Source organism: Coffea arabica, chromosome 11e (genome assembly GCF_036785885.1).
Source record: "Coffea arabica cultivar ET-39 chromosome 11e, Coffea Arabica ET-39 HiFi, whole genome shotgun sequence".
Classification (NCBI taxonomy): Eukaryota; Viridiplantae; Streptophyta; class Magnoliopsida; order Gentianales; family Rubiaceae; genus Coffea; species Coffea arabica.
The window spans coordinates 18,877,841-18,949,929 of NC_092331.1; the positions used below are offsets into that span (position 1 = coordinate 18,877,841).

A 72,089-nucleotide genomic window follows, 5' to 3' on the forward strand; every position below is an offset into this window, starting at 1 on the left:
AGCGGACTGCCTGCCCAGCTCTCGCCAGGACTCACGATGCAGACTAGAACTATCTATAGCGATCCGGAACTTACGAACGAGCGTAAACGAGTCAAAATGGTAAAATAACCCAAAATTTTAAAACAATGAAATCCGAAGTCGGCCATGAATAGTGACCGACCCGTCAGAACCCAACCGAAATAGCCAACAAACATTCACATCTGAACTTTAGCGTTTACAAATCAAAATGACATACAAAAGTTTTCAAAAGTTAATATATACACACGGTTTGCCAAATCAAAAGAGAAAACGCCCCAAAAGTACACTTAGGGTTTTAATACATGAGCTATACAAAAGATATGTTCAACTAGCTCAATTTGGCAGCCATTTGTCAAATCCAGACCAAAAGGGTTTATTTTCCTGTAAGGAAAACAAAAGGAACAGAACGGGGTGAGCTTGCGCTCAATGAGGTACCAAACAGATAGCATTAAAATCATGGCATTTCACGTTTAGCAAATCAAATCAAGTACACATGCCAGATGTAAAGCAAAGGAACCAATGATTCAAATCAGAAGGATACGGGTGGCTCTCAGGAGCCAAATTTCCAGCGCAATACTTGATCCAAACCGGTTGACTCTCCGTCAACGTATATAGAACCAATGCGTCCGTAGACCCCTCTTATCACCGAATTCCGTCCACCAAACACCCCTTTACCGGGCCCGCTCACCTCAAACGAACAAAATGGTAATACTCGAGTATACCCGGAATCAAGGGTCTCAATACCCAAAATCCCCGAACAGACTACCGTGGTTCGTTATCTAATCGTCCAGGCCCTTGCCGGCCCGACTCGAATAACTTAGCCACAGGATTGAGCTCATAGGTCATAGAAATCCGAACAGATGCAGACACAGATAACAGATTCAAATTTTGCATAGTAAATTGGCATATGAACAGACTAGAGAACGAGTGTGATAAAGTACACCCTCGTCTCGAACAAATAAACAGATTGCAGAGCAGAAATCAAGTTAAACAGCAATGGAGGGGAGTGGTACACTCACCGGCTCAACTTCAAAAGTTTTCACTTCAGATTGGCCTTAATCGCCAAGAAACCCTAAAATAACCAAAATAAACCAATTGAAGGTTTCATATCCAAAATCGAGTAAACGGAATGCACAAGTGAGGCTCGACTACACGTCGTACGCCTTGCCCAAAAATACTAATGCAAGGGTGCAAAAACATGATTTTCTTGGAAACAAAAGATAACATGAAAACCTAGGGTCAACAACTCAAAAGCCCTTCATTTCCATCAAAAGGCAAATCCAACTTAAAGAACCAAACGGCCTAGAAAATCGGACAGCATTTCCCCTAAATTTCTTACTTTTCCAGCCATTAAGGCTTCATTATTTCCTCAAATCAGCCCCAACATTTCACACCAAAGGTCATCTCATTTCCAAAAAGCCGTACAGGGCTCAAAGTGGTACAAGTACAAAAGTTAGCTAGGAAACAACCAAAATGAAAGCAAGCCCTAAGAGAGACTCGACGACGAGTCATAAAACAATGCTGAACACAACCCCAATAGGGTCTCATATGCATAAATAAGCATGATAGCAAACCAGAAAATCAGAAAATATAACTCATTTGATCAATCAACAAAAACAGGTTTGGCCTCCGTATGCGGTAATGGCACAAAATGCGCTACGCTTATCGGATGAGGGCGTAAGACCCACCATCTCGAAGCTAAAAGACAGGGCTACAACAATGTAGAAGGCCTCTCAGTCCAAATCCTAGCACAACTAGGTCAAATATGCAAAATACTATACCAGAATTCCCAAAACAGGTTTGCAAATCACACAAAACTGTAATTACTATAACTCAGTCTATACAAGTCCAAATGCCGAAATTCCAAAGGCATATGATAGCTAAGACATCCAGTAACATTTCATCAGAAGACACCAACTTCAAAATCCAAACCAAATCCAGTCAAAATAGGCAATTACTATCGCAGTTCCGCACATTCTGTTCACCAAAAACAGCAACAGTAAAAACGGCATAACTCTCTCTATACTACTCCAAATGCCCTGAAATTTTGCAGGCACTTCATAATCACCAATACCTACAACTTTCATGTTTTGAGCAAAGTCCAATTCGGCCTCTATCTATGACCTAAAAATTCGGACAGAATGAAGAACCAAGAACCCTAATTTTTCCAGAATTTCTTCCAAACCCAAAATTGGTTGCAATTATCAATCATTCACACCTCCTAGAGTCATAACCCCTTATTACCAACCATCATAAACAACCACAACATCATGATCATATGAAACCAGAAAATTCCTTAAAAAAATAAAAACTTAACCAAATCACTTCAAACCAAGAAATAAACCACAATTTCTAACACTCAAGCCACTTCTAAGCATAATATAACCATCATTAGGTGTAGTAGGGGGGGTTCAAGCATCACTTACCAAGTAACAAGAGAGAGAGAGATGTTGGCCACCTTAGAGCTTCAAACAAACTTCACTAATACACTTACTATCACTAGAAGATAGGTTTTTATGGAGTAGAATCTAATCTAGGCTTTTGTTTGTAGAAGATTGAAGCATATGGAAGCTTGAAAGTTGGTGGAAATTCCTTTCTTCTTAGCTCAAGGAGAACCGGCCACAAGGAGAGAAAAATGGTGAATTTTGTGCAATTTTTTTGATATTTAATCCTTTGGTCAAAAAAGTCAAGAAAGTGAATAGTGTTTCTTAAAGTCCAACAAATGAGAAGATGACACTTGTCACCTCATTAAAGGCATTCCTATCTTTCTTTTCTCTCTCACATCAATCACTTCACACACACTACTTATCTCTTAACACCCGATAAAATAATTCCAGTATCCAAAACTTAATTCAGTTGGCCGAATTTTCCCGAACTTTCGCACTCGTGGGTCCCACGTCCAATATATATTCTTAATTTTCTAAAAATACTCCAATACTAGAAAAATCATCTTAAAACTATAATTGCTCATAAAATCCACCAAGAAAATAATCCTAGGCCAGAAAATGCAGAAAACATGAAATTTAAGGGGAAAAACCCTAAGAAAATATTAGGGCAAATCTGGGTTCTCACACTCTCTCCCCCTTAAAAGAATTTCGTCCTCGAAATTCCTTATCATATATATAGCCAGTTAAGTCAAGTACAAACATAAACGATCCACCGAGGAATGACCTTTCTAGTTCACCAAATCCTTTCTAACCTAGGCCCTCATATCTTTCGTATCCGGGCGCAAGAATCCCATCTAAGATAATTCACAACTCGAGCCGGCCGGTCCCAAGAGTAAACCATCCTTATTAAAGATTCCTACCCGACATACATACCTAGTTTCCTCAAGTCCCATGATAATGATTCGCACACTTATCACATGCCCGGTTCATAACTTACGCTCAAACGAGCACTTAGACATATTCATGAAATCAGGACCATACACCACTTGGCCCAAGCTCATTCCGCGCAGAGACCACGCGAAGTGGCTCTGATACCACCTGTGACAGCCCCACTTTCCCCTAAGGCGAACCAAAGGGGTGAGCGGACTGCCTGCCCAGCTCTCGCCAGGACTCACGATGCAGACTAGAACTATCTATAGCGATCCGGAACTTACGAACGAGCGTAAACGAGTCAAAATGGTAAAATAACCCAAAATTTTAAAACAATGAAATCCGAAGTCGGCCATGAATAGTGACCGACCCGTCAGAACCCAACCGAAATAGCCAACAAACATTCACATCTGAACTTTAGCGTTTACAAATCAAAATGACATACAAAAGTTTTCAAAAGTTAATATATACACACGGTTTGCCAAATCAAAAGAGAAAACGCCCCAAAAGTACACTTAGGGTTTTAATACATGAGCTATACAAAAGATATGTTCAACTAGCTCAATTTGGCAGCCATTTGTCAAATCCAGACCAAAAGGGTTTATTTTCCTGTAAGGAAAACAAAAGGAACAGAACGGGGTGAGCTTGCGCTCAATGAGGTACCAAACAGATAGCATTAAAATCATGGCATTTCACGTTTAGCAAATCAAATCAAGTACACATGTCAGATGTAAAGCAAAGGAACCAATGATTCAAATCAGAAGGATACGGGTGGCTCTCAGGAGCCAAATTTCCAGCGCAATACTTGATCCAAACCGGTTGACTCTCCGTCAACGTATATAGAACCAATGCGTCCGTAGACCCCTCTTATCACCGAATTCCGTCCACCAAACACCCCTTTACCGGGCCCGCTCACCTCAAACGAACAAAATGGTAATACTCGAGTATACCCGGAATCAAGGGTCTCAATACCCAAAATCCCCGAACAGACTACCGTGGTTCGTTATCTAATCGTCCAGGCCCTTGCCGGCCCGACTCGAATAACTTAGCCACAGGATTGAGCTCATAGGTCATAGAAATCCGAACAGATGCAGACACAGATAACAGATTCAAATTTTGCATAGTAAATTGGCATATGAACAGACTAGAGAACGAGTGTGATAAAGTACACCCTCGTCTCGAACAAATAAACAGATTGCAGAGCAGAAATCAAGTTAAACAGCAATGGAGGGGAGTGGTACACTCACCGGCTCAACTTCAAAAGTTTTCACTTCAGATTGGCCTTAATCGCCAAGAAACCCTAAAATAACCAAAATAAACCAATTGAAGGTTTCATATCCAAAATCGAGTAAACGGAATGCACAAGTGAGGCTCGACTACACGTCGTACGCCTTGCCCAAAAATACTAATGCAAGGGTGCAAAAACATGATTTTCTTGGAAACAAAAGATAACATGAAAACCTAGGGTCAACAACTCAAAAGCCCTTCATTTCCATCAAAAGGCAAATCCAACTTAAAGAACCAAACGGCCTAGAAAATCGGACAGCATTTCCCCTAAATTTCTTACTTTTCCAGCCATTAAGGCTTCATTATTTCCTCAAATCAGCCCCAACATTTCACACCAAAGGTCATCTCATTTCCAAAAAGCCGTACAGGGCTCAAAGTGGTACAAGTACAAAAGTTAGCTAGGAAACAACCAAAATGAAAGCAAGCCCTAAGAGAGACTCGACGACGAGTCATAAAACAATGCTGAACACAACCCCAATAGGGTCTCATATGCATAAATAAGCATGATAGCAAACCAGAAAATCAGAAAATATAACTCATTTGATCAATCAACAAAAACAGGTTTGGCCTCCGTATGCGGTAATGGCACAAAATGCGCTACGCTTATCGGATGAGGGCGTAAGACCCACCATCTCGAAGCTAAAAGACAGGGCTACAACAATGTAGAAGGCCTCTCAGTCCAAATCCTAGCACAACTAGGTCAAATATGCAAAATACTATACCAGAATTCCCAAAACAGGTTTGCAAATCACACAAAACTGTAATTACTATAACTCAGTCTATACAAGTCCAAATGCCGAAATTCCAAAGGCATATGATAGCTAAGACATCCAGTAACATTTCATCAGAAGACACCAACTTCAAAATCCAAACCAAATCCAGTCAAAATAGGCAATTACTATCGCAGTTCCGCACATTCTGTTCACCAAAAACAGCAACAGTAAAAACGGCATAACTCTCTCTATACTACTCCAAATGCCCTGAAATTTTGCAGGCACTTCATAATCACCAATACCTACAACTTTCATGTTTTGAGCAAAGTCCAATTCGGCCTCTATCTATGACCTAAAAATTCGGACAGAATGAAGAACCAAGAACCCTAATTTTTCCAGAATTTCTTCCAAACCCAAAATTGGTTGCAATTATCAATCATTCACACCTCCTAGAGTCATAACCCCTTATTACCAACCATCATAAACAACCACAACATCATGATCATATGAAACCAGAAAATTCCTTAAAAAAATAAAAACTTAACCAAATCACTTCAAACCAAGAAATAAACCACAATTTCTAACACTCAAGCCACTTCTAAGCATAATATAACCATCATTAGGTGTAGTAGGGGGGGTTCAAGCATCACTTACCAAGTAACAAGAGAGAGAGAGATGTTGGCCACCTTAGAGCTTCAAACAAACTTCACTAATACACTTACTATCACTAGAAGATAGGTTTTTATGGAGTAGAATCTAATCTAGGCTTTTGTTTGTAGAAGATTGAAGCATATGGAAGCTTGAAAGTTGGTGGAAATTCCTTTCTTCTTAGCTCAAGGAGAACCGGCCACAAGGAGAGAAAAATGGTGAATTTTGTGCAATTTTTTTGATATTTAATCCTTTGGTCAAAAAAGTCAAGAAAGTGAATAGTGTTTCTTAAAGTCCAACAAATGAGAAGATGACACTTGTCACCTCATTAAAGGCATTCCTATCTTTCTTTTCTCTCTCACATCAATCACTTCACACACACTACTTATCTCTTAACACCCGATAAAATAATTCCAGTATCCAAAACTTAATTCAGTTGGCCGAATTTTCCCGAACTTTCGCACTCGTGGGTCCCACGTCCAATATATATTCTTAATTTTCTAAAAATACTCCAATACTAGAAAAATCATCTTAAAACTATAATTGCTCATAAAATCCACCAAGAAAATAATCCTAGGCCAGAAAATGCAGAAAACATGAAATTTAAGGGGAAAAACCCTAAGAAAATATTAGGGCAAATCTGGGTTCTCACACTCTCTCCCCCTTAAAAGAATTTCGTCCTCGAAATTCCTTATCATATATATAGCCAGTTAAGTCAAGTACAAACATAAACGATCCACCGAGGAATGGCCTTTCTAGTTCACCAAATCCTTTCTAACCTAGGCCCTCATATCTTTCGTATCCGGGCGCAAGAATCCCATCTAAGATAATTCACAACTCGAGCCGGCCGGTCCCAAGAGTAAACCATCCTTATTAAAGATTCCTACCCGACATACATACCTAGTTTCCTCAAGTCCCATGATAATGATTCGCACACTTATCACATGCCCGGTTCATAACTTACGCTCAAACGAGCACTTAGACATATACATGAAATCAGGACCATACACCACTTGGCCCAAGCTCATTCCGCGCAGAGACCACGCGAAGTGGCTCTGATACCACCTGTGACAGCCCCACTTTCCCCTAAGGCGAACCAAAGGGGTGAGCGGACTGCCTGCCCAGCTCTCGCCAGGACTCACGATGCAGACTAGAACTATCTATAGCGATCCGGAACTTACGAACGAGCGTAAACGAGTCAAAATGGTAAAATAACCCAAAATTTTAAAACAATGAAATCCGAAGTCGGCCATGAATAGTGACCGACCCGTCAGAACCCAACCGAAATAGCCAACAAACATTCACATCTGAACTTTAGCGTTTACAAATCAAAATGACATACAAAAGTTTTCAAAAGTTAATATATACACACGGTTTGTCAAATCAAAAGAGAAAACGCCCCAAAAGTACACTTAGGGTTTTAATACATGAGCTATACAAAAGATATGTTCAACTAGCTCAATTTGGCAGCCATTTGTCAAATCCAGACCAAAAGGGTTTATTTTCCTGTAAGGAAAACAAAAGGAACAGAACGGGGTGAGCTTGCGCTCAATGAGGTACCAAACAGATAGCATTAAAATCATGGCATTTCACGTTTAGCAAATCAAATCAAGTACACATGCCAGATGTAAAGCAAAGGAACCAATGATTCAAATCAGAAGGATACGGGTGGCTCTCAGGAGCCAAATTTCCCGCGCAATACTTGATCCAAACCGGTTGACTCTCCGTCAACGTATATAGAACCAATGCGTCCGTAGACCCCTCTTATCACCGAATTCCGTCCACCAAACACCCCTTTACCGGGCCCGCTCACCTCAAACGAACAAAATGGTAATACTCGAGTATACCCGGAATCAAGGGTCTCAATACCCAAAATCCCCGAACAGACTACCGTGGTTCGTTATCTAATCGTCCAGGCCCTTGCCGGCCCGACTCGAATAACTTAGCCACAGGATTGAGCTCATAGGTCATAGAAATCCGAACAGATGCAGACACAGATAACAGATTCAAATTTTGCATAGTAAATTGGCATATGAACAGACTAGAGAACGAGTGTGATAAAGTACACCCTCGTCTCGAACAAATAAACAGATTGCAGAGCAGAAATCAAGTTAAACAGCAATGGAGGGGAGTGGTACACTCACCGGCTCAACTTCAAAAGTTTTCACTTCAGATTGGCCTTAATCGCCAAGAAACCCTAAAATAACCAAAATAAACCAATTGAAGGTTTCATATCCAAAATCGAGTAAACGGAATGCACAAGTGAGGCTCGACTACACGTCGTACGCCTTGCCCAAAAATACTAATGCAAGGGTGCAAAAACATGATTTTCTTGGAAACAAAAGATAACATGAAAACCTAGGGTCAACAACTCAAAAGCCCTTCATTTCCATCAAAAGGCAAATCCAACTTAAAGAACCAAACGGCCTAGAAAATCGGACAGCATTTCCCCTAAATTTCTTACTTTTCCAGCCATTAAGGCTTCATTATTTCCTCAAATCAGCCCCAACATTTCACACCAAAGGTCATCTCATTTCCAAAAAGCCGTACAGGGCTCAAAGTGGTACAAGTACAAAAGTTAGCTAGGAAACAACCAAAATGAAAGCAAGCCCTAAGAGAGACTCGACGACGAGTCATAAAACAATGCTGAACACAACCCCAATAGGGTCTCATATGCATAAATAAGCATGATAGCAAACCAGAAAATCAGAAAATATAACTCATTTGATCAATCAACAAAAACAGGTTTGGCCTCCGTATGCGGTAATGGCACAAAATGCGCTACGCTTATCGGATGAGGGCGTAAGACCCACCATCTCGAAGCTAAAAGACAGGGCTACAACAATGTAGAAGGCCTCTCAGTCCAAATCCTAGCACAACTAGGTCAAATATGCAAAATACTATACCAGAATTCCCAAAACAGGTTTGCAAATCACACAAAACTGTAATTACTATAACTCAGTCTATACAAGTCCAAATGCCGAAATTCCAAAGGCATATGATAGCTAAGACATCCAGTAACATTTCATCAGAAGACACCAACTTCAAAATCCAAACCAAATCCAGTCAAAATAGGCAATTACTATCGCAGTTCCGCACATTCTGTTCACCAAAAACAGCAACAGTAAAAACGGCATAACTCTCTCTATACTACTCCAAATGCCCTGAAATTTTGCAGGCACTTCATAATCACCAATACCTACAACTTTCATGTTTTGAGCAAAGTCCAATTCGGCCTCTATCTATGACCTAAAAATTCGGACAGAATGAAGAACCAAGAACCCTAATTTTTCCAGAATTTCTTCCAAACCCAAAATTGGTTGCAATTATCAATCATTCACACCTCCTAGAGTCATAACCCCTTATTACCAACCATCATAAACAACCACAACATCATGATCATATGAAACCAGAAAATTCCTTAAAAAAATAAAAACTTAACCAAATCACTTCAAACCAAGAAATAAACCACAATTTCTAACACTCAAGCCACTTCTAAGCATAATATAACCATCATTAGGTGTAGTAGGGGGGGTTCAAGCATCACTTACCAAGTAACAAGAGAGAGAGAGATGTTGGCCACCTTAGAGCTTCAAACAAACTTCACTAATACACTTACTATCACTAGAAGATAGGTTTTTATGGAGTAGAATCTAATCTAGGCTTTTGTTTGTAGAAGATTGAAGCATATGGAAGCTTGAAAGTTGGTGGAAATTCCTTTCTTCTTAGCTCAAGGAGAACCGGCCACAAGGAGAGAAAAATGGTGAATTTTGTGCAATTTTTTTGATATTTAATCCTTTGGTCAAAAAAGTCAAGAAAGTGAATAGTGTTTCTTAAAGTCCAACAAATGAGAAGATGACACTTGTCACCTCATTAAAGGCATTCCTATCTTTCTTTTCTCTCTCACATCAATCACTTCACACACACTACTTATCTCTTAACACCCGATAAAATAATTCCAGTATCCAAAACTTAATTCAGTTGGCCGAATTTTCCCGAACTTTCGCACTCGTGGGTCCCACGTCCAATATATATTCTTAATTTTCTAAAAATACTCCAATACTAGAAAAATCATCTTAAAACTATAATTGCTCATAAAATCCACCAAGAAAATAATCCTAGGCCAGAAAATGCAGAAAACATGAAATTTAAGGGGAAAAACCCTAAGAAAATATTAGGGCAAATCTGGGTTCTCACACTCTCTCCCCCTTAAAAGAATTTCGTCCTCGAAATTCCTTATCATATATATAGCCAGTTAAGTCAAGTACAAACATAAACGATCCACCGAGGAATGGCCTTTCTAGTTCACCAAATCCTTTCTAACCTAGGCCCTCATATCTTTCGTATCCGGGCGCAAGAATCCCATCTAAGATAATTCACAACTCGAGCCGGCCGGTCCCAAGAGTAAACCATCCTTATTAAAGATTCCTACCCGACATACATACCTAGTTTCCTCAAGTCCCATGATAATGATTCGCACACTTATCACATGCCCGGTTCATAACTTACGCTCAAACGAGCACTTAGACATATTCATGAAATCAGGACCATACACCACTTGGCCCAAGCTCATTCCGCGCAGAGACCACGCGAAGTGGCTCTGATACCACCTGTGACAGCCCCACTTTCCCCTAAGGCGAACCAAAGGGGTGAGCGGACTGCCTGCCCAGCTCTCGCCAGGACTCACGATGCAGACTAGAACTATCTATAGCGATCCGGAACTTACGAACGAGCGTAAACGAGTCAAAATGGTAAAATAACCCAAAATTTTAAAACAATGAAATCCGAAGTCGGCCATGAATAGTGACCGACCCGTCAGAACCCAACCGAAATAGCCAACAAACATTCACATCTGAACTTTAGCGTTTACAAATCAAAATGACATACAAAAGTTTTCAAAAGTTAATATATACACACGGTTTGTCAAATCAAAAGAGAAAACGCCCCAAAAGTACACTTAGGGTTTTAATACATGAGCTATACAAAAGATATGTTCAACTAGCTCAATTTGGCAGCCATTTGTCAAATCCAGACCAAAAGGGTTTATTTTCCTGTAAGGAAAACAAAAGGAACAGAACGGGGTGAGCTTGCGCTCAATGAGGTACCAAACAGATAGCATTAAAATCATGGCATTTCACGTTTAGCAAATCAAATCAAGTACACATGCCAGATGTAAAGCAAAGGAACCAATGATTCAAATCAGAAGGATACGGGTGGCTCTCAGGAGCCAAATTTCCCGCGCAATACTTGATCCAAACCGGTTGACTCTCCGTCAACGTATATAGAACCAATGCGTCCGTAGACCCCTCTTATCACCGAATTCCGTCCACCAAACACCCCTTTACCGGGCCCGCTCACCTCAAACGAACAAAATGGTAATACTCGAGTATACCCGGAATCAAGGGTCTCAATACCCAAAATCCCCGAACAGACTACCGTGGTTCGTTATCTAATCGTCCAGGCCCTTGCCGGCCCGACTCGAATAACTTAGCCACAGGATTGAGCTCATAGGTCATAGAAATCCGAACAGATGCAGACACAGATAACAGATTCAAATTTTGCATAGTAAATTGGCATATGAACAGACTAGAGAACGAGTGTGATAAAGTACACCCTCGTCTCGAACAAATAAACAGATTGCAGAGCAGAAATCAAGTTAAACAGCAATGGAGGGGAGTGGTACACTCACCGGCTCAACTTCAAAAGTTTTCACTTCAGATTGGCCTTAATCGCCAAGAAACCCTAAAATAACCAAAATAAACCAATTGAAGGTTTCATATCCAAAATCGAGTAAACGGAATGCACAAGTGAGGCTCGACTACACGTCGTACGCCTTGCCCAAAAATACTAATGCAAGGGTGCAAAAACATGATTTTCTTGGAAACAAAAGATAACATGAAAACCTAGGGTCAACAACTCAAAAGCCCTTCATTTCCATCAAAAGGCAAATCCAACTTAAAGAACCAAACGGCCTAGAAAATCGGACAGCATTTCCCCTAAATTTCTTACTTTTCCAGCCATTAAGGCTTCATTATTTCCTCAAATCAGCCCCAACATTTCACACCAAAGGTCATCTCATTTCCAAAAAGCCGTACAGGGCTCAAAGTGGTACAAGTACAAAAGTTAGCTAGGAAACAACCAAAATGAAAGCAAGCCCTAAGAGAGACTCGACGACGAGTCATAAAACAATGCTGAACACAACCCCAATAGGGTCTCATATGCATAAATAAGCATGATAGCAAACCAGAAAATCAGAAAATATAACTCATTTGATCAATCAACAAAAACAGGTTTGGCCTCCGTATGCGGTAATGGCACAAAATGCGCTACGCTTATCGGATGAGGGCGTAAGACCCACCATCTCGAAGCTAAAAGACAGGGCTACAACAATGTAGAAGGCCTCTCAGTCCAAATCCTAGCACAACTAGGTCAAATATGCAAAATACTATACCAGAATTCCCAAAACAGGTTTGCAAATCACACAAAACTGTAATTACTATAACTCAGTCTATACAAGTCCAAATGCCGAAATTCCAAAGGCATATGATAGCTAAGACATCCAGTAACATTTCATCAGAAGACACCAACTTCAAAATCCAAACCAAATCCAGTCAAAATAGGCAATTACTATCGCAGTTCCGCACATTCTGTTCACCAAAAACAGCAACAGTAAAAACGGCATAACTCTCTCTATACTACTCCAAATGCCCTGAAATTTTGCAGGCACTTCATAATCACCAATACCTACAACTTTCATGTTTTGAGCAAAGTCCAATTCGGCCTCTATCTATGACCTAAAAATTCGGACAGAATGAAGAACCAAGAACCCTAATTTTTCCAGAATTTCTTCCAAACCCAAAATTGGTTGCAATTATCAATCATTCACACCTCCTAGAGTCATAACCCCTTATTACCAACCATCATAAACAACCACAACATCATGATCATATGAAACCAGAAAATTCCTTAAAAAAATAAAAACTTAACCAAATCACTTCAAACCAAGAAATAAACCACAATTTCTAACACTCAAGCCACTTCTAAGCATAATATAACCATCATTAGGTGTAGTAGGGGGGGTTCAAGCATCACTTACCAAGTAACAAGAGAGAGAGAGATGTTGGCCACCTTAGAGCTTCAAACAAACTTCACTAATACACTTACTATCACTAGAAGATAGGTTTTTATGGAGTAGAATCTAATCTAGGCTTTTGTTTGTAGAAGATTGAAGCATATGGAAGCTTGAAAGTTGGTGGAAATTCCTTTCTTCTTAGCTCAAGGAGAACCGGCCACAAGGAGAGAAAAATGGTGAATTTTGTGCAATTTTTTTGATATTTAATCCTTTGGTCAAAAAAGTCAAGAAAGTGAATAGTATTTCTTAAAGTCCAACAAATGAGAAGATGACACTTGTCACCTCATTAAAGGCATTCCTATCTTTCTTTTCTCTCTCACATCAATCACTTCACACACACTACTTATCTCTTAACACCCGAAAAATAATTCCAGTATCCAAAACTTAATTCAGTTGGCCGAATTTTCCCGAACTTTCGCACTCGTGGGTCCCACGTCCAATATATATTCTTAATTTTCTAAAAATACTCCAATACTAGAAAAATCATCTTAAAACTATAATTGCTCATAAAATCCACCAAGAAAATAATCCTAGGCCATAAAATGCAGAAAACATGAAATTTAAGGGGAAAAACCCTAAGAAAATATTAGGGCAAATCTGGGTTCTCACATCTAGCCCGTGCCAAGCACTAGGGCGAAAACCATTACAAAACCAAAGAAACTAGTCTAGGCTAGTCTCTACCGAGCTCTCGTCCTTGCTCGCCATCCTCTGTTAAGGAAAACAAAACTAAAGGAATGAGCTAAAAGCTCAGTGAGGCTCTATACATAGAAACAAGCAATTAAACAAGGACATTAATCATGTAATAACAAATAATCAAAAAAACATGTCCAATATAAAGCAATGATAATATATTCAGTAAAAGGATATAGGCTCACAAGGAGCAATTCGTTCGTTCGTTCCCCTTTCATTCCCTTATTCCTCCAATTATTTAAAAAATGCATCTTTGTAAGTAAAACCCCCTCGTTTTTTATGTTCGTTCGTTCATTATCATTCACCTCCTCCCGGACGTTGGCCAGGCTCTTCACCCCCATCCGGACGTTGGCCGGACTCCACTCGACAACAAGGTAATACTCGAGTATACCAAAGGTTCACCAAGGTCATCAAATCGCTCGACCGAATCCGCTTCTGGCCCGAGTCGATCGGTAACAAGGGCAAGGGCCCAGTTCAGCCAAAAGGCTTACATTCATGCGCAACTAGTATTTCAACATTTAATCATCAAAAATTTTATATTTATTTAGGTCGAGTGCGATAAAGTACACACTCACCTAGCCAAAGTTCATTTGAGAAATCATAGAAAACAATTAACATTTAATCAAATATTCACAAATAATCACATAGTCACAACAATCTACATAGTCATAGAAACAAAACGTATATAGAACACTCACCTATTTAAGCAAAATAATGTCCAGAGTATCCTCCCGGATAACACTCTCAATCGCCAAGAAACCCTAATAATAGTCAAGAGAAAATATTATAGTTAAACCCCTCCAAAGTTTAAGTGAACCAAAGAAAATCCGAATGACTACTAGTACAAAGTATAAGTATAGTTTTGGAAGTGAAAAGAGTACATTTAAACCAAAGGCTATGATTAAAATATTTGTAAAACGTATGCTTGCTCGTAAAACTTTGAAATCTCCATTTAAGTCGAAGTGACAAAGAAAACGTACTCCGAGCAGTCATTATTTTATTTCTCAAGGGTATAAGTTCGGCCAAGTCCTTACTTATATACCTCGGTAAACGAAGATGCAAATATCCTAGATGGTTCAAGTGATATTCAATCTTAACCCTTACTCAAGTTGCAAGTATAGTTCTCTAGTTCTCGAGCGTAAATTTAGGCAACACGCCCTTTGTATTTACCTAATTTCCAGCCATTTATGGCTTCATTATTTTCCTCAGCCAATCCCAAAGTTATACACAATATAAATTCATCACAATAGCCATTCAATAGGCTTAAAGTCATATGAGTACAAAATCAAGTTAACAACATGTGCGGAAATGAGATTTAACAAAAGACAGGTTTGACGTGTTTTTGCGTAACGATCACAACCGAAGATACGCTTATCGAATTGGGATGAAACTTATACCGTTTCGAAGCTAACACAAAGGCCTACAATTTTGATAAAAACCCCTTAGTCCAAATTCCAGTGTAACCCAGTCAAATTCCCTAATCACAGAACCAAATTCCAACTAACCGGTCAGTTAACCGTACTACCTTCAAATGGCTATATCTCAAGCTACCAAAGTCCGTTTAGGGCGTTCTTGGAGGTGTTGAAACGCTAAGACAGGGTATTAAAACTTTTATGTTTTGACAAATGACTAAATCAGCATGGATCATAATGAATAGACACGGTCAACTAGATGAACTGTCTAAAACGGATCACTGGATGCATCCTAGGGCAGTGAGGGTATTTTGGTCTTTTCACAGGCTACGTTGCTCCGATTGGGCTGAAATTTGTAGGAAACTATAAAACATCATTCTCTACAACTTTCATGTTTTGTGCCAAGTCTAATTCGGCCTCTAACATAGGGCACTTCGGACAGAACTGAAGCATACAATTCCAGAAATCTGGAATTTTGGGATTTCAAGGGCAATCTCTTCATTTTCTTGATTCAATCACTACCACAACCTCTTATACAAGCCTATATACATCATATACCACTCCTACAACAAGTATAAGAAGGAAACCAGTCAAACCCTAGCTTACATACATCACCCCAAAATTATCACAACAACTTGTATAGCTACTAATCTAACCAAAACATGAGTTATATAACAACTTAAACAAAAATAAAAGAACCAAAGCCATGGGTCAGACCTTATACCTCAACAAAAGGGCTTGCAAGAGTAATACTTCACCTCCTCTTGAAATTTTTGATTCCCTTAGCTTCCCAAGTTCACAACTCACAAGTTAATCGGTTTAGAATTTTGTTTCTTTCACTCAAATGGTTGGATTCAAGATGGATTGAAGATTTTCTCTCTTGCTCTCTCTCTCTCCTTTGCTCGGCCAAAAGACAGAAAGAATGAAGGAAAATAAGCTGAAATGAAGGATAAAAGAACAAGAAAAAAAATTAATCAAAGAGCCATAGGGTGGTGACACTTGTCACCACCAAAGCCATGCAAATCTCTCTTTCTTTTCCTTGCATTTTTGGCCACAAATTTTGGCCATATGGATGAGTATGAGGGGGAGATATTTTGCAAAAATATCAAGGGTATGTGGTGGTAAGAAAGTGGTGGTCAAGTGGTGGGTTCAATCGGTAGTGATCGATACCCGTCGGTTTGACGCGATTTCTCTTAAATCACATATACTAGGGTTTTTAGCTTATAATCACTAACTTATTATTATCACTTCTAGTCATATAGTATTTCTTCATCCAAAAGTCACTTTTACCTATCAAATTTGATCCTCACTCCGTACCGAATAATCATACTACGGGAAAACGTGAAACCCTAATTCGCTCTTAACTTGGAAACGAAAAGTGAAACCCTACTTCCTAGATTCATTTGCACCTATTGAGGAATGATTGGGTAGTAGGGCCATAGTAAAAGAATAATTTCCAAATAAAAGGCATTTTAAGAAAAACGTAAGGAATTTTACAATTCCAGTGATTAAAATTACGGTTTCAATTAAAATATGAGGGATTTAAGAAAATCGGTTGGTCACAAGTAAATTAGGGTTTTTGATTAAAATTTTAGGGTTTCTAGTCTTTAAAACAAAATAGGGTTTTAAATCAAGGGCAAATTATCCAATTGGCCCTTTAACTCTTTGTTTAGGTAAAATTAAGCCCCTCATCTATTTTTTGCTGACTTTAAGCCCTCGAACTTGTAAAATGGGAAATCCGTGGCCCTTTTAGCCAGTTTCTCCGGTTTTGCAACCGGATGACCAATTCACACGAACGCCATGTGCTTCTTTCGAGGGCATTTTTGTCCTCATATTCTAAGCAAAAAGGGCACACATAGTCCACCTTTCTATTTGATTTCCCTCACCTCCCTTACTCTTCCCTGCGCAACCCCCACGCAATCCCATGGCTGTCTCTGTCACATTCTCGGGGATTGCTTCCAAATTCTGCACATCTAACAAAACCTCCCAGTCCAAATTCCTAGATACATCTGCACTCTCCTCCCGGGCCATCACCGGCATGTCATCATCATCCAGAAACATGCTCAGAACCTTTCTCTCATCAACTCCTTCATCCACTTCCTCCCACTCAAAATCCTCATTAACTTCTCTATGATCCTCAATCTGAAAAGAATCCCAACAGAGCCTAAGGCTTGGATCATCATCACCCTCACTTATATCATCATCGTCAGCACTAAAATCAATCTCAACATCATGGTTTATATCAGAATCCGATTTCGACCCGATATCCACGACTCGCAACCCGGTTACAAAATGGTCCCCACCCTCAAAATTTTCAGCTACGAACCCTGAATTTTCCACATTTGCCGAAGTGGGCTCTCCGAGAAACCCTAGATTCAGATCAAGATCCAAATGGGTCGGCTCCATTCCGTCGTTTCCTTCATGAATCCCGAAATTCGGGTCAGCATCGGAAATCTTCGAGTCAATCACCACACAGGTTGTGGAGGACAATTGGGACTGCTCAACTCGTTGGTGTAGGAGGTCCATAACGAAATTCACCTGATTCTCGCGGTCGAAAAGATCAGCTCTGGTGACAACCGATTCGGGCTCCGACACGATGTCGCTGGGGGGATCAACCAATAGCATCGAAATCGGAAGACCAGTAGGGATCGAGATGATGGCGGTGGGGATTGGTTTGATGATGAGAAAAATCTACTTCTTCAATGACGTCGTCTAGGCCGTCATCGTCCTGGTGGAGTCTGAGTAGTTGAAGCAACGTCGTCTCAGCCATTCTGTTTCAGCGGGGTGGGGAGAGTAGGAGGAATAAAAGTGAGAAAGGAAACACCTTTTTTTCGAAAATTATTTTTTATCTAAAAATTCCCATCTTTTTGCGTTTTCTTTTGTTTGATATTCTACGGCATGGGGCAAGGGGGTAGGTGATCAGCAATTTCCCCTTTTATTTTCTCTCTCTTTTTGACTAAAAATGAGCACTTTTCCAGCTTCCTTCGGTGGATTATGTGTGCCATTTTTGCTTAGAATATGAGGACAAAAATGCCCTTGAAAGAAGCACATGGCGTTCGTGTGAATTGGTCATCCGGTTGCAAAACCGGAGAAACTGGCTAAAAGGGCCACGGATTTCCCATTTTACAAGTTCGAGGGCTTAAAGTCAGCAAAAAATAGATGAGGGGCTTAATTTTACCTAGACAAAGAGTTAAAGGGCCAATTGGATAATTTGCCCTTAAATCAAACCCAAAGAAATACACTTTAGTATTTTCTTTACAAACAACCTCCTCATTTTCAGGGTATCACAAAGTTGGGGTTGGTCAGGATTCTCCAAACTTGTTTCCCTAGTAGAGCTTTATTAAAGCTTTGCAGTTCTTTAAAGCCTAGCCCTCCCCACTTTTTACCTTGAGTCATCTTCTCCCATAAGCACCAGTGAATCTTGTCCCTATCATTAGCATCTTCCCACCATAACTTTGGCCTTATAGAGCTTATCTCTTTGCACAGTTTGTTAGAGAGTTTGAAGCATGACATTGTGTAGACTGGAATGGCCATAGATACAGCTTTAATCATCACTTCCTTCCGTGCTTGATTGAGCATCTTACTTTTCCTGTTGCTTGCTCTATTTCTGATATTGTCCTTGATGAAGCCAAAGACCTATTCTTTTGATCTAGTTATCACCATCGGGAGTCCCAGGTACTTTCCTTGTGAGGCTGTCTGTATGCTTCCCAGTTGTTGAGTCACCACTGCCTTCTGCTCATGGTTCATATTTTTGCTAAAAAAGACTGAGGATTTTTCAAGGTTTATGCTCTGGCCTGATGCCTTCTCATATTGCTTTAATATTGTCATCAGTTCCTTTGCTTGTCCACTGTTAGTTTTACAAAAAATCAATGAGTCATCAGCAAAAAATAAATGAGTAATACATGGTCCACCTCTACTTATTCTCATGCCAGAAAGCTTTCTCCTCTCAGTTGCCTGTTTTAGCAAATTTGAAAAACCTTCAGAGCACAGAAGAAATAAGTATGGTGAGAGTGGATCCCCCTGCCTAATGCCCCTCATAGGAGTTGTGTATTCTCTAGGTTGTTCATTGATGTTAAAGGAGAAAGTTTCAGTATTCAAGCAGTTCATGATCCAAGTTCTCCACATACCACAAAATCCCATTTTAACCATCACAGCATTCAAAAAGTTCCATTCCACTCTGTTATAGGCTTTAGACATGTCTAATTGGACTGCCATATACCCCTCTTTCCCTTGTCTTTTATTTTTCATGAAATGCAGAAGTTCATGGGAAAGGATGACATTATCCAGAATTTGTCTTCCAAGAATGAAAGCAGCCTGATTTTTACTAATACAAAAATTCAGCACATTTTTTAGCCTATTGGCCAGGATTTTGGATATAATTTTATACACTACATTACACAGACTAATAGGCCTATAGTGCTTCATATCAGTGGCATTCAGAGTTTTTGGAACGAGGGAAATCAATGTGTGGTTCATGGACTTAAGCATATGACCAGAGTAAAAGAAGGAGTCTATGGCTTTAACCAGATCAGTCTTTACAATTTTCCAAAATTTCTGGAGGAAAAGAGGAGTCATTCCATCAGGACCTGGAGATTTGTTGGGATGCATAGCAAACAAAGCAGATTTAATCTCCTCTTCATTAACTGATCTAGTTAAGTTTTCATTCATACTAGGAGTTATTGAGTGTGGCATTCCCTCTAGTATGCCCTTTATCTCTTCACCCCCCCGAGCTTGAGAAAAGACTCCTGTAATATCCAGCCACAGTTTTCCCTAAATCTTCTTCATTCTCAGTCCATGTCCCATCACTCTTTTGAATATTTAGCATTCTGTTCTGCATTCTTCTACCCCTCACGCATGCATGAAAATAGCTAGTATTCCTGTCTCCTTCCCTTAGCCAATTCACTCTTGCCTTTTGGCTCCAGTATAGCTCTTTTTCTGCAAAAGCCTCTTATAACTGCTGTTTTAGAACTGTTCTTCTAGTCTTTTTATCCTGACAATCAGCACTATCTAACTCTCCTAATTGTTGTTTGACCTGATTAATTTTCTTCTGAGAATTACTAGAGAAACTATTCCTCCACTTGAGAAGAGCCACTTTGCAGTATGCTATCTTTTTTGTCAGCCTAAACATGTTAGATCTTTCAAACCTTTGATTCCAAGCTCTTTCCACCACTTGGCCTATTCCCTCTCTTTGGAGCCACCTTGTATCCTAAAAGAACCTTTTCTTCCTTCTCTTTGCCAGTGGATTAGTGTTGAACAATAACATGCTATGATCTGATCCATATGTTTCCAAATGGTCACAACTAGCACCCTCAAAAGTTTGATACCAAGCTGGACTGCTTAAGCCTCTATCCAATCTCTGTCTAACCTCCCCTTCTTCTTTCCAATTGTTACTCCATGTCCAGGGGTTACCTTTGAATCCTATATCTACCAGGTCATTAGTTCCTATGAATTCCTTAAAGTCCTTGAAACTCCACTCTTCTCTTAGCCTACCACCCCATTTTTCTTCATTTGAGGCAATATCATTAAAATCCCCAGCCAGGAGCCATCTGCCCCCCCCCTTTAGAGTCTTTTTCTTCTCCTAATAACATCCCACTGGTTCTTTCCGATTCTGCTCTCACAGCTAGCATAAATTCCAATTAGCTACCAATCCTCCTTGCTGTTTAAATCCTTAACATGAGCTTCTATGGTGAAGGCTGTAGTAACTACTCTCATGACATTTATATTTCTGTTCCACATTAAGGTCATTCCACCCGCTCTATTCATAGCTTCCACCACTGTCATCTCATCAAATCTGAGGATTGTTTTGACTTTTTCCATGTATTTAATCCTATTTTTGGTCTCACTTAAGAAAACTATATTTGGAGCGAAGAGGTTGTTAGCCTCCCTCAGCTGGGGAACTATCAAGAGGCTCCCCACTCCTTGACAGTTCCACACCAGAACCTTCATTTATCTTTGAGGGGCCATGTATGGCCAGCCCCTACGCCTTCTATTCCTTCCATCCTTACTTCAATTGTTAGTAGATCAACCTTGTTCCTCCACTACAACATCTGCAATCTCTTAATCGACCAGACTTATCTTTCTTTTATCTTAGCGCCCCTCAGGTTGGAGTTTCCATCTAGTTATTGCAGAGCTTTTCCAGGGGTCTCAGTTGTCTTTTCCCTCTGCTGTACTGCCTTCTTCCACCTCTTTTTTGTTTCTCTAAACTTTCTGGATCTATTAGCATGGGATTCTGGTCACCCCCTTGTGTCATAGCTTCCACTGTTAGGGCCTCTTTCAGCTCCTTTGCCACCCCAGCTAGGCTCATCTTTGATGACTCAGCCTCTCTCTCAAACTACTGGTTTTGGTTCTCTTTCTGACTTCTTTCTTGTCTCCTCACGGCATTTCCAACACTACCTCCTTCAGCCATAGGAGTAGAACTCATGATGCTCACATTGGTCTTGTTTCCTCCATTTACTGGTTCATTTTGGTCTTGCTTCCATTCTCCATTTCTGTCCTGATGGGGTCCTCCCACTTCACTGCTTTTTTCCTTGTCACTCATTCTTTTGTTCCATTTTTTCCCTAGGACGTGCCCCTCTGTCCTCTCCTGCCTGTCAACTCCTAGACCTTGCACTTGTGGTTCCTTGTTTCTAACATATTTAGGAACCATTTCCCCATTCCTAAAGCCCCAGTAACTTCTTTCAGGAATATACCTACTCTTTTGTTCTTTCTGTGGCGATGCCTTTCCTCCATTTGCTCTTAACCATGGCCCAAACTGGTTTTCTGACTTCCCTTTGATTATAGTGATGAAACACTTACTGTTCCTTTCATTGTGCCCAATTAAACCACATTTGTAGCAAAAATTCGGGCATCTTTCATATTTAAAGCCCAACCATTTGGTGGTTCCGTTCATTTTGACAGTTGTTCCCCTCAGCAAAGGTTGATATATGTCAGCAGTCACTAAGATTTTAAGGTGTCTTCCTTCTTTCCCTCCTACTTGGGGGACTATTCCATCTCTGACTTCGTAGAATACCTTGCCAATTTTCATTCCTGTCTCCTTTGATATCCAGTGCACTGGTAAGTTCCATATCTGCACCCACAGTGGTGCCAGGTTAAAAGCTTCTTCGTCCTCTTCTACCCCATCATACCAGTTCCTAAGCACCAGTATCTGGTTGTCCAAAACCCAAGGTCCTCCAGTTAAGATTCTTTCTTGTCCTCCTCGCAAGGAATGTAGAACTGGAATAGGTTGGGACCTAATTCCATTATCCTGATATCTCTAGGATATCCCCAGGCAGAGTTAGTTGATATAAGAAAGCACAAATTTTGTAATGTAGAGAAAGAAGATTGCTTTTGTACAGTTGCCTTTAAATCAGAGCAGTGAAACTCTTTAATCAGAAGCATCGTTTCAATAGAATTTGAATTTCCAAACATTGAGCATCTGCCACCACTGTACTAGTCTTTCTTTGAATATACTGCACAAAATTCTATCCAATTTCCATTAGTATAGCAAAATTCTAACTTTAGTTTGCTTCTTCCCTATAGCTGGTAAAGTCAAAGACAATATACATGTTGATTGTAATGATGATGTTGTCTATTATGTCTAAGCTTGAGTAAAGACTAGACTCTTTGATTTCCTTGGACACCCTGAACACAAATTGATACATGGATTGCTTCCATTTCATCCAAGATCTGTAGAATTAATAACCCGTACTTATGTAGCAATGGTACAAGTAAGCATTTTTTACTGTTGTGGCACTGCAATTGGCATATATTCTTCCCACAGTGTAATGAATGGCCAGTCAGTAGTAACATTTGTGAATGCGGGGGCAGCCACAACTCGTGGATCACTAGAAGAAACTTACCCAAGTTTTATTGCATCCTTGATTTTTCATCCATGTCCTGGACATGGTTCAAAGACTCGGCCGAGTCTGAGACGACTAGGCCGAGTCGTCACTGTCTTGGGCCCTTCGGATAGGATACCGGGACGATACTATTCCAAGATACTTGATTCACTGAGACGTCACCGTGAAGGGTTGAAACTGCGGAATCACACTAAATCACTCCGAATCAACTCGATTTTTTATTATTTTTACTAATTTTTTAATTATTTTTGTTTACCATATTTTTTACAATTTTTAGAATATTAAATATTTCCAAAATTCGCGTCTCGTCAAGACCGCGACCGATATGTCGAAACCGATGTGAAACAGTCCAAGCCAAGACCACAATCGCGACCGCAACTTTGAACCCTGGTCCTGGATTGCCTAAGGGTGCTTCACTTTTGATGCCTTCTCAACTCTGAGCAGTCCAAATCTGTTACAGGGAGATATGTGTTTCATGCATCAACCTTAGCTGCTCTAAAAGGTAAAGCTATGAATACTGAAATCTGCATCCAGTGGTCACCAATGCTACTCGTGGTAGAGCTGTAACGGGACTTATCTGGCAGTGCATAATAGCCACATCTCAAGCTAGATTCAGATCTTCAGCTGCCCTCGATGGTTAGGCTTGTCACCATTGGGATTGATAAATTGGACAAAGTTTTCTTGAAGATGTGAAGGCTGAAGACGAGCCTCCAGTCAATTTAACACTTTGTCTCTTTCAAATTTTTGTAATGATGGAATCTATGGAGCTTTGGATGGGGGAGGACATGCACTTGGGAGTGCTAGCATAGACTCCATTGGACAACCAAATTTTGTTATCCTCATGAATTGGTGATCGAATTGAAGCATGGATATGGTTAAAAGAAGAAAAATTGACTATATTTGAGAAGATCCCTGAGCTACTCCATTTTGTTATTTTAAATCCTCGCTCATTTTATTATCCATTCAATCATCCATGCAAAAGAATCACCAAGGTCCCATTATCTTAGCATTACACAATATTCGACCTAAAGAAAGTAGAGAAACGGTGGCACATAAGCCTTCCAAAGCCCAAGGTAGGGAACAAAGAATTTTTCAAGCTCTATCGAGTATGCATTCGACTTTCCTGTTGGACTACACTTCTCTATTGAGGTCAAAGCTAGAAATGGTCATGTCACAAATGATCTGACTGAATCATTCAGTAATTAGGTTAGTCATTTTGGAGACCAACTTATAATCACATTGTTAGAGGGTGACAAGGATTGGGAAAAGACATGAAAAGGTCCAGCACAGGGAACATACACTTGGCCAAAAATAGTCGCAAGAATTAACAAACTGGAAAACATTTTAGGACTAATGTTATAACTTTCATTGCAACACCGATCTATTCTAACCTTAGTAGCCAAAACCTGTGATTGCAAATGTTGAGAACTTTCTGGTATTCCTTATGGACTTGGCCTCCGGGATGCACATGGGGTTATAACACAACCCATTGCTGATTAGATAAGATTAAAACTAGCTGAATACTCAGCTAAGGTGGCAGGTAAGAAGTCACAATTTAGCAGTTTAGATACAGTTTGTCGTGTGACGAAGGTTTAAAAATGTTGTTGTGCCATCAGACAATCCCATCCCCTTACATCCAAAATCATGGACGCGATTGACAAGTCAACTGTTTCTGATGATTTTTTCGAATTCCACAGGATGTACATTCATTTATTCATGGTATAATTCACTTTGAAGATAAAATAAATATAGAACAAATTTTTTTGAATCCTACACATTCTATTAAAAATGATATACATGCACTAATCTAAACTTTAATTTATCTCTTTTTTTTTTTTTTTGTCATTCATGAGTTGAACTTTTTAGAAACGGTCATGCTGATGACCGACCTTACCATATCTTGAAAATTATATTATGCATCTTTATCTCTCTATGCATTATCGAGCCAAACACTTGTCAATACCTTGTCAAATAACAAGCTATTAATCTCCAAGAGAAAAAACAGAAAGAGCTTCATTGTTCACTGAGGGACAAAGATTCCATGTCCATAATTCACCAAAAGCTAGATCACACAAAAATGCACACGCACACACAAATCATCTACACCAAGTTCATAAAACTTATCTCCTTAATTCATACACTGAGAATTCAGAATCCCTAACACCACCACACACAACCCCCCCCCCCCCCCCCCCCCACACACACACACAACCAAAAACCCCAAACAACAAAATAAAAAACCAAAAAAAAAGACAAATTCAAATTGCATCAGTATGCTTTGATCAGAAAATAGTGAATATCTCTTCGAGCATGGAAACATGTAGCATAAGCAAAAATACAACAGTTAAAGGTCGCTAATGCTGCCAGGAAATAAATAAATAAATAAATCAGCCTTCTACAAAAACTTCGAAATATGCAAAACTCCAAAAAGCTTCGGAAATTTAGCATCGGAGAATTGCTTACAAATGTTTTTTACATCCTTTTATTTTTTTGAATGAGAACATTCGAATCCTTCATTGAAACATCAGCTTCCGCTGATATACTTACAACAAAATGAATTGATTGAACTCCAAAAGCAGCAGCACCTTTTTCTTTTAACCACTACCTAGCAAAAGCAAATCTAGACGGACTAAACGGGGTAATATCAACAATGCTAGAATGACCATCAAGCACAAGCTCAGCCAAGGAGGCACCAGTGGCAGGGCCATTCAGGATCCCCCAACAGCTATGTCCAGTCCCAACAAAACACCCCTTTACGCTAGGCATTTCGCCTATAACTGGCATTCCATCATCCGTGCACGGCAAAAAGCATGCTTGTGCTGCCTTTACTGTTACTTCACTTTCCGCTAGATGGCTTGACACATTGCTAGCCACTCTCTTGAGCACTCTTATGGATTCTGGGACTGGTGATATTTGCTCTGGATCATCTGGAACCTCAGCCCCAGCTGACATCCCACAGATGTATACTTCCCCTGTTGGACGAGGATAGATTTCTGGGTCCATAGGTTTCCCACCTTGGGACGAATAATAACTCAGAAACAGTGCATGCGGAGTAATAGCATCAGGATCTTTTGGTTCCAAGATGATACTGTGGGCTTTAAGCCCAGACACCCTAAATGAGGACCTTAACAGGGGCAATTTACTTGTCCAAGGCCCAAGAGCCAGCACAACAGCATCAGCCTCGATCCTTGTCCCTCTCTCCAGCACCACCGCCTTCACTCTTCCCTCAGCCACCTCCACCTCCTCCAGCTTCCCTGTCACCACCTCGAGGCCATATTCCTCAACCGCCTTGTTCAAAAGCGTTTTGGTGAAGAGCTTAGGATGCACTTGGGCCGTTGTCTCAGTAGTACCAAGAATCCTGGGGCTTTTAGCTGGGCCATCAACCCAAGAAGGGAGTTTTGGGCCTTGGCTTTTATACAACGGGCTTCCAGAAGATGATGAAGCTTCAGTGATGTCTAGACTCAGAGTAGTGAGGGGACGGTAACCGTAAGACTGGGGACCATTGAGCTCTTCGGACAGTAACCGGTGGAGATTGAAACTGGCACGTGCAAGGGATGACAGGGACCCACCGTCGCACCAATCAAGGGCAAGGAAGCCTCCAGCCTTGCCTGAGGCAGCGCAGGCAACGGAGGATTTCTCAATTAATGTTACGACTGCGCCCTTTTTGGATAAGAAGTATGCAGTGCAGACTCCGATGACTCCACCACCACAAACCACCACTTTTTTACGTTGTTGAGCATCTGAAGAGGAATGGCGAGGAGGAGGAGCATATGAAGAACAGTTTGGAGGTGGTCAGTGTCTTTAAGCATCAATTAAAATAATTAAAACACTTCATATTTAAAAAATTTCAAACGTAATGTAACAGAAAATAATGTCAAAAACTTGAAAAAGTTACCCAAAAAATTAGAAGAATTACATACTTCTATGGGTGGGCTTCTTGTAAATATAGATTTTTTATTATATCAATAAATCAACAAATGATGACAGATTTTTTATTTTATCTTTTTGCAGCAACAAATAATATTAGATTCTGAAAAGACAAAATAATATTATACCTCCACAGATGTAGCTCACTGGCTCAGGTTGAGGATCCATTGGAAACCAGCGGTGAGAAAGTGAACTGGCTATGAAGGGAAATTTTCAAACAAATGTAAGACAAATTAATTCGGCTGTTCTAAATTGCACAGGATCAGCATGACAAATATGGGGAAGTGGGCATAAAACAAGATTGAGAATGCAAAAAATACATTTTATTCTTATGGGTATTTCCAAGAATCCTTAGAAGCCCTTAGGAAACAAACAAGAAAAACAATTATAGGGAACAAGAAACAAGACAGGCTTGTCCACATTAGATTGACACTAAATGACAGGAGACAAATGTGGCTAGAAAAGACAACATAAACCTTTCTGTCACCATTTTAACATCATAACTCTCTATATCAAGACTTGATTCTTCTGACTGAATATCATCAGACAGTAGCTTCTACAAGGTCCATTTTCATCAATAGCAATATTTTTGCCTCTACCTTGTACCCCAGGGCCCCCACCACCAAAGAAAAGTAAGATAAAATAAACAGGACTAAATCATTGTGATGCAGGAAAGCTCCAAATTCACATAACTGCCTATTTAAGTTCAGGAAGCTTGCGAAATAAGAAATTCCTTATTATCTGGAATATATTCTATTACACAAGCTCGAAACAAAGATCATTACCGTGCACTAAAACTTATTAGAACACACTGAAATATTACTTGGCTGATAATAAGGCGTAAACTTAGATTAAGAATGAAAGTAAAACTAAACTTAGCCTTAGCCTCTACTGCCAACAATCATACAAGGCAGATAAGACCTGCACAGAACTGAACTTAAAGCCATTAACGACTTGCAAACATATTTTTCAAAAATATCCATTTGACACATACTCCAACAACCTTTTCATCTCACATAAACTCTATCTTGTACAGTGATACAGTAAAAATTTTCCAGAAAGTCTCGGAAAAAGTAAAACTGTAATAATGAGATTAGCTGGAACTTAAACAGGTAGTTTAGGTGCTATCTAGTAGCTGAAAGTTCATGTACAATTAGGCTAGGAGATTCACTTGATTGGGCCATTTGGCCAATTAGTTACTCAATTTTGTTCATTTTTCATTGCTTTTTGTTTATAAGGCCTTTCACGCCTTTGTTCATCATCATTATCAGACTTGAATACCTTCAGCAATTTGTAATGGAATAGGCTCAGCCCAGCAACCCTATCTTCATCTCCTTTTCATAATTTTCCTGCAATTCTATACACCACCTTACCTATTTCCATATACTCTATTTTTACTTCATTTTCCCAGCTAATGAAACCAATCCCTTTCCAAGCTCCATTCCTTAATTTCAGTTCTTAATTCCCTTTATTATATTGGGATTCTGTCGGCTTCATTATAAAGATCCATATAGGGGTTCCTAAGAATCCTTATAACAATATTACATGATTGCATATGGTTAGAGAAAACTTATATCAGCTCAGTGTTAAGTTTAATTTAAATCTTCACTCCTGCTCCCGTACTGCTGACAAAACTCTCTAATTCAGTTAACCCTAAAAGTAAATATGCATTAAACGTAGTAAAATTAATAGACCTCAGAATTACAGAAATCACCGAATAATCAATTAATGAAACCCAAATTCAAAAAACAAGGAGATGGAAATCTTACTTGAATTTTTCTGTAGCTTGACGAACTGATCAATCCTACAAAAACCCACAAAAGATTTATTAGCTAACATCAGTATGCTTGAGAAAATAATTAAACAAAATGTATAGTTAAAAGGGCTAAAAGCGAAAAAGGTGAGGAACCATTATAGGAAAAGAAAGAACAAAAGAGAGCTACGAGCGGAAGAAGAAGAACACCCAGCGAGCAGCCGTGAGGAGGAAATGAAACAAGAAAATGCGGTCCCTCTTCTTTTAATTTTAGGGATAATTTCAGAAACCTCCTTGACGTTTCTAACAATTTCACTGAGTTCCCTTGAGGTTTGAAACATTACACAAACCTCCTTTATCATTTAATTTAAAACGATTTTGCCCTTATATATTTTAATGGAATTCTCTTATTTGGAATGCTTATATTTAGAATGAGTTTTAAAATTATTTTTTTCTTATTTTTCCTTCTTATACCTTTTTTAAAATTTTTCATCAATAAAACTGTAGAACTACTACTATTGTCTTTAGGTTTCTATTATAACCAAATGTCGAACAAGTAATTTTTTTAACAAGTTAATTTTATAAGTAATCCAATGTTGTTGCTAATCTTTATTCTATTTTTTGGTATTAAAATTAATAATAAATTAAAAAGAAATGACCTAAAAGCATTGCTAAATTATGATAATCCCACTACTCTAAAAAATTTATAAACTCTAAATGAATTATTTCAACATTTTCTTTTCTATCTTATAAATCTAAATCTATAATGAAATATCATAAAAAATATCATATCATAGTAATAAAATTATTATTATAGTTGTTTATCAAATAGTAAATATTGGTATGAAAAATTTGGCACATTTTTCTTATAAATTGTACTATATAATCTTATAATTGTATAAGAAAATAAATTAAAACTCATTTCACAAGGGCAATTTTGGGTATTCATTTAAAAAATGGGATAATTTAAGAAACCTGCCCTGAGGTCTCTGACAATTTCACTGAGCTCCCCTAAAGTTTGAAAAATTATACATACCTCCCTTATCATTTAAAATGACAGTTTTACTCTTAAATATTTTAATGAAATTCCTTTATTTGGTATGCTTATACTTAGAATGAGTTTTTAAAATTTTTTTTCATTTTTTTTCCTTCTTATTCCTTTTTAAAAACTTTTCACCAATAAAACTATAGAATAACTACTATTACCTCTAGTTTCTATTATAACCAAATATCGAACTAGTAATTTTTTAACGAGTTAATTTTATATGTTATCCAGTATTTTTGTTGACCTTTATTTTCTTTTGTTTGGTATTAAAATTAATAATAAATAAAAAAGAAATGGCCCAAAAGTAGTATTAAATTATGATAATCCCACCATTCCAAAAATTCATAAATTCTAATGAATTATTTCAATATTTTCTTTTCTATCTTATAAATCTAAATCCATAATAAAATACCATCAAAAGTATCATTTCATAGTAATAAAATTATTATTATAGTTGTTTATAGTAGATATGGACATAAAAAATTTGACACATTTTCTTTATAATTATACTAAATAATCTTATAATTATATAAGGAAATAAATTAAAACTCATTATATAAGGGCATTTTTGGGTATTCATTTAAAAAATTGACCAAGTCAATATTATTTTAAAGTTTTGTTACTAAAACTATCAAATTAAGAGAGGTAAGTGTAATTTTTCAAATCATAGGGGAGCTTAGTGAAATTATTAGAAACCTCAAGGGAGGTTTCTGAAATTATCCCTTAAAAAATTATCCAAGTCAATATTATTTTAAGGTTTTGGTACTAAAACTATCTAATCAAGGGAGATAAGTGTAATTTTTCAAATTTTAGGAGAGTTCAGTGAAATTGTAGGAAACCTTAGGGTAGGTTTCCGAAATTAACCCTTTATTTTAGGTAATATAGTCCTCCAACTAAATATTTATGGCTAGTTCTATCATACAGAGTGGCTATATAGCGGCACCACCCAAAACTTATAATTTGCTCATATTTGATTGTTCTGGCAAGGACAAAATAGGCCATACACATGTGACGGGTCAAAAACAATAGTTGGAGGATACATTGGCTAAATTTGAAGAAGAGGGAGGACCAATCTGGTTTTAGTAAAATTGTTGGAGGATTATTAATGTCATTTGTTTATGTAAGGTTCAAAGCAACTTAAGAGAAGGTGAATTGGATTGATCTAAAAGCTAAACAAGTGATAGCAAATTTTCACCTAATTTTTACTATTCAAATTAACCTAAGTGATTACACATTTAAATCAAGAAAAAGCAATAAAGATGAAGCAATTAAAACTACACAATAACTTAAAAGAAGGCAATAAAATAAAAGGAAAGGGAAACCGATTTATAGTGGTTTGGCACCCTTTTGGCACCTACATCCACTCCCAAATTGTTCCAATTTCGGAATTCAGTCCACTATTGTGCTTCTTCAAGGTTGGTGAAGCAAACCAATGTGTACATACAAGGACTCATCTTTTGCTCACACTAAACTCATTCTAGTTGAATCAAAGGTTTTATAACTCTCAATCTAACCTTATCTAATGCTACAATTGAATGCTCACTATATAATGAAGATCACAATCTTTTCAACCTCACAAGGATACAAGAGTACAAAGAAGGGAGTATTTTCTATCAAAATCATGCAAGAAGAGTTGTATTCAATGTAGGCAAATATCCTTTAATGTTCCAAACTTTAAGGAATTTATAAAACCCCGAAATCTAGTAAAAAATACCCCTGAACGGCTCTGCATTACATGCAAAAAAAAACTAACTGTTATATAGCTTAGCCGGCCTAAGTTTTTGCTGAGCAGTGGAAGTGGCATCTGAACTCTAGTTTCTTGTGTTGAGCATCATCACTTTGACTGGCTGAAGTATTTTGGCTGAAATCGGTGGCCAAAAACTTTTCCAGCATGCTTGGCCATTTCTGTTTTTTGACTTCAGATGGTGGCTGATTCTGTTTTTCAACTTCAGAGTGCTTGGCCAATTTTGGCCAATTCTATTTTTTGACTTCATAATGCTTGGTGAAGAGGTGAATTCTGACCGGCTGGAGTGAACCGTGTGCTGGTAGTGCTACAGCTGGAAAGGTCACGGCGGTTCTGGTCACCTGCTTAGGTTACAAGAGAGGCTGAATCCCCCGGTAGAACTCCGAAACTTAAGTCAGTTCGGAATTGGGAAAATAGTTTAATAGAAGAGAGAATCAGTGTATGATTTTACCAGAAAATTGGTCATCCCCTTCTTCAGTAGAAGCCTTGAGTATTTATAGAGGATGGACAGGAAAGAGGGACTGCTGGCACGGGTCCCTAGAGATCTGCCAGGGGCAGAGCATCAAGTTGATGTGATGGGCTTCTGCAAAAAGGCGCGCAGGAACAATTGTCAGAGTCAGGCGGCGCATGTCAGGGCATCTTTATCAGAAGTGTCAGAGGTCATGTCCCACAACTTCGGTGGTCAGGTCTCCATACTTTACTTCGGCCTTATGATAGAAGATCTTGGCCGAGGTGATAGCTGGGCCGAAGTCACGGCCCCGAGGGGACTGCTGAGGCGCGGGTTCCAGGAGTGCCACAGGTCAAAACCCCAGCACTATCCTAGCTGAAAATACCCTCCTCACTAAGCCCCCCAAGCCTTGGGAAGGGCGAGGTCGTTGCCTTCCGAGGTAGCTACTTCTCGAGGCTGACAAGAGTGTAGGACACGAAATACAGCAAGGACACGTCATGACTGCGCGGATGGGACTGGGAAGGAAGTGAAATGATGGCTGTCAGCTTTAATGTCAGATCCATGGATGGACGTGAAATCAATGGTCAGATGAACAGTTCTCTCATTAATGAGGAGAGAGGTCGTGCCCTCGAGAAAACCAAAGGTACCGCCTTTTCATCTTCCCCCTGTTAGCCTATAAATAGGAGTCCCTTTTTACCGTTTCACTTTTTACCAGAAATCAACAATCACCTCAGAGCTCTGTTTCTCTGTCTTTTCACTTCGGCAATCTCTTAAACCACATCTTCTGAGTAAGTTCACTTCTCCCTCTTTAGTAATGGCTAGGACAGCTCGTACCCATAAAGAGACTGTGAGGCCAGACTTCACCGAAGCAGAGAGACCCGACCCTTCCGAGGAGAGAACCGCTTCTGAGGCCGGGGAAGGGGGGGCCGAAGCGTCTCATCAGGTCGAGACACCCCAGGGACAAAGCGAAGAAACCGAGGTCGAAGCGGAGGTCCTCTACAACGATGACCTCGGCAACGAAGTTCCTAGGGATGAGGGAGTGCAAGAACCAGCTACCCCTCCGAACTTGACGGCGATTGACTACGGCCTAGTCCCTATGTTCAGCAGCATAATGAGTCGAGTCCTGATTGCCGAGCTGATCCGTCAGTACCCCTGGAGGAGGGATTACAGCATCTATCCTCCTCGACCGGACCAGTCGGCCGAGCTCCCTCCCCGGGGTAGAGTGGCCATATACCTCGACCAGTTGGAGGCCGGGTTAAGAGTGCCGACCACGAGGTTTCTCCGGGACTGCCTGAGATATTGGGGAGTGAGAATCACTCAGCTCACCCCTAATTCGATTCGGGTCCTGGTCGGCTTCCAAATGTTGTGCCGACATCAGGAGATAACTCCTACAGTCAACCTCTTTCGTCACTGCTACTCACTGAAGAACAGTGGGAGTGAAAAGGGATGGTACTACTTCAGGAACAAGGTCCCGAAGTTAGTGGTAGATGCACCCTCTTCCATCAAGGAGTGGAAAAGGAACTTCATTTTTGTCCCGGCTGATGACTTCCCAAGAGGGTTTTGGTGGAGGCCTCCCACCCCGGTCAAAGAGACCTCTCCGGGCAAATTGGAGGAGGGCAACTTCAAAAAGCTGACGGAGTCGGGCCTCAGGATCAACTGCTGGGATTTTTTCGAGGCAGTTCTTGTTGACGGCGGAATCAGCCGAGCTCTCATCAGCCCAGATCGTCCGCCATTTTTTTCTAATAGGCTTGAAAAACATTGTACTTCTTCGCTCCTTACTCTGTTTTTCCTCTTTTGATTCTAACTAACTCTACTTTTGTGCTTCACAGTGACGAAAGTTTTTGACCTGATCACCGCGGGGGCGTCAGGGGTAAATCAGAAGCCACCCAAGCGCAAGGACACAGCCGAACCGTCCACTCGGCCGAAGAAGAAAATGACCCCGGTAACAACTACTACGGCCACGGCAAGCAGGAGATCTCCCGTGATAATCACCGGGGAGGGTTCCTGCACGACGACCATTCTTGTCGGGGTGCCCATCAGAGGGATAACCATAACTTTTCCACCCCGGAGCAGGGGAACAACGGCGTTTCCCGTAGTCCCCGTGACGGGGTCCTCCCTTTTTAACCTTCACAACGTTCCTTCACAAGAAGCCGGGGAGAATAAAAGGCACTCCGGCGCGCAATGGTGTCCGGAGTGGGAGTTCAATGTGAACGATCGCTGCAAGAATCCCTTGGTCGCTCAGGAGCACCTGGTCCATTCAGTTCTGCCCAGGGATAACACTTACGCCAGGAAGCTCACTCCGGGCGAACTGATGCAGAGCGCCTCCGTCTCCTGGGCTTCCACCACGGCTTTCCTCGCCGAACTGACTCAGCGCTATACTAGGCTGGTCGAAAACTATCAGCCTTCGTCCGAGCTTGAGAAGAAGGTCGCCGAGCTGGAAGAAAAATTGAAGGTGACCGAGCAGGAACGTGATAAGGCTGAGGTGGCGCGAGAGCAGGCTGAGGCTACCAAAAATTCCTTGACGACGGCCATTGAAGAAGAAAAAGATAGGAGGGCCCAAGAGGAACAGTCAGCCCAGGCGGCCATTGAGAAAGCGGGGACCTCTGCACTGGAGGCCTTCCGGAAATCGGAGGGTTTTCTCAAGGACCTCGGCGAGCTCACACTGCCGAGCTTTATGTTCGGATACACCTACGCAGTTCATGATGCGGCGCCCTTTCTCACTTCGGAACAGCTGGAGTCCCTTCACAACAAGGATAATTTTAACCAGGATGCCAAGGAACTGTTCGACCGCATGGCCGAAGGCATCCGGACCGGGAGGGACTTGGCCGAGGTGAAGGAGGAGTTCAACAAGTGACTGTCTGAATTTGATCTGGATGGGGCTGAACTCCATGACGAAGACGACGGCACTGAGGGCGAAGGTGGAGGAGTCGAGGCGACCGGGGACAACCAGGAAGCCAGGGTAGGGGGTGTGTAGGTGTTGAACTTATCGAGTCGCCGAGGCGACGGGTTCTTAGAATCATACCCGACCTCGGTACTATGTAACTTGTTTTTATCATTAATACAATGACTTCCAATTTTTCCCTTCTTTTTTATTCGATCTCGGCTAATGTGTACCCGTTCTGTCCCCTTATTTTTTCACTTAGAATATCATGAAATAATAGTAAGGAAGAAATAACAGATGAGTCGAATATATAATAGAGTACATACCCTTTAGGGGTGATACAATCTGAGGTTCTCAGCGTGCCAAGTTCGAGGCACCCGAGAACCATCCCGGTAAGTTAATTTACAATATCCGTTTTGGCTGGACTCGACAACACGGTAGGGTTCCTTCAACTTGGGGCTGAGTTTCCCCTGAGGTTCAGCTCGGCTGACCGAATTCTTCCAGAGCACAAGGTCTCCAGGACTGAACCGTAGGTGTTTGACCCGGGCATTATAGTAGCCAACTAGGATATTTTTGTAAAGGGCAACTTTGGCCGCTGCCATATCACGCTTCTCTTCAGCGAGGTCGAGGTCAACTCGCCGCTCTTCTTCATGAACTTCGGCAGCATACGCGGCCATTCGTGGGTTGGGCGTGATGAACTCGGTTGGGACCACAGTTTCGGACCCATACGTTAAAGAGAATGGGGTCTCTTGGGTTGCCGACCTCGGGGTGGTCCTATAAGACCACAAAACGCTAGGGAGTTCTTCCATCCAGGACGATCCAGCTCGGTGTAATCTAGTTTTGAGACCATGAAGGAGAGTGCGGTTGAAGTTCTCGGCCTGTCCGTTGGCCTGAGGGTGTCCAACCGAGGTGAAATGCTGTTTGATTCCAAGGTTGTCACACCACGCTTTGAAGGGGTTATCAGCGAACTGCCTTCCGTTGTCTGAGATGACCACCCGGGGTAGGCCGAAGCGACAAACCACGCTTTTCCAGAAGAATTTTTGGACCGCGGATCCAGTGATGCTCCTCAGGGGTTCCGCCTCGACCCATTTGGTGAAGTAATCTATCGCCACCACCACGTAGGCATAATTACCCGGGGCTCTCGGGAATGGGCCAATTATGTCAGTCCCCCATTGCTCGAAGGGCCATGGCGAGGTGATGGGAATCATAAGATTGGTTGGCTGGTGGTGCTCAAGGGCGTGATGCTGGCAAGAAGGACAACTAAGGACCATGACCTGGGCATCCACCCTCATGGTGGGCCAGAAATACCCAAGCAACAAAACTTTTTTAATGAGCATTCTGTAGCCGACGTGAGCACCACAAAGTCCCTCGTGTATATCTTGAAGGATTCTCTCGCCTTCTTCTGGCTTAATACACCGCAGTCATGGGCCGAGGTATGACCTCTTATATAGGAGGTCTTGTCAGAGAGCGTACCGAGCTGCTTTACGCTGAAACTTTCTCGATTCAGCTCGGTCATCAGGGAGCTCCCCCCGACTGAGAAATCGGATCAAGAGGCCCATCCAGGTGTCACCGGGGCAAACGGGGCACACGACTTCTTCTAAGTATCTCGGCTCGGCTAAGACTTCCACGAGTACCGACTTGTTCAAGTCAGAGAACGAGGTGGAGGCGAGCCGAGAGAGGGCGTCAGCTCGTTTGTTCTGCGACCGTGGTATCCTTTGGATTTCGAAAGACTCGAAGTGTGCGATCAACTGGTGGACCTTGGCAAGGTAGCGATGCATGACCTCTTCTCTAGCCTCATATTCACCCAATATATGGCACACGACGAGTTGGGAGTCACTGTAAATCAAGATGTGCCCAGCGCTGAGTTTGCGGGCTAGCTGGAGTCCGGTAATGACTGCCTCGTATTCGGCTTCGTTGTTAGAAGCAGCGAAGTCAAACCTTAAGGCATATGAGCACACCTCTCCCTAAGGGTCTTCGAGGAGCAAACCTGCTCCACTATCCTCACTGTTAGACGAGCCATCCACATGCAGAATCCATTGCTGAGGCTCAGCGGTGGCCGGGATTGACTTATTCACCTCATCGAACGTGAGTTCGGCCAAAAAATCCGCCAGGGCTTGAGCTTTGATAGCCGTCCGAGGTTCGTAAGACAGGTCGTACTCTCCCAACTCAATAGCCCATTTAGTAAGGTGTCCGGAAGCCTCCGGCCGTGATAAGACTTGCCTGAGAGGTTGGTCTGTTCTCAGACAAATGTGGTGAGCTTAGAAGTAGGGTTTGAGCCTGCGGGCAGCATGGATTAAGGCCAGCACGAGCTTTTCTGCCTGGGTATACCTGGTTTCTGGACCCCGGAGGACTCGGCTGACATAATAGACTGGTATTTGTACACCCTCCTCCCTTATCAGCACTGCGCTTACTGCTTCGGCCGCGGCAGACAGGTACAAAACAGCTTGTCCCCTGGCCGAGGCGAGGTAAGCGTTGGGAGGTGGTGAAGGTATTCTTTTAATTGCTCAAAGGCCTGTTGACATTCTTCAGTCCAGGAGAAGCTGTCGGCCTTCTTGAGAACCTTGAAAAAAGGTAACGCCTTGGAGGCTGACAGCGACAGGAACCGGTTCAGGGTTGCCAACCGCCTTGTGAGCATCTGCATCTCACGGATGGACCGATGTGGAGATATTTCCTGGATCGCTCTCACTTTATCTGGATTAGCTTCAATGCCTCGACTTGAGATGAGGTAACCCAAAAATTTTCCCGAGGTGACCCCAAAGACACATTTCTTGGGATTTAACATCATTCGCGTCTTTCGGAGGACCTCAAGGACCTCTTTCAGGTCAGAAATGAAAGTGCAGGTCGTCTGATTTTTAGGAGAATGTCATCCACATGGGCTTCGACATTTCGCCCGATCTGGGACTTGAAAGCTTAGTTGACCAAGCGTTGATATGTGGCCCCGACATTTTTCAGTCCGAAGGGCATGGTGGTGTAGCAGTAGGTGCCTTGGTCAGTGTAGAAGGCCGTATTCTCCTGGTCCTCTGGATTCATTCCGATCTGGTGATACCCTTTAAAGGCATCAAGAAAACAGAGGATCTCATAACCCATTGCCGAATCCACCAGAGTGTCGACCTTGGGCAACGGGTAGCAGTCCTTGGGGCAGGCCTTATTGAGGTCGGTAAAGTCGACGCACATTCTCCAAACTCCCGTGTCCTTCTTCACCATGACCAGGTTGGATAACCAGGTCGGATACTGAACTTCCCGGATTATCATAGCGGGCAGGAGCTTATCCACTTCTTCACCTACAGCTCGGCTGCGCTCAGGGCCGAGGTGCCTCCTTTTTTGCTTGACCGGGCGTGCCTGAGGGTCAACGTTCAACTCATGTACCATGAAGTGATGTGGGACTCCTTGGACCTCATCTGCGGCCCAAGCGAAAACATCCCGGTACTCTCTGAGAAGATCCACCATACCTTCCTTAACTGGGCCGGGCAGGCAGTTACCGACGCGGATCGTCTGATCCGGACTCATGGGGTCCAGGGAGACCACCACCACCTCATCTCCGGCCTCTAGTCTCTGGGGCTTCTCAGTTTGCTGCGGATCGAGGCAATCTATCGAAAGGATGTCTGACCTCTTTTCGGATCTTCTATCAGAGGTCGATGGGGAGGCCGCTTGTAAAGTGGCGAGGTAGCACTCCTGGGCAGCACAGACGTCGCTGCTTACCTCGGCGACCCCCGCGGGGGTGGGGAACTTAAAGCTCAGGTGGTACGTAGAGTACACCGCTCGTAAAGCGTTAAGCGTGGGTCGGCCCAGGAGCAGTTTGTACGAAGAGTCGGCCTTTACTACGACAAAGTTGACGGGGATAGTTCGGCAATGGGGGTAACGCCCCACGGTTACCGTCAGGGTCACCATCCCTTCGGGATGCACAACGTGTCCCCCGAATCCTACAAGAGGAGTCCTTACCGGGGTCATGTGTTCCCTGGCCAACTTGAGGCTCTAAAAAGTACGGGGGTACATGACGTCCACCGAGCTCCCTGGGTCAATGTAGACCTTCTTAATGATATAATTGTTGGTGAGCACCTCAATCACCAAGGCTTCATGACTGCTCAAGGCAGCAGGGACGGGATCGCTGGGTCCATAAGAGATCACTTCGGACAGGCGGGAGCTCGATTCGGCCTGATCCGGGTTAGCCTGCCAGTAGGTCCTCTTCCGGAAATTCTGGCTATCTCCTCTCGTCGGACCTCCGGTAATTGTATTGATGACCCCGGCTATGTTGGGTCCATACCCTAATCCATGACCTGAAGATCCGTCTCGGGAAGGCCCTTTTGTCTCCTTAGGATCCTCTGGAGGCCTGCAACTGCTTCTGGACGTCCGCCTTTCGTCTTGGCGTTGATCACCCCGGCTGTCTCGTCGGGGTTCATTACGTTGCAGACCTCCACCTCGGTGGATGAACTGCTTCAGGTGCCCCTGCCTGATGAGGTTCACGATCTCCCTCTTGAGATCGTTGCAGTCTTCGGTTTCATGCCCGATATTCCGGTGATACAAACAGTAGAGGTTCGAGTTCCTCTTATTCCGGCTGCCGAACATTTTGGGAGGGGCCTTCCCGAGGTTGTTCTGTTCCATCACGGACAACACCCAGGACCGAGTAGTGTTCAAAGGGGTCAACTCGGACTCGGGGATGGATGCTTTCCCCTTGGAGATTCGGTCGAACACACTGCGGCGGTATCGGTTAGGGCTTTGGAAGCCACTCCCTGCCCCCACTTCACTTCGGCCAGCCTCTTTTCCCCTTCGGGGATCGGTCCTTGAGCGGGTGGTCTGGACCTCTTTCTTCATGCGGTTGAGGTCTTCGGCCTGTATGCCCTTCTCGACCTTCAACCACAATTCATGGAGTGTGCGGGGATACTTCTTGTGGATCCCCGTATTGAATACTCCGACAACGAGCCCATGGGTAAAAGCAGCAATGGTGACCTGCTCATTAGGATTAGGTATCTGCACGCTTTCTTCGTGGAACCTCTGGACGTACGACCGAAGTGATTCTCCCGGGTTCTGTTGCATGTTGAACAGATAAGCTGAGGTCCTGGTCGTAGGTCGGGAGGAGACAAAATGGTGAAGAAATTTCTCCACTAATTCCCCCAGGGTTGAAATGCTCATAGGTTCTAAACCCTAGAACCATTTTCGAGCTGTCCCCTGGAGGAATACTGGGAAAGCCCGGTATATGACGGGGTCAGGGATGCAATACAGGCGGAAGGCCGAGATGAAGGCATGAATGTGGTTTTCAGGATCACCTCGGCCATCGTAAGATGGTATCGAGGGGAGCTTGAAGTTGGGAGGAAGCCTCTCCTCGTTAATGTCATCCGTGAAGGGTGAAACCCTCTAGTAATCCACCCCAACTCTCTCCATGGGTCGAGGTTCCTCAGGTCGTCGGCCCAAGAGCCCTCTTGACAATGACCTGGTTAGGGAGGCTACCTTAGAAGTGGCCTTGGAGAATGCTTTCTTCGAAGCACTTCGGCTCAAGCGCTTCCCGTCGGAGTCTTCCTCGGACGAACCTTCAGGGGATCTATCCGACTTCCTTTTAGAGGACTCGGCCTTTTGCTTGCCTTGTCTCATAAGATACCTCCCTAACTCCTCGAAGATGTTAGGGTTCTCGGTCACAAACTCAGCCATACGGGTTATGGCTTCTTCGTTTGCGGGCTGGGTTCTTGGGGACTCCTGCCCTTCGAAAATATCTTCTTGCTGAGTCGCATTACTTTGCTCAGCGCCAATAGTGAGAGCTTTTCTGCTCTTAGAACGCGTAGGCTTCATCCTCTGATGTCTTCGCGTTCCCACAGACGGCGCCAATTGAAGAGGTGAATTCTGACCGGCTGGAGTGAACCGTGTGCTGGTAGTGCTACAGCTGGAAAGGTCACGGCGGTTCTGGTCACCTGCTTAGGTTACAAGAGGGGCTAAATCCCCCGGTAGAACTCCGAAGCTTAAGTCAGTTCGGAATTGGGAAAATAGTTTAATAGAAGAGAGAATCAGTGTATGGTTTTACCAGGAAATTGGTCATCCCCTTCTTCAGTAGAAGCTTTGAGTATTTATAGAGGATGGACAGGAAAGAGGGACTGCTGGCACGGGTCCCTAGAGATCTGCCAGGGGCAGAGCATCAAGTTGATGTGATGGGCTTCTGCAAAAAGGCGCGCCGGAACAGTTGTCAGAGTCAGGCGGCACATGTCAGGGCAGCTTTATCAGAAGTGTCAGAGGTGTCAGAGGTCATGTCCCACAACTTCGGTGGTCAGGTCTCCATACTTTACTTCGGCCTTATGATAGAAGATCTTGGCCGAGGTGATAGCTGGGCCGAAGTCACGGCCCCGAGGGGACTGCTCAGGCGGGGGTTCCAAGAGTGCCACTGGGCAAAACCCCAGCACTATCCGAGTTGGAAATACCCTCCTCACTTGGCCGAAGTCAATGGCTGAAAACTTTTCCAGAATGCTTGGCTAATTTTGTTTTTTGACTTTAGACTATCGAGAGCATGGCTAAACAGGTGGCCGAAAGTTGAAGCCTAATTTCTTGTGAACTCAGTCCTTTCGGATGGCTGAGGGATGCAGAAAGTGCTTGAAGCTATGGCTGAAAGAGTTCGGCTGACTTTGTATTCTCCAAACTTTCGTGACAATTCACTTCACTGTTTTGTAAACTCACTTTCATCCAATTTAAGTCAGTTTAACTCATTTCAAAGACTTAGAACATCTACATGGCACTTCATGAACACCATTAGACTGCAATCATTAGTTTGTTATCATCAAATCTAGGGAACCAAGTCGTATTGAGCAACATTCTCCCTCTTTTTGATGATAATAAACCAATGATGCTCAAGCAAGGATAAATCATAACATCAATCAAGCATCATTAATGAAGTATCATTTTTCTAAATGACAACATCAACCGTGCATCATTTTTCTATTGCCTCTTTTGATATCATCAAAACGAGGGCTGAAGACATCAAAATTCACAAAGTTGACGGCACATACATAAGGAGGTCATGTAGAAAATCAGGCTACAAGTAAGGGCAGCATAGATATAGTACATACATTAACTCCTCCTGAAGGTAAGACTACTTAGAGAATGTGAGAAATAGTAAGAATAAAGATCACTTAGAGAACACATATGAACTTAGAGCACATAAAGTAAGCATTAGTATTAAATAGTGAGAAACTATTTACGAGTGACCAATGGCTATTTTTGTCTTGAGAATAGAGAAGGAACATACAAAATCCTAGAACTCCTAAGGCTAAACTCGGTTGTGCGTGTGGATGATGGAAGTCTTAGAGGACACATCATGGTTGAATTCTCGCGTACGATTAGCTAACAATGTTTCCTTGGAATCCATTTGGAATGATTGTACAACTTCTTTTGCAATGTTTTGAACCTAACTGATTGCTTTTTCAACATGAGCGACACCTTCAAGAGTGGCTTCACAAGTTGCAGCTTCGGGTTCCACATGTGTTAGGCCAGGAGAAGTTGGAACAGATATTTTACCCTCAGTTTGCTTAGGCTGCTGATTAATCTCTTGTTCATCCTCAATATTATTATTTGATTAGGCTCATCTGAATCAGTCTCACTCTCGAATTCCTCAGGTATGCTTTGTTTATAATCTGAATATTGTGATTGAGCTCCGAAAGATATATTTAACAACTGGTTGTACTCAATACAATCTATCCTCTTTTCTAATCTCTTAAGCTTTTCCAACTACCTCTTTTCAAGCTTAGCTTGCCTTTTCTTCATTTTCTCCATTCGTTGTCAATTTTTTGAAGATAGAAAAGAACTTGACCAGTGTCTTGGGAAAAGGGAAGAGATTGTGGTTGTAATGGAGTACTAGAAAAGGGAATACGGGAAAAGTGAATAGAGGTAGGACCACTAGAGGAAGGAGGATTTGGTTGCTGAGAATGAAAAGGGGAAGGTAGAGGAGTTTTACGAACAAGGTACTTGACTTTCGTCAACCACTCTCTTTTGTAGAACTTAACATGAAGAGACTAAATACATCTATTTTAAAAAATTGTCTTTGTGATAGCTTTATCCGTGAGAGAAATTTTGAAGTGATAGGACATATGAGTTAGGAATTTTCCAAAAAAAGCATGTCTCAACGAGTATCATTGATGCAAGAGAGTATGTACTCACATATGATGAACCCAAAATCTATAGAAATTTCCTTCATAACATAATAAAACAAATATAATCCCATCCTATTTAGTTCACCTCTATGACCATGAGTGGGAACAACAAGATTACAAATAATAGCCAAAATGATATGATAAATAGGATCAAGATAGGACAGTTTAGCTTTAGCAGCGAATGTAAATGAAACTTTGAAAAACTTTTTGAGTTTAACTATGTCAAATTGATGAGCTTTATTAGCCCAAGTACCATAGAAGAAGAATCTAAACACTCAGGTGATTCTTTGGGCTTACAAAGAAACAACAGATTAATTACTTTCCCATCAAAAATCACGTCAACACCATTCTTAATTACTTTCCCATCAAAACTCATGTCAACTACAGTATTTTTTTTATTCCTTTAGTGATAAAAGTTAATTCATTTTCATCCATCTCTACATCCTTAATATTAAGGGAGAATGAACCCTTTTATTCTTGAGAAGTTTTGAGTGCAATACTTCTCTTGACTCTAACTTCTTCCTCATCTTGCACTTTTGACTTGAGTTTCAACTCATAAGAAGTTAATGAGTTTACAAGAGATTCAATAGGCATAGAATTCAAGTTTTTTGCTTCTTCTATGGCCGTGGTCTTAGTTTCCCAATCATTAGATAAGGTATTCAAGATCTTTCTATTTTTCTCATTCAAAGAATACTCTTTACCAAATACTTTAAGATTCCTAATGATATCATTAAATCTATAATACATCTTATTAATATTCTCATATAGTTCTATTTTGAAAGATTTATATTTGGTGACAAGCCAACACTTCTTTTGTTCTCTAACATCATCACTACCTTCATGACTTTCTTTCAATTTATCTCATATTTCTTTAATACACTTACAACTTTTAACTCTAGTAGATTCATTAGCATCCAAAACATTACACAAACATTCATTGCCTTTGCATTTAAGGTGAGATTAGTCTTATTTTCAACAGTTAATTCACTTCTAATTTTAGATTTGAACCTACCCAAATCTATATCTAAAATAGTGGCTTCATAAGGACATTCATTTACAATATACCATAATTCTATGTCAATAAATTGTAAAAATATTTTCATACGTCTCTTCCAACTAACATAGTTCACACTATTAAATATAGGTGACCTAGTGATGGATTGATCCTTTAAAAATAATGCAATATTGGTTGCCATATCTATTCCAAAACTAGTTGAACTCAACTCTCTAGAAGACCAAACTCCGATACTAATTGTAAGGTCCCAAAACAAACTAAGAAGGGATGAACTATGCTGACTAAAAAGCTAAGCAAGTGATAGCAAATTTTCACCTAATTGTACTAGCCAAATTAACCTAAGTAATCACACACTTATGCCAATAGAAAACAATAAAGTTGAAGCAATTAAAATTACACAATTGAGTAACTTAAAAGAAGGCAACAAAATAAAAGGAATCGCAAATTGATTTATAGTGGTTTGGCACCCTCTTTGATACCTATGTCCACTCCCAAGCTCTTCCAAACTCGAAACTCAATCTACTATTGTGTTTCTTCAAGGTTGGTGAAGCAAACCAATTTGTATATAGAAGGGCTCACCATTTGCTCACACTAAACTCACTGTACTTGAGTCAAAGGATTTTACAACTCTCAAGCTAACCATCTCTAATTCTACAATTGAATAGTCATTGTACAATGAAGATCACAATACTACTTTTCCACCGCACAAGGATGCGAGAGTACAAAGAACGGAGTATTTTCCATGAAAATCACTCAAGGAGAGTTGTATTTAATGTATGCAAAACTTCTTTAATGTTCTAGACTTAAGGTATTTATAGGAGACCAAAATCTAGTAAAAAAGGCTCTACATTAAATGTAGAATAAACTAGCAATTGGACAATCAGGTTGGCCTAAATTTCTATTGGGTGGTCAAAGTGGCATCCGAATTCTGGTTTATTGTGTTGAGCATCATCATTTTGGATGGCCGAAGTATTCCTTAGTGGTCAAAATTGGTGACCGAAAACTTTTCGACAATGCTTGGCCAATTCTGCCGTTTGACTTCAAACGACCAAGAGCATGGCCAAACAGGTAGCTGAAAGTTGAAGGCTAATTTCTTGAGAACTCAGTCCCTTCGAACTTTCGAGGGATGCAAAAAGTGTTCAAAGTTGTGGCCGAAGACATTTGGCTGGTGGATGATTGTCTTCGGGCATCCAAATAGGTCAATTCTTTTGCAATTCTCCGGACTTTCATAGCAACTTCACTTTACTGTTATGTAAACTCACTTTGCATCTAATTTTAGTCACCTTATCTCATTTCAAAGGTTTAGAACATCTGCATGGGACATTATGAACATCATTAGATTGCAATCTTTGGTTTGTTATGATCAAAACTAGGGAACCAAGTTGTATTGAGTAGCAATACAGGAAATAAATGTGAGAAGAAAAAGGGAAAATAAAAAAACTCTCTGCTATAGTTTGGAATATTTTTAGAAAAATAGAAAATATAGTAAAAAAATATTTTTTTTTATTTTTTTAACCATCTATCTATTGGTGTTCCAGCCAAAAAAAACATTTCAATTGGCGCAATTTTATACAATATACAGTTTTTTTTAAAGCTTAAGTCAGGTGTATACTAACAATATATACACTATCACAATTGAATCCATGACATATATATACAAATTAGATTTCAAATTTAAATTTTGTATAATTATCATTCATCTAAATATGATAGTGTATATACTATCAGTATATTAAAGATTAATCTTTTTTTAAATACTTTTTTTCCTAATAGGAGAGGAGTGAGATTTAAGAGTAGGAAGGGAAGAAGGGGTGGAGCCGAGCCAAGTTAAGCTTTTCGTTTTCGAGCTTGGCTTATTAAGTTATCAAGGTGAGCTTTATCTAACAAGCCAAAACTTGTGTTCAAGTTTGATTTATTAAAATTATCTTGAATTCGAACTTGAACTTGAATTCGACTCATATGATATAAAGGAGGAAAAAACTCAAATTTGCTTGAATATCTTAAAAAATATTATAATTCAAAAAGTTTTACCAATTTAATTAGCCTGTTAAATGAGAAACTTTTCATCAAATATAAGACAGTTCCCAACTTTTTAAACAATACAAAATCCTAAGCAATCAAGACAAGATAAATTTACATAATCACAATGAAAAATTAGGAATGCTAGTTTGAATGTATAAACGAGTTTATACAAACTATTTGCAAGCCGAGCTCATTTTGGAAAATGAGCATAATTTGAAGTTCATGCCTGGCTCACTTAGTTAAATGAACGAGTTGAATTCGAGCTCATACTAACTAAGCCGAACTAAGCTCACAAGTAGCTCGTTCATTTAACAACTCTAAGAAGATAGTATTTGAAAGTCCCGAGACCTCAGTTTTAGCTAATAGACCGAGACCTCCATGGCAATTATTTTTAAATGCCATTTAAGTTTATATTTATTTTATTTAGGCATATACTTGTATAAGCTCTTTTTTGAACTTTTTATAATGCATAATTTTTTTTAAAAAAAAAATTAAATGTATTGATCTCTTTATTTAACTTAGAATTATGACAAAATGGTCAAATTTTTTTCTTTTTAATTTTTTGAAACAGAAACATTATTTTAAAAGCACTAATTTTGAATTTGTGCTAAAAGTACTTTCTAGACTAAAAGCTCTAATTTAAATTTATGAAAACATACTTACCAAATATTTTAAAAGTGTTTCTATCATACTGTAGACACCAAATTTTGAATAATTTGTGTGTGGCATCTACTTCATGATTTTTATTTTAGATCGCTTGCATTTAGTTCATTATTGTGTGTTTTGCATTTTTAGTTGTTATTTTATTTTAGTTTTATTCATTTTGCCCTTTTAGTTTGTCTATTCATTTTTATTTTGTCATTTCAGGGTTTTAATCACTTTTAAGTTTTAGATTTTAGTTTTTAGTTTTTTTAGTTTTTAAGTTTATAGAGTTTTTTGAAAGAAAAGAAAAAATCATTTTAGTCATTTTGTTTTTATTCAATACTTTCTTGAAAAGAAAAATGAAAATGAAAAATCATAAAAAAGGAGAAAAGAGAAAATTAAAGAAAAAGAGAAAAAGAAGGAAAATTCAAAAAAAATAGGCTTTAGTTGGATTGGAAAAATGAAAAAAAAAAAAGAAAAAGGAAAAAGGAAAATTTGTTCACAAAAATATGTTTATTTCTTTAAATTCAATCTTTGAGCATTTTAGTTATTTTTATTAAGTTATTTTGAGGAAAAGAAAATGAAAAATTGAAAATTAAAAAATAGCCATTTTTGTTTAGTGTTTTGTTTAAAATTATTTTTGTTTTGTTATAATTATTATTACCTGGTTTGTGTAATTTTGTTATTATTTTATCATTTCTGTAATTATCAAGTTGTATTAGTTTTCTTGAAAAAAAAAAAAAAAAAAAAAAAAAGGGATCGTGGCCTGCAAGCTGCATTTTTGGCAGCTTGCAAAGGGCTAACTTCGTACGTGCCATTGAAGGGCAGGATGAAGGCAGAGGCTGGCCTTCATCCTGACCATTCAGTGGAGGGTTTAGTAGCCTTGAGTCCCATATAAAAGCCAAGGAAAGAGGCAGCCGAAAAAGAACCAACGGGGAGATTCTGGAAAACAAAAGCAAAAAGAAAAGAAACGAGGAAAAAGTGACGGGCAGAGAGTGTGAAAAGTCTGGAGTGGCGGCTAGGGGTGACGGGGGAGAGGATCGGAAAGAAAGAAAAAACAGAGGACAAAAGCAAGAGGGTTTGTCCAAGAAACCAAGAGTGTGGGATACGGGGAGAGAGTTAGCAGCTTGCAAGCTTTTCTGGGGCTAAGGAAGAACCGAGGGTGAACGAAAAACTGGAAAGCTAGAGAGCAGAAGAGCTAAGGGAAAAGGAAAAAGCTTCATCGTGGGGATAACTCAGCGCGAAGAGAGGTGGTACCGAATCTGTAAAGGAGTTGCAGTAAAAAGATGGAATTTTTTCTAGCTTCATTCGGCTTACGCTTAGGTTGATTGTTCCTCCATCCTGATGCCATTTTTCTGCAATTCAAGGGAGCGCTGGTAGCCTTTCTTTTCTTTTACTCGCTGATTTTTTATTTGCTAATCCTTTTCAGAGTACCATGTTATTAGTCTCTTTTTCCTGCGTTATGCTGGAGTTTCTTGTCCTGACCGAAATATTCATTTTGACCGCAATGGGCTATCCAAGTTTATCGCAAGCTATGTTTTTGCTTTGCTGCATCCCCTTGTGTTTTCTCGTTTTCTTGATTTGGTTCCTACTGGTTGGGATGGTTAAGGGATAGGCTATCCTGCTTAAACTATGTTAAGATGTATGTTTAAAGATGTGTGTGAGCTTGATGAATAAATGGTGAGTTTAACACAACAACCTACGCAAGTTTGAGGCTATGAAATTTGCAGCAAAGGAAAAGAAACTACAATTTTTCCTGCGATGTTTTCTCCTCTGTGGCTGATTCGTTGAGCTTTTGCATTTAAGTGGCATGCTTAATCTTATGTAGAATGGAAGAAATGGAATGATTTGGTGTTGGGTTTGCATGCTTTAGAGACTGAAATGCTTGAATCATGTTCAAATGCTTGATGAAAAAAGTAAATTTCAGGTTGCTAAGCCACTGTCACACGAATGTTTGTCCAGAATTTTTTTTGCACCAATTTCTGTTACGTTTGCTTGTGTGTTTGGATGACCGAGCCAAGTGTCTTGTTGTTTAGTTTAAAAACTATGATTTTGGTTGAGAATTGTTGAGCAAAGCTGCATGTTTCTGTCTGAAATATGAACTTTTTCGAGCAAAGCTGCTTCGAACAACAGGTTTTGCTCCATTTTTTGTTGCAGCAGTGATCATTTCATTATTATTGAATTTATTGCTTTGCATTTGGGTTGCATTTTTCGTATGAAGAGCATTATTGGACACGTTGAGAGTAGTTAGGTGCAGTTGTGTGTTGCTAACAACACCTTTGGGAACGTTTCTGGTCAAGCGAAATTGCTGCTAAAACCCACGTTGCTTTGCTGCATTTCATGCCTGGTGGCTTTAATTAAATCTCATGGGGATGGATGATTATGTTTGGGAGATGTGTGTGGTTTTGGTAACTAAGTGATTGAGCCATTGTGCGATCTTCATTTGCGTGAGCTGAAAATGCAAGTGTGCAGCAGAAAATTTATTGTAAAAAACTGCTTTAGCTGCCGAATCCTTTTAGCATAAATCTTGGTTCAAATTCTGGTTTGCATACATAAAATTCATGTCAATGTGGGTTATAGAGAAATGGATGAAGTTTGTGCTCTGTTTATAATGTTTTGGTCATTTTTCTGGCTTGTTATCAAGCTGCCGAAACTTTGCAGCAAAAATAGCAGAAGTAAGGAAAGCTTGGCATTCGTAGCATGCATGCAAACAGAAATGAAGATTGCCCTTTAATCCCCCAAGTTTCCCTTTATTCTACCATGGCCCAAGCATTTGAAAAGATCAATCAATTTCATCCTTCGAATTTTCTTTCCTTTTCAAATTGGAATCTCATTTGATGAATATGGACTCGTGTTGGTCATTTGATGGGATTTGATGGTTAAACTTCATAGCTACTTGTGGTGTCTTGATTTTATTTTTTGAAGGAGTTGGTGAATTCAAATTGTCCTGTTCATATTTTGCTTTTAAATGGGTGCATTAATCTTGTGTTTTGATGGATTTAGCCCAAGCCAAGTTTTGTCCACTTTAATCCATTCAATTTAGAACTTCATCGTAGGATTTTGGAACCTTTCATCTGGGGCTGAGTTCGCCTGCACTTGCACGATTTATTCCATGTTTAATGCTTATTTCATGCTTAATTTCCATTTTTGTGTGTAATTTCTGTTTCATATGATTTTTCTTAAATAAAGTGGTGTCTTGATTTTATTTTTTGAAGGAGTTGGTGAATTCAAATTGTCCTGTTCATATTTTGCTTTTAAATGGGTGCATTAATCTTGTGTTTTGATGGATTTAGCCCAAGCCAAGTTTTGTCCACTTTAATCCATTCAATTTAGAACTTCATCGTAGGATTTTGGAACCTTTCATCTGGGGCTGAGTTCGCCTGCACTTGCACGATTTATTCCATGTTTAATGCTTATTTCATGCTTAATTTCCATTTTTGTGTGTAATTTCTGTTTCATATGATTTTTCTTAAATAAAGTGGTGCCATGACCTGTTTATTATTTTGGAGGGTAATTGAATAATTTCACTTCATTTGGACTCAATTTCAAGGGAGGTACACTCTATCCCTCATTTGCACTTCATTTGACCCTATGTGATCCAATGTGCTATGTGAATATACATGCCTACTCCGCTTTCCTTACCTCCTTGCGTGCATTTACTTGCTTTTTATTTTATTTAAGTTTTATGGGGTATGTGTACACCTCTTGGCTTGTAATAGATAGGGCTCGGAGAGCACCTGGTCCATTTCCCCTTCCCCTTTATGCTTTTATGGGGTATGTGTACACCTCTTGGCTTGTAATAGATAGGGCTCGGAGAGCATCTGGTCCACTTCCCCTTCCCCTTGCTTGCTTGTTTTTGTTGCTACATGTTTAATTGCTTTATTAGGCTCTTGCATCTAGTCGAGCATGCTAAATGCTATGTGCTATGTGTTTACGAGTATTTTGGCATGTCTACTTGCTTTCATAGCCATGAATGAATGGAATGGATGAATGTACGTTTCCGCTAGTCCAACGCTAGTCGGAATTCATAGAATGGGCTAGTCCAACGCTAGACCCTTAGGGATTTCCCCTCATTAGCATATCATTTGTTTGTTCACCACATATCATGCATTTTTCTTAGTTTTATCACTTGGCATGCTCCTCGAACCCCCTTTCCCTTCATTTTAGGATTTTTTTGCATATCATGATAGTTGTAGGGTCCATTTGCTTGAGGGTCCCCTTCCGATAAGGGAAACGAGCGAGTGTGGCTACTCGATGGCCTTAGCACGCTAGTTTTGCCTTCTAATCAAAGGAAAAATCAAGTCACGATCTAGGTCTCCCCGTACCCAATATGCATGAATTCCCTAGGCTCATGCATTCTCAATCCACTCTATCATTACACTTTCACTTTTGTCTCATTTGCACACATGCACCTTTTTATCACTTTCACTTGCACACGAACACTTTTTTATCTTCACTTGCACACGAACACTTTTTTATCTTCACTTGCACATGAACATTTTTATCTTCACTCGCACACGAATACTTTCATCTACATTTGCACACCTTCACTTATATCTTATTACTTTTATCATTTTTCTCACTTCACACAAACTCACACTTTCACATGACATGCATTCCACTCATTTTTCACGTCATTTAGGTTTAGGTGTGACCTCTCCGAAAGGATCATTGTTGGGCTTCACAATTAATGTGATTGGCACCGCTCAACCTTTGAAGAGAAATTTCCCCCATGTCCCCCTAGGTCTAGGTTTTGCATTCGTATAGACATATCCAACACGCGATACATACCTTGGGTAGAAAAATTAGGAAAAATTGGTTTAAGTCACGCAACTAGCCTTGGCTAGGTCGAAGGGGTGCCTTGGATTTTTATCCTTGCCTTCCCCTTCGTCAAATGTGACCCCCGATCCCTCTTTTGGTTACGTAGACCCAAAGTTCTCTAAAAGGGTTTATTTACTTTTTTTATTCAAAAACAAAAATCATTTTTGGGTGACTTGGTACACCCTAACTCTATACCAAGTGGCGACTCCATTTTTATTAAAAACCCTTTTTCGAACTTCACTTGGCCAAATCGTCGCATTCCTAAGTCCCATGGCCTTTCATTGTTTTCACTTTCACACGTTCACATTTCATACACACTCACCACACCACACTAACACATTCATTCGAAAAGTGGGGCGCGACACATACAAAAGCAATCTTTAATAAAAGCATTAAAAGTCCAAATAAGCTTAGAGACTCTACCGAATAAAAAAAAGGAGCAAAAACAAAATTCAAATGGAAATTTCTATTTGTATGTGTTAAAATTGTTAAGATAAAATTAAAAATACAATGAATTTACGTAACAGCTCCTAGTTACCAGACCATAACAATTTCAAAAAGAAAAGAAGAACATAAATCTAGCGATTTACAATAAAAAAATATTAATATTAGTTTTCCCAATGAGAGTGTATTGACATAAAAATTTGGACCATGGCACTTTGCACCCCTAAACTATGTGTTTAATCCTACTTTACTCCTTTGAACTAAAAAAATGACACAATATACTCCGCTTTAGACTAGTTTTTCGTAAATCAATTGGTAATAACCAACAACAACACATTATATGCACTTTAGAGGTTTTTTTTTTGGTAAGTATTTATCGGTTTACATAGTAATCATATAGTCCTGTCTGACGGGTGCCCAATGGGCACTCGTTAAGATGTACTTTTGGTGTTGAAATTTTCAAAAAAGTAAGATTAAATAGAAAAAGTGTATAAATGCAAAGATAGGTAATAATCGTTAGTGTTTGTGTGCATGCATAGTAGGTTATGTAGAATTTTGGTGTGTTAACAAGTGCTCAATATGCACTCATTAGAAAATTCCTAATACATATTATAGTGTTTAATTCCTTATATGGTAGGTTGTTGATTTGGTTGCTCTAATTTTCTACCAAGTGGATCATTTTTCTGTGTGTCACATGAACTTTTTAATTCATATTTTATTTGTAACAATTGATTACAATTCCTTTTACACATCCTTATTTATGGTAAACTATAACTAATCTATTATGAGTTGTCTTTTATATGTTCGTATTAGTTATGTGATTATATCTTTTTTTCTTAAATCAACTTCTAGCTTTCATTTTTTTTTTAATTATGTTCAATCATGTTCTGATATGGAGCCATCTTAGAACTTCATGAATACAAGTAAAATTTGTTTGCTTTGCTCTTTTATGAATGATATAAAAGAGCTTATGTGCTTATAAAGATTTCTTGTCTCAGTTAAATAATTCTCGAAGTATAATGAATGGTACCATGGGAGTGCCACTGATAGGAAGAGTGCCGTTGTTAGGGTTTTGGAAAGACAACGGCTATGGCTGCCTTCCAGCATTCTGCTGGGAGGCGTTCCTCGCCTTCTCAGGCGATCCAAAAGAAGTCATTCGCTGCACTTTTCTCGGACGGATCGTCTCAGCCTGCCCTCTTTGTCCAGGCGTTGTCCGCGACCCACAGGGGAGAACCGGCTCTGATGTTCTCACAGGATGCTCTCGATAGGTTGGCCACTCCATGCAAATATGCCTTGGTTGGCAAATTCTCCAGGGGCAGGCCAGAAATGGAGGAGGTGCGCAGGTTCTTTCTTTTGTTGGATTTACGAGAAGTAGCTTCGGTAAGGCTCCTCAACGCGAGGCACGTCTTCATCAAGCTATCCAATGAAGTGGACTTTCATAGAATCTGGTCCAGAAGCATCTGGTATGTCCACGGCTTCCCGATGAGGGTTTTCAAGTGGTCGACGACATTCCATGTTGACAAGGAGCCGTCGGTCGCCCTCGTTTGGTTCCAGTTATCAAAGTTGCCAGTCCACTACTTCAACAAAAAGGTGCTATTTTAGATTGTCTCACTGCTGGGTACTCCTTTGTTTGTGGATTCGGCAATGTCAGAAGCAACTCGCCCAAGCTGTGCGAGAGTTTGTGTAGAAATTGACTTGCTCAAGCCTCGGCCATCAAGAATTTGGATTGGCAATGGCGAGCACGATGGGTTTTGGCAGAGCTTAATTCCAGAAAATTTGCCTCTCTACTGTTTGTACTATTTTCGATAGGGGCATGGGGTAGAGAGCTGTCATGTGCTTCACCCAGAACTTCGGGTTCCTAAACCAGTGGGTATGAGGGCGGGGAGGCCTCGCCTGCAATCAGAGGAAGTGTTAAAGGGAGAGGACGATGGCTTGGTGAAGTCGACAGCAATGAGTGGCCAGGGGGTGGCTACGATGCTGGTCTCCACTCCAGCTCTTGTGGACGAGGTAACTGCTGCTGCGGAGGACACCCAGACCGCTGGTGTGCAGAGGGAGATGGAGCATGCATCTGTAATGCTGCAGGTGCCACATGTGGTGGTGGCTCCTGGTCCTGGCGAGCGGCCATCTCAGCTGGGAGGGGATTGGGACATACCCTCAGAGGGTGTCAGTAGGTGGGCAGAGCAGAACATGGTGGGGGAGCAGTTAGTTGGGGCGTTTCTACTGGAGTGTGGGGTGCTCTTGAAGGCGCACCTGGTGCTGGAGACCAGGGAGAAAGTGTGGCTGATGGGCAATTTGGAACCGGGCATGGGACAGCATTGGGAGGTGAACCGTCACAAAGTAGTGTGCATGTGGGGATGGTGGAAGAAGGACTGGCCCAAGGAGAGCTGGACTTGAGGGTAGAGGTGCCGCACGTGGAGAACAGCGATGTAAGTGATGAAGGGGAAGAGGTTGACTTGCCTCTGGTGGCAAGAAACTTGTCGCCAAGGATGGTGGCCATGCGTGAGCTGGATCTGGCTTCCACGTTACTAGAGTTAAACATTGATTCCCTCGATGGGAAGGACAAGAAAGGAAGGAAGGGAAAGGGGCTACGTGCTCAATTCCAATCGGACAGGTAGTTACGGTCCTCAACCTCTCTCAATAACTCTTTCCAGGTATTGCGTGATGATTAATACGCTATTATAGAATATTAGAGAGGTGTTGAAACCTCTAAACTTACGTAGATTGAAAAGCATTATTAGGTTGCATGGTATTCAGTTCGTTGCCATTTCTGAGCCAAAATTAGATGTTTCTCGAGTTGAGTATATCCGCATGAGGCTTTCATTTGACTTTGCTATTGTTAATGTTTCGGAGGACCTGTGGATTTTTTATAATCGTCCTTTTACTTGTTCGGTGGTGGGGAACTCCAACTAGTACATTTCATTGTCTATTTCCTACCCGTGGTTACCGGGGCCCATGATTTTCTCTTCTGTGCATGCTCTGTGTTCGGTAGAGGGTCATTGAGAGTTATGGACAAATCTTTTATCTGATAAACCTCGCTCACTGCCTTGGTGTATTGGGGGGATTTTAACGTTATTGTTGATGTTACTAAAAAACGAGGTGGGCGACCGTTCGCAGTGGCAAAGGGTATTGAATTTTTGGCAAAGGGTATTTGATGCTGGCTTTTCCGGGTTGAGTTTTACATGGTGCAATAATCGGAGGGGGAGATCTAGAATTTAGTTGAGACTAGATAGACTTCTCATTAATGGGGAGTCAGCATATTTGGCCTCGATGATTTCAGTGGTTCACTTAGCACGACACCCATTTGATCATGCTCCACTGAAAATTTCTTTTTCTTCGAGGCTGGACAACGGGCTACGACCTTTCTAATTTCTGAATGTCTGGACATCCAAGCTGGAGTTATTAGACGTCATTAGGACCGCCTGGACCATTGATGTTCAAGGCTTCTCGCTGAGTATTTTGTGCTCAAAGTTGCTGGCAACCCGGAAGGCGATTCAGCAATGGAATAAGCAGCAGTTTGGCAATGTTGGTGCCGCGGTTAGGGAGGCTGAAGCTGGGCTAGTAAGGGCAGAGGGTAGCATGGTCAATTCTGAGTCGGAGGAGGATAACGAGGAGCTTCACAAGGCACAGGCAGACCTTAACAGGGCACTGGCAATTGAGGAACAGTTCTGGAGGCAAAAGGCACGGGTTAAATGGCTTGGGTATGGGGATCGAAATACACGGTTTTTTCATGCAGTGGTCAAGCAAAGGAGAGTACAGGGAGCTATACATAGGGTGAAAGATTCAACTGGGACGTGGGTGGACAAGGATGACGACATAGCAAGGGCGGCGATTGAGTACTTCTCTGACCTCTTCTCGGGGTCTGTGGATTCCAGGAGGGGGAGTTTGATGCATTTGATCCCGAAAGTGGTCACAGGAGAGGATAATGCACTGCTAGGAGAAGTGCCTGATATGGAGGAGGTTCGTCACTTGGTGTTCACCATGGACGGGGATAGTGCTGCGGTGCCAGATGATTTTACGAGTAAGTTCTTTTCCTTTGCGTGGGATATCATTGCTCAGGACGTTCACATAACGGTAGCGAGTTTCTTCTGCGGAAGTGAGCTGCCTAGATTCATCACTTCAACTTCAATTGTGTTGCTCCCTAAGGTTTCGAACCCTCAGGACTTCTCTAAATTCAGGTCGATTAGCCTTTACAATTTCTTTTATAAATTGCTGTCCAGAATTTTGGTAGGGCAGCTGGCCTCGATGGCACCACGAATGATCTTTCCCCAACAGACGGGGTTTTTCAAAGGTTGAAACATAACAGACAATTACTTGTTGGCTCAGGAGTTGATGTCAGCCATAGGCAAGAAGGCCAGAGGGGGGAATGTAGCCTTAAAACTGGATATGATCAAGGCTTACGATCGGATGTCGTGGAGGCATATTATCACCATGTTACGTGCTTTTGGGTTTGGTGAGCAGTTTATTGACATGGTCTGGAGGCTCATTTCGAACGTCTGGTTCTCTATTATCATCAATGGGACGTCTCACGGGTACTTCAAGTCTAGCAGGGGGCTACGTCAGGGGGATCCATTATCTCCATTGTTATTTATCATTGGTTCGGAGATGCTGTCACGAGGGTTAAATGGTTTAGCACACTAGCAGAGTTTTATAGGGTTTAGGGTCCCTATGGGCTGCCCTACTATCATGCACCCAACTTTTGCTGATGACGGGCTGATTTTTACTAATGGGTCTTCTACGGCTCTAAACCGAGTTGTGTGGGTGCTCGATGAGTACCAGCAGTCTTCAGGACAATTGGTAAATGCTCAAAAGAGTGGGTGCTTGGTCCATCCGACACTACCACTAGCACGACGCAGGGTGATTGAGCGGATCATGCACTTTTCCAGGCAAGAGTTGCCTATTCGATACCTGGGGTTTCCGTTGTATATGGGTAGAGGCAAAGCATCATACTTTGGTGAGGTGTGCCAGGCAGTGTTGGGCCGATTCATGTCTTGGAAGTCCAAGTTGCTATCCCCGGGGGGTAAAATAGTTTTGACAAAACATGTGCTTTCTTCCATTCCGGTCTATTTATTATCAGTTGTAGTGTGTCCCGCCTCGATCTTCAAAAGAATTGAGCAAGCTTGTGTGAAGTTTTATGGGGAGCGTCAGGAGACGAGTCAAAATTTCACTGGATCAGCTGGTCTCAGTTATGCTTTTCGATTGAGGAGGGGGTGTGGGGTTCCGGAGGCTCCGGGATATGTACTCGGCTTTCTCTTGCAAGTTGTGGTGGAATTTTCAGACTGAAACTTCGCTCTAGGCAGAATTTTTGTGAGAAAAGTACTGCAAGGGACAACACTCGTGTCAGGTGGATGTGAGACAGCAGGACTCGATGACGTGGAGAAGGATGGTGAACATAAGTCGACAGGCGGAGTTGTCCATGGTATGGCTAGTGAATGCGGGATCCTGTAATTTTTGGTATGACAACTGGTTGGGAAGTGGAACCCTCTGTCTCAAAGCTGCGGTGCAATCGAACCTCACCTTCCAGGATTTCATCACAAATGGGGTTTGAGACGTAAATTTGCTAGCTCGCTACATCCCGCAAGAGCTCATCCATCCAATCCTCCAGCATCCGATTCCGGAGGGAGAGGGCCGGGACAAGGTTGTATGGCGGCAGACGGCCTTTGGTAGGTTCACTCTGGCGTCGGCCTCTCAGGAAGTCCGTCAAGCTTGGAATTATTCGGTGGTACACTCTCAGGTATGGCATCCTCGAATCCCGTTGAAAGTTTCTTTTTTCATGATGAGATTGCTATGGGGAAAGCTACCTTTAACGGATGCCTTATGGAGGGTGGGGGTCTAATTGGTCTCAAAGTGTCTGTGTTGTCAAATGGGAGCGGGTGAGACCGTCAAGCATGTTTTCTCGGAGGGGCAGGTTGCGCAGGGAGTCTGGAATTATTTTGGTAGGATTTGTGCGGTGTCACAGCGAGGCTCTTCACTGCGGGCTTGGCTTACGGCTTGGTGGATGTCGCATCCTAGGTCGAAGAAAGACCGGTTCCTTTTTTCTGTCCTTCCAGTTTTATATGCTGGCACATCTAGAAAGCGCGGAATAAAGCATATTATGAAGGGGTTCAGATGTGTCTAGCGAGGATTTGCCATGACATTCTGATCGACATGAAAGGGGTGGTCGAGGTCCAGTTTAACCAGCGCCTTGGAGTGCATATGTTTCTTCAGCTCTATGAGGGGATCGCTCATCCACCACCACGCTATAGGGTTCAGTTGGTGGGGTGGCGGCCGCCTGAGGGAGGAACCCTAACCTTAAACACGGATGGATGTTCCAAGGGTAATCTTGAAGTGAGTAGTGGTGGAGGAATACTTCGTGATTCATCAGGTTTGCCATTATTCGCTTTCTCGGCCTACTTTTGGGAAACCTCGAGTTTGGGTGCAGAAGTATTGGCCTTGGTAACAGGGCTCCGGTTATGCATGCAGAGGGGGTTTACCAGTGTTAGCATATAGGTAGATTCATTACTTCTGGTCAGGATTCTTCAACGAAGGCTCCAGTGCCCATGGCGGGTCCGCAGAGAGGTTGAATAGATTTGGGGCAAGGTCGCAGACACGGCGCAGTTTGCTCATTGTGTAGAGAAGCAAATAGGATGGCGGATAGGTTGGCAAATATGCGCGCTGTTGGTCCTCACCGGAGTCTCAGCATCTACGACCAGTTCAATGAAATGCCATGTTTGGTGCGCAGGGAAATTCGCTTAGATAGGCTAGGCGTGCCTTCGATCAGGAGAAGGAGAGTAGGCTAGCCTGGGAGAAATGGTTAGTCGGGTTTTCCGGTTGTTTCCATTTGGTTTGTTGGAATAAAATGCATATCTCGAATGAATCATGAATGCTATAGGTGCAAAACCTTTATCATGATATTTGGAGAAGATAGATATGTACGTCTAGTAGGAATCTCGAATGTGGTTCATTTACTCTTGGAACTGACCAGCTCGAGTTGTGAATTACCCTATTTTTGGATTCTTATACTCGAGTACCCAAGAGTTGAGAGCATTTGGATGAGAGTCAACATCACGACTGCTTTTGAGGTAAATTGTGATGGCAAAAGTCAAGATGTGGAGGATTCTAGTCTTGGACCTGAGAGTAAACCTATCGAGGAGAGTGGACATGTTTGGCTAGGGTTTCTATAGATGATGGCTAGACTGTCATGTGTGTTTGAGAAACTAGCACTATAGACCTATTTCCCTTCTCTTCTGTTTGTATGGACTTTTTAGGTGTTCATGTGACTTCGAAGTAGCTTAATTGCAATTTCATATGTATGTCTACCCCTCTTGTGATATTAGATAACTGTATTTTGGCTCTTGATTGACTACTCTTACCTATACTCTCTTGATACCTATTCTTCTATAGAAATATATGGACTTAGCCTTGATTCCTATCCTTCTGAGAGTGCAAGTTCTGGGGTCTATATAGGGATTTCGAGGAAAAGGGTTTGGATTCTAATCTTGTATACAACCTCTTGGTGAACTTAGGATGACCGCTCAGATTGAGGATGGAAAAAGTACTATTAGGAGTAAGAGGACATAGTTTCTTCTTAAACATGCCTTTTGAAGATGAATATATAGTGGAGAGTGAGTTAAGGTGTGGAACTTGTGATCTAAGGAGAGTTAGTTAAGGTGTGCAACTTGTGATCTAAGGAGTATGATTCAGTGCTTCATTATGTGTATAAAACCCCAGAATGGGAGTAAGTGGCGTAGTATCTTGAGATATTTTCCTCATTGCATTTTGCTTCCATATTTATCTCAGTTGAGACTAGTTAATGGCTAGTTTGGAAGTAGAAAACCTTAAGAGATATATGATTATAGTTTCAACTTGTGATTAGCCACTCCTATCAATCCTTTGGTCTAATTGGCAAGCTGTCATTTGAGTTAAAGTGAAGTGGTGATATGAATAATTTGAAAAATATACATGAGTAAGGAGAGGTTTGTCAAAAGGAGATAGAGTTCTACAAGAAACTAGCTGACCACTGGGAGGGACGGTGAAAAGAAGAGTGCGTTAATAAACAAGGATATGAAAAGATGAGGAAAATATGAGAAGAAACTAGAGGAATTGCGAAATAAGGTACGAAATAAAATTATTGGTGTATTTACCTGCTCAAGTTGTCTCTCCCAGACATTCCTGGCAATCAAATTAAAAGTGTTGAAGGAAACTCCCATGATAGAAAGAAAGAAGAGACACATTAAGGTGAGACTTGGAGCTGTTAAGTGTGAAGGCTGTGACAAGACGCATACTGGATGGCATTATCAAAAACCTAATGCATATTTTAGTTGCAGCAATCTTGGACATCAAGTGAGAGACTGCCCGAATCTTGGAATTCCAGAAACCCTGTGACTAGTTACTCGAGTCGAGCCGGCAAGGGTTTGGTTGATTAGGTAACGAACCCTGGATCTCTTGTTTTGTCAAGTGGAGTGTTATCTCCTCGACTAATCGGTATACTTGAGTATTACCACCCGTGTTTATTGAGGATTTTGGACCTAGTAGGGGGTTTGAATGGTGGACGGAGATTGTAGTTAAGTGGTGCTCTACTGGACGGGTTACTCTACTTGAAAGTTGACGGAGTGTCAACTACTACTTGATCAAGCTCTAGTGAAGCAACAGGAATTTGTCTCTTGAGAGCCATCCATATCCTTATACTTTTAAATGATTATTACTTGTCGTGTTATTGTTTCTTTTTAAAAACTTTTGCTCTCGCTCATTTTAAGAGTTCAAGTTTTACATATGGCCAACTTGCTACTTGGGTCCAATTCTTGACTTGTTATGCTCTCTACTTTGCTACTTTGATACTTGCACTTTTAAATACTAGTCAACTTGATATTTGGAACCTCACTGAGTTTTAGCTCACTCTATTCTATTAAATTTGTTTTCCTTGTAGGGGGTACAAGCGAGGGCGTGAAACTAGTACAGGCCAGCATAGTTTAGTTTTGAACTTTTGTGATTTTACTCGCGCTAGTGCTCGGTCAGGGTTGAATGTATCTGGAATTCATATCTTTTGTTATATTTGGGATTGTATGAATATTTGGAATAGAAATGAATGTACATGTACGTTCCAAACTTAGAAACTATTATTTCATTTACTCTTGAGGTTGTAAACTATTTTATTAGAAGTAGGCGAGTGAGTCTTGGCAAGAGCTAGGCAGGTGGTCCGCTAAACCCTGGGGTACACCCTATGGGGAGGTGGGGTCGTCACACTAACATTTTTTAGCTTTGGTATGGTTGCTTTTGAGTAGCTGAAAAATGTCTATTTTGAGTAGCTTTGTGACCTTAAACAAGTGTCCTTTATAGCCTATAATTTGAGGTCTTGATTGAGATGGAATTGTCATGAAGTTATACTTTGAGTTTGGAGGAAAACCTAAAGAAAAATAGGGGTAAATGCTGTCCAATTTGGAATCATCTTGGTTTCCTTTGATTGTCGGCTGATTTTGTGATGAACTTGCCTAAGATACTTGGTAAACCTTGAAGCCTTACTTATGTGTTGAATTTTAGATGAAATGGAGGGTTTTCTTTGGACATTTTCTCTAATTTTAGGGCTGCAATTTTGCTTGTTGGATGAGTTGATAGTGATGAATTTTACCTCATTTTTCTTCAATCTTTTCATGATGAGTTTCGGCCAAATCTTGTTCCAAACCCTTGACAAGATTCTTGTGGGTTGAACTTAAGTAGAAATCATGAGTTTTGGAAGGTAAAAACCTTATATTGTGCTTGTTTCTTTTCAAAAATTCTAGTAGGTTGGCAGCCTAGATTGCTTTGCTGTTTTAGCCTTAAAAATCCTTTCGTTCGGGGTCTTTTAGACTCAATCTTATTGATTTCACTTGTTAAAACCTTGAATTACAATGGGGTGTTGAATTGGGGGTGAATATTATAACTTAAAGAGGTGAACTACCTTTTTTTTTCTTCACTATTTTGCTGCTGGAAATTTGCAGCAATAACATGAAATGTTGAATTTTTTGGTTACTCATGTTTTTTGGGTCCAAATGCTCTCATTCCACTCCAAAACTAAACTTGAATCTTTGCCCTAACATCTACTTGAATTTTCTTTGGTTCACCTAAGTTTTGAATGGTTGGACCATGATATTTGTCTTGGTTACTTCTAGGGTTTGATGGTGAATATGAGAACCACCCAGGGACGAACATTTAGCATTGCTTTAAGTGAGCTACTTTGTGACTGAGATTTATGATTTGTATGACTGTGATTTTGGTTTAATCTGAGTTGGACGAGTGTGTACTTTATCACACTTGGTCCCACTTAACTGTTTGATTGGTTCACTGTTCATTTGAAATATGTTATTTGTGCATGAATTTGACGTCGTTTGGAACTTAATATCCAATGACCACACTGAGAATTTGGGCCCAACTTCATTGATAGTTAATCGAATCGAACCAGTAAGGGTTTGTCGAGATAGATTGACGGATCATGAGGAAAATTGTCATTGATTTACTGAGTACTGGATTTTTCTGATATTTGGTATACTCAAGTATTACCACTAGTATTTCTGTTTGGTGTTCGGGCTCATTAAGGGGTATGATTGGTGGGCAAAAACTAGTGTACAGTAGGGATCTACGGTCAATGTTTCTGCATCTCTAAACGTTGATGGAATATGAACAGGTTTAGATTAAGCTAATGCGATTGGGAATTTGGCTCCTGAGAGCCAACTGTATCCTTTTACTTTAAGCACTCTGTGTTAGTTGTGGTGTTTACTTATCTCCCAAATTAGTGCTTATATTTGATAGTTTAAAGTTCGAACTATGTAATTTTCGATTGTGTGACCCTGTGGTATGTGAGGACCCAAAAATTATTTTATATTTTATTTTATTTCTTTGAATACATTTTCTTTACTTTACTTTATTACCTTAATTTTCTAGATATTTTTATAAGTGAGTCAAGTTTTTAAATAATTTTCCTTCTATAAGTTAGTACATATTAAGTTCGTAGTGTATTTTGGAAGTAGGACCCACTAATGAGGTGCATAGTAAATTTAGCAAACAAAAAGGGGTATTTTACTAGAAGGATTATGTGATTAGAAGTACTAAGAGTGGATTAGAGGAAAACCATATGGATTAGCCATTAAAAACAAAGAAAAGACCTTGAAACCCTACGGCGACATTTGTCGACCACCTAACCATCCTTTGACCAAGATTAGTCTTGGCTTTATCTTGAAAAATTGAAGCAAATCCTTCATCTTTTCCCCTTTTCATGGCCGAATCTCCTTGAGAGAAAATAGAGAAAGAAAACTCAAATTCCAACTTCAATCCTTGCTTGAATCTTCAAGATTTCATCCTATGCTTGCAATCCAAACCATAGAAAGTGACTTTAAGGAAGGAAGAAGAACTTTGGTGGAGAAAGTTGGGGAAAAAGGAAGCTTTTGGTTGCTCTTTTTCATAGGGTTTAAAGGTAATCATACTTAGAAACCATCTCTTCACTTTTAACTTGCATTTTAGTAGATTTAAGGCTTGATTATAGTGGATTCTATGGAAAATTTCATGGTTTGTGTAGTAAATTCAAATTTCCAGCTTTAAATGAAGAATTCCAGCTTTGATATGGTCCTTTCAATTTTGCTACGATCTATTAGCTTTACCATATGGATTATCTAACCTTTGTATGTTCTTTTAGCTTCATTATAGAAAATTTCATTTTGTGACCATGAATTTTAGCTTAGGGTTTGCATTTTCCAGCCTTGGTATGATGATATATGGGCTGGATATTTGTACATTTTGGCTAGCCTTATGGTCTAGAACTAATGTCTTTTATAATGTAGAACTTATGGTCTTTAATTGTGGTGGATTGGACATGAAGTTACACTATGAGTTGAAGGAAATTAGAGGAAAATAGGGGGAAATGCTGTCCGATTTTGGAAGTAGCTTGTTTTCTTTAATTGTGGGCTGATTTTATGGTAAACTTGCCTGAGATACTTGGTAAACCTTTAAGCTTTACTTATGTGTTGAATTCTAGATGAAATGGAGGGCTTTCATTGGTAATTTTCTCTAATTTGCTAGCTGCAATTGTTGCTTGTTGGCCGAATGGATAGTGAAGCCTTTTACCTTGTTTTTCTCCAATCTTTTCATGATGAGTTTTGGCCAAATCTTGTTCCAAACACTGGTTAAGACTTTTGTATGTTGAACTTGGGTGAAAACCATGCATTTTGGAAGGTGAAAACCTCATGATTGTGCTTGTTTCATTGCTGGAAATTTCTGGTAGGCAGGGCAGCCGTGTACCCTGCTGTCATTTAGCTTTAAAAATCCTTTTGTTTAAAGGTCTTTTGGACTCAATCTTACTAATATCACTTGCTAAAACCTTGAACTACAATGGGGTGTTGAATTGGAGTGAATATCATTATTTAAAGAGGTGACCTACCTTGTTTTTCTTCACTGTTTTGTTGCTGAAATTTTGCAGCCATGAAATAAGATGAGGAATTCTTTGGTTACTCATATTTCTTAGGTCCAAATGCTCTCTTTTCACTCCAAAATCATATTTGAATCATTGTCCTGTATGTACTTATATTTTTCCTTGATTTGTGCTTTCAAATTTATCTTTGAACCCTTGTGATTTTGGGAGGCCTACTTGGATAGGTGTATACCTCATAGTTGAGTCTAAAATGTGAACTTGGTTCACCTAAGTTTTGGATAGTTGAACCATAATATTTTATCTTGATTGCTTTTATGGTTGATGGTGAATACGCAAATAACCTGGAGACAAACGTTTATCGTTGCTCTGTTTGAACTGGTGAGTGTTCCAGCTGCATGTTCCATGCTCATTGTTGGTAGAAATTGCTAGACACTAGATTTGTCATTTCTTAGGTGAGTGTGTACTTTATTGCTCTTGATGTAACTCGACTAAACTTTTGATATCTTGTTCATGCATGTACAAGCAATTTGATTTACAAGTGACCGGTATCTTGACTTGAAATGCTTGAAATCGTGACATGCTGAGCTTACTTGCGACTTGATCATGGCTAGGCGAGTGTGTCCTCATGTGCACTCGATCTCCATGAACTTGAAATACTTGATCTTGCATGTGGACTTGCATGTACATGTGCATGATTGTAGTCTGGCTATATATCTTCTTACAGCGGTTGAACTGAGCCCTTGGACCCTTATCTGGGACGTCGGTTAAATGGGAACTTGGATTACTCATGCGTATGCATGAATATAGGTCAGTAACAGCTGAACTGAGCTCTCGTTGGACCTCTTGCTTGAAACCAACCTTAGAGCGGTCGGGTAAGTTGGGCAATCTTGGGTAAAGGACGAAGTTCCTAACCTGTTTACTCGTGACCAAAATTCATGACTTGAACTCGTGACATGCCTGAATACGGAACGTTAGGTGACAACTAACATTTCCAATCATTACCTGCATGAGCGTTGGATAACAGCCAATGATTCCACTCTTGAATACTTGAATACTTGGGGCTTTAAGCTCGGATCTTGAATACTTGAATACTTGGGGCCCAGATCTTGAATACTTGAATACCTGGGGCTATAAGCCCAAGCCATGACTAGTTGGTCGAATTGAGCCGACAAGGGATTTGTCGAGGAGATTGACGAACCCTGGGTACTTGATTGGCATTTGGCCCCAATAGGGAGATGATTGGTGGACGAAGATTGACGTTTAGTAGTGATCTATGGACATTATAATTCCATGGTTGACGGAGAGTCAACGGACACTGGATAAGCTACCATGGTACTTGTTCCTGAGAGCAGACTATATCCTTTAATAGGAATGTGTTTTTTACTGTACACTATTGCATGATCTATCTAGTTACCTATTTTACTATATATTATCTCCTGATCTATTCGAGATTGACTTAATTGTATCATGCCTGCTAGTGTACTTGTCTGCATGCTTGGAACCTCACTGGGTTCTAGCACATTCTATGAATTTTATTTTCCTTACAAGGGTAAGAACGTGAGAGTGGGAATTGGAGAAGACATAGACTTTGTTTGAGTTTTGTTAGTTGCTCGCGTAGGCACTCTTTATCCCTCTAGCGGGCTGGTTTGGTTTTATTTTGTAAGTTTAACTCTTTGATTGTATTTAGAGATTGTTTGGCCATTTGATGCCTATGATTGTATATATATCTGAGGTAGTAATCGTTATTGCTCTCATTATTGAGGTTAATATTTGGTAATTTTCAATTATGTGAGTGAGTCCTGACAAGAGTTAGGCAGGCGATCCGCCAAACCCTTAGGTATGCCCTAGGGGGAGGTGGGGTCGTCACATAGTACCTCATTGGGCGAAAGCTCACTCTGTCACCTTTGTTTTCCTTACAAGGGGCGAAGTCTTAGGAACGTGATGCTGGGAAAGAGTTAAGCTAGCTCTAAACTTTAGGCATTTTGTTTAAGCTCCTCTATAATAGTAAACCTTATATTTATTTGTATAAGATTGAATACTTTGATTTGTACTTTAAACTTGAATTGTATATAACTTTAGGTTGCGATGTTTTGAAGTTATGTTGTTTGCTTTAGTACCTGTTAAAAATTTTGGATTAGTTTGTCTTGGCGAGAGTTGGGCAGGCAATCCTCTAACCCTTGGGGTACGCCCTAAGGGAAGGTGGGATGGTCACAGTTAAAGCTATAAACTCTTGGCTCAATTCCAACGGCCCTCAAGTGTCAATCATAAATAGAAATTTCAGCAAGGTTTCCTCAACATCACCACTTATCTCACTTGAATTTCAAGCAAAACATTCTTTGTATGACATGAAGAGAGGGATAGAAAGTATATTACGTACATGGAGACAAAATCCAATAAAGTATTTTGGAAGAAAAAAGCCAAAATTGCAACTTTATCCACTCGGATTCAACAACAAAGCTTCATCTAAAGCAAGTTACATGCATGCTGATTTCTGTCGCGCCCCACTTTTTGAATGTGTGTGGTGTGTGATCGTGGTGTGTGTTGTGAGTTTGTGTGTGAGATATGAAATGTGAACGTGTGAAAGTGAAAATGATGAAAGGCCATGGGACTTAGGAATGCGACGATTTGGCCAAGTGAAGTTCAAAAAAGGGTTTTAATAAAAATGGAGTCGCCACTTGGTATAGAGTTAGGGTGTACCAAGTCACCCAAAAATGATTTTTGTTTTTGAATGAAAAAAGTAAATAAACCCTTTTAGAGAACTTTTTGGGTCTACGTAACAAAAAGAGGGATCGGGGGTCACATTTGACGAAGGGGAAGGCAAGGATAAAAATCCAAGGCACCCCTTCGACCTAGCCAAGGCTAGTTGCGTGACTTAAACCAATTTTTCCTAATTTTTCTACCCAAGGCATGTATCGCGTATTGGATATGTCTATATGAATGCAAAAAGGAAGAAAAAATGCAAACCTAAATTCTAAATGTCTCTTGTAAGGTTTTTGGTCCCAACCACATGAATTGTGACGGCCAATAAAGGAAAACCTTATAGAGGTCGATTAATGCAAATGATGGCTAAAGTGCAAGTGTGCAGGTGTATAAAAAGGTGCACGTGTGAAATTGTATGAAAAATCCAAGTGTTTGTGTGCAAGTGTATGAAAAGGTGCATGTGTGAAATTGTATGAAAAAAATCCAAGTGTCTGTGTGCAAGTGTATGAAATATAGTGATAAGTGCATATAGGTGTAATTAAGTGCAATTTTGTGAAGTAGAAATCAAAATGAACAATAAGGAAAGGAAAAGTGATGAGGAAATGTGAATTGGAAAAAAATGAGTAAGTGATAAATGAGAATGAATGAACCTAAAGGAATGCATCAGGTCGGGTATGGGAATGACTCCTAACTTTTCCGACTTCGATTTTCCCTTTGATTAGAAAGCAAAACTAGCGTGCTAAGGCTATCGAGTAGCCACACTCGCTCGTTTCCCTTATCAGAAGGGGACTCTCAAGCAAATGAGCCCTATAACTAGTATGAGATGCAAAACCTAAAAATGAGGGGAAAAAGGGGTTCGAGGAGCATGCCAATGATAAAACTAAGAAAAATGCATGACATGTAGTGAACATGCAAATATGCACTAACAAAAGGGGATGGCCTATTGGGTCTAGCGTTGGACTAGCCCTTTCTATGAATTCCTAATGAAATAATGAGCCACAACTAGCATTGGACTAGTGTGGTGACGTACATTCATCTATCACATTCATTCATGGCTATGGAAAGCGATTAGACATGCCAAACACCCATAAACACATAGCACATAACAATTAGCATGCTCGACTAAATGCAAGGCCCTAACAAAGCAAATTAACACGTAGCAACTAAGCATGCAAGACACATAAGGCAATTAAAGCCCTAACTATTACATTTGCTAGCTAGGCACATGTCTTCAACAGGTCTTCATCGAATGCTCCTCCAAGCCCTATCTATTACAAGCCAAGAGGTGTACACATACCCCATAAAAACATAAAGGGGAAGGGGTAAATGGACCAAATTGCTCGCCAAGCCCTATCTATTACAAGCCAAGAGGTGTACACATACCCCATAATGAATAACTTAAATAAAAAGTAAAAATAAATGAAATAAATGCAAGGAATTAAGGAAAGGCAAGGAAAGCGAAATAGACATGCATATTCACATAACACGTAGGAGCACGTAGGAGAATATAAAGTAAGAAGTGAGAGATAGGGGGTACCTCCCTTGGAATGGAGCTCTAACGGGGTGAAGTCACTTATTCATCCTCCAAAATAATAAAATGGTTAGGGTACCAATTTATTTGACAAATAATCACAAAGGATAAAAATAAACATGAATTTGAATCAATGAAATCATGTTGACAACCTACATTTAAGAAGTCAAAAGAAGAAAGGACTTGATTGCAAAAATTGACAAAATTTTGGGGTCAAATTAAAGAAAAATAAAGTTCAGGGACCTATTCGCAATTAAATTAAGGACCGAATTGAAAGAAGTTGAAAATGTTCAGGGCCACAATACAGTTAAGGAGAAATTCAGGAACTGATTTGCAAAATCGTTTTCTGGTTTCCTAATGGACCAAACCATTGGGCCATTTCCTTTATTTGTTTGGGCCAAAGCTTCCCAGCCCAACGGAAATCCAAAACAAAAAGGAATGGGCCATTTTATTACATTTCTTGGGCCAAAACCCCTCTTAGCCCAACCGAAGCCCAAGCAAAACCCACGGGCTAGCCTATCTTAAGTCCAAGCAAAGTCCAACTAAAAATATGTGTGGGTTTCATCCCTTAACCCCTGTCAACAACCCAGAAAAACAAATCACCAATCCACTTATCAAACCCAAACAATAAGTCCAACCCAAACCTAATCTTGTTTTATGAAAAGCCAACAAGACAAAAACTCAACTAAAAAAACACTAAAATCTGATTATGCATTAAATCTCAGCATTAATCTATCCAAAAAAAGAAAATGAAGGTTTTTGGGTGAAGTTAGTTCAAATTCCAGATTTTTTGGGTCACAGTGGAATTAGGCAGAAAATGAAGGTTTCAATTGCAATTTTTCAGAATTACTTTCAAGCAAGCTACGAAACTTCATCTTCTTCGTTGGGTTTTTACAATTTTCTTAGCTGCCATTTTCATAGATTGTTCAAGCAACACTCACAGTTCCAAGCCAAAACTAACAAATTCATTCCCAAAACCCCCTAAAACTTCAACATTCACACAACTTCACTTTGGGAAGCCAGTCATTGCAGATCAAACGAGGAACCAAATGAGCGAACATGCAACGACAGAGAAATGAAATCAACCTTCTAGTAGCATTTTCGTTTGGGCATTCCGTCGAGCAGGTTGAGGGCATTAAAGATCCTACCAGATTTCTGCTCAAATTGAAACATGACTAACCCAGAAATTTGTTCAAAAACCAAGGAAATCAGTCCAACACTTTATCAGCAACTCAAGAAAGTTAAATCTAATCGATACATGTATGTTCGGCAAATTCAGACAATTCAACAGGGAAAAGTGCACTAAAGCAAAACCACGGGGAATCTGTATCAAAAACTTGAAAAAGAAAACGGAAATCTTAAAGAACAAAGGCAGCTTACAGTGCTCTGCTTGGCAAACTTTCGCCGATAACGACGACGGTGGTTCCAGCGGTGGTGGCGGCTCTGGTTCTTGGCGCTGCAATGGCTGACTTGGAACGAGAATCAACAGTTCATCAGTTGAAGGCTACTTCTTAGCAATCGCTGCAGAGGTTGCGACAGAGGAGGAGGCTGACGGGGTAGTTGGAAGAGGGGTGGTTATGGTGGAATTTGACGTTGTGGTGGCGAATGGCGGTAGTGAAAGTTGAAAGGTGCGGCAGAGGTGGACTCGGCGAGGCGGTGACGGCATGAGCGGCGGTGGTTCCGGCAACTCTTCGGATGGACTCCCCTGCTTTCCTCCCTCTGTTTTCCTTTCCAGCTGCAAGCTGTAGCCGTTGCCCAGATTTCCCCATTGAAGATTTGAGGGCTCCGTGAAGGGAAGCCAAGGGCGCCGCCTCCTGCTGCCTTTCTCTTTTTCTGTTTTTAGCTTCATCCGTTTCAGCCCGAAGCCGCCCGAAGCCCATTGCTCTGCTTTTCTCATTTTTGCTCCTACCTTGCTCTGTTCTTCCGCTAGCCTTCCTCTCTGTTTGTTTTGCATCAGCCCCCTTTGCTCTCTATTCCCTTTTTTTGTTCCCAGATTTTCTATGTTTTTTCTTACTCTTTTCCTTCGTCCGTAGTCTTTCTCCCTTAGCCCCCTTTGGCTTGCGGCTGTTCTTATTTTTTAAAGGCATCCCCCAAAGAAACCAAACCTAAGATCAAAGGCTAAGATCTCATCCTCCAAAAATAGGCTTATGTGCAAAAAATAAAATAAAATAAGATAAAGTAAAACCTAACATCGAAACAAATTAAATTAAAAATTAAATGATTAAATTTTAATTAAACGATAAAATGACTTAGAAAATAATAATAAAAATAAAAATGAAATTAATCAAAAATAGAAATAATAGTAAACAAAATTCCTTAAAAATTTGGTGTCTACAATTTCTAATCAATATCTTAACTTTCTTTCATGGTTCAAGCATAAATCCTGCAATATATCATAGAGTAACTATATGGCATGAATCTCTTTGAAAAACTTCAATGAATGGAAGCTACAAGCTGGAAAACATAGCTCACACCATACGGTTTAGGCAAGAAAATTTCCAGCAACTTAACCCCAAGTTGCTCCATCTAATCTTCCAACTTTCAACCTTATCTTCATGATTAAAGCACAATAGATCATAATGAACATGTCATGAGGTGTATGGTACCTATTCTTGGCAAGAAATCCATCAAAATTTCACATGGACGAAGCTTTAAATGAAACTATTCCCTACGAACATCAAAGCTGGAAATTTGCAACATAACTTGGCAAAAACATGAAATAACTTGACAAAAACATGAAAGCCTCCACAAAAGTCCTTCGTTTAGCTTCTATAACATCATACCTCAAAAAAACTCAAAGATACGGGAAGAAAACTAGGGTTTCTAGCCAAGTTAACCTCTTTACCTCGAAAACCTAGGATGGCAAGCAAATCAAGAAGGTTACAAGGCTTTCCTCCTACAAGTACTTCTCCAAGAGCTTCCTTCCAAGGTTGATTTGAGGTTTGATGGAGTAGATTAGGGTTTCCCTCTTGTTTTCTCACTAAATAACAAGAAATCAAGGCTTCAAATTTGGTGTTTTCTCCCTATTTTCTCCTCTAATTTTCATCCAGCCCTAACTCTAAGAAGAAGATGGAATGTTTGTGAAATGGAAACTTTGTTTTATAGAGAATTAGTCTTGGTCTTGGTCAAGATTCCATGGATGATTGACAAGTGGCAAGAAACCTAGAGATATCTATCTAATTTCCTCCAAATATCACTCTTCCTCCAATTATATTTTAACACCTCTATTCCGCCAAATCCCTATTGCACAAAACTCCCTCTAATCTACCAAATTTATTGCACACACCTCACTAGTTGGTCACAATAGCATAACGCACGATGAAACTCAATATGCAATAAGTTGAATGAGGCAATAGAATACAAAATCATTACTTAACCATTAAATCAACCAAAAATTCAAGGCAAGTTTGAAATACAAAATATGAAAATAATTTTTGAAACCTAACATAATCCATATATTTTTGAAAAAAAAAATGAAAATATGCATTACTAGACATTTCATACATAAAACAAATTTCTCACAATTGATTGTTAAATTTAGGTAATAGCAATTATGAATTTATCTACTATA

General features: G+C 40.5%; 4 protein-coding genes across 6 annotated transcripts; all 4 read right to left on the reverse strand.

The window, feature by feature from the left end:
- Positions 1–17,053: 17,053 nt before the first annotated feature.
- LOC113719401 (uncharacterized) lies at positions 17,054–17,842 on the reverse strand. Its single transcript, XM_027244611.2, has one exon. The coding sequence runs from the start codon at positions 17,840–17,842 to the stop codon at positions 17,054–17,056; it is 789 nt and encodes a 262-aa protein (XP_027100412.2).
- Positions 17,843–20,165: 2,323 nt separating this feature from the next.
- On the reverse strand, positions 20,166–21,163 carry LOC140021199 (uncharacterized). Its single transcript, XM_072071964.1, has 3 exons — positions 20,862–21,163; positions 20,434–20,703; positions 20,166–20,337 (listed from the first exon to the last, which is right to left on the reverse strand). The coding sequence occupies exons 1-3, from the start codon at positions 21,161–21,163 to the stop codon at positions 20,166–20,168; spliced, it is 744 nt and encodes a 247-aa protein (XP_071928065.1).
- Positions 21,164–25,510: 4,347 nt separating this feature from the next.
- Positions 25,511–29,007, reverse strand: LOC113719561 (D-amino-acid oxidase-like). Of its 3 annotated transcripts, none has more exons than XM_072072597.1 (4): positions 28,892–29,007; positions 28,752–28,786; positions 27,111–27,179; positions 25,511–26,795 (listed from the first exon to the last, which is right to left on the reverse strand). In XM_072072597.1, the coding sequence occupies exons 3-4, from the start codon at positions 27,148–27,150 to the stop codon at positions 25,657–25,659; spliced, it is 1,179 nt and encodes a 392-aa protein (XP_071928698.1). In that variant the 5' UTR covers positions 27,151–27,179; positions 28,752–28,786; positions 28,892–29,007; the 3' UTR covers positions 25,511–25,656. The 3 variants fall into 3 exon arrangements, with proteins under 3 accessions (XP_071928698.1, XP_071928699.1, XP_027100585.2); XM_072072598.1 differs by having other exon boundaries at positions 27,111–27,175; positions 28,892–28,970; XM_027244784.2 differs by lacking the exon at positions 28,892–29,007 and having other exon boundaries at positions 28,752–28,889.
- Positions 29,008–38,825: 9,818 nt separating this feature from the next.
- Positions 38,826–39,980, reverse strand: LOC113719399 (uncharacterized). Its single transcript, XM_027244609.1, has one exon. The coding sequence runs from the start codon at positions 39,978–39,980 to the stop codon at positions 38,826–38,828; it is 1,155 nt and encodes a 384-aa protein (XP_027100410.1).
- Between the last annotated feature and the right edge of the window lie 32,109 nt (positions 39,981–72,089).

Excerpts from the sequence above, each read along its gene's own strand:
- LOC113719561 (XM_027244784.2), bottom strand. The coding sequence starts at position 28,821 with ATGTTAGCTAATAAATCTTTTGTGGGTTTTTGTAGGATTGATCAGTTC. Across the intron at positions 27,180-28,751 it reads CAAGCTACAGAAAAATTCAA|CCAGTTCACTTTCTCACCGC; the intron begins GTAAGATTTCCA and ends TTCCCTTCATAG. Across the intron at positions 26,796-27,110 it reads AGTGAGCTACATCTGTGGAG|ATGCTCAACAACGTAAAAAA; the intron begins GTATAATATTAT and ends ATTCCTCTTCAG.
- LOC113719401 (XM_027244611.2), bottom strand. The coding sequence starts at position 17,842 with ATGCTATTGGTTGATCCCCCCAGCGACATCGTGTCGGAGCCCGAATCG.
- LOC140021199 (XM_072071964.1), bottom strand. The coding sequence starts at position 21,163 with ATGAAGGTTCTGGTGTGGAACTGTCAAGGAGTGGGGAGCCTCTTGATA. Across the intron at positions 20,704-20,861 it reads TTAAACAGCAAGGAGGATTG|GCTAAGAGAAGAGTGGAGTT; the intron begins GTAGCTAATTGG and ends ATGGGGTGGTAG. Across the intron at positions 20,338-20,433 it reads GCAAAGAGAAGGAAGAAAAG|GCTGACAAAAAAGATAGCAT; the intron begins GTTCTTTTAGGA and ends TAACATGTTTAG.
- LOC113719399 (XM_027244609.1), bottom strand. The coding sequence starts at position 39,980 with ATGAGCATTTCAACCCTGGGGGAATTAGTGGAGAAATTTCTTCACCAT.